Source organism: Phaseolus vulgaris, chromosome 5, assembly GCF_000499845.2.
Source record: "Phaseolus vulgaris cultivar G19833 chromosome 5, P. vulgaris v2.0, whole genome shotgun sequence".
Classification (NCBI taxonomy): domain Eukaryota; kingdom Viridiplantae; phylum Streptophyta; class Magnoliopsida; order Fabales; family Fabaceae; genus Phaseolus; species Phaseolus vulgaris.
This window is the reverse complement of record NC_023755.2, coordinates 7,589,990-7,642,942: the sequence shown is the minus strand read 5'-3', so window position 1 is coordinate 7,642,942 and position 52,953 is coordinate 7,589,990. Positions and strand designations below refer to the sequence as shown.

General features: G+C 32.3%; 4 protein-coding genes across 5 annotated transcripts; 1 reads left to right on the top strand and 3 right to left on the bottom strand.

Moving 5' to 3' along the window:
* Positions 1 to 4,806: 4,806 nt before the first annotated feature.
* LOC137835056 (protein CYSTEINE-RICH TRANSMEMBRANE MODULE 9-like) lies at positions 4,807 to 5,627 on the bottom strand. Its single transcript, XM_068643393.1, has 3 exons — positions 5,468 to 5,627; positions 5,184 to 5,346; positions 4,807 to 5,071 (listed from the first exon to the last, which is right to left on the bottom strand). The coding sequence occupies exons 1-3, from the start codon at positions 5,499 to 5,501 to the stop codon at positions 5,026 to 5,028; spliced, it is 243 nt and encodes an 80-aa protein (XP_068499494.1). The 5' UTR covers positions 5,502 to 5,627; the 3' UTR covers positions 4,807 to 5,025.
* Positions 5,628 to 21,820: 16,193 nt separating this feature from the next.
* LOC137835053 (protein Iojap, chloroplastic) lies at positions 21,821 to 26,351 on the top strand. Its single transcript, XM_068643389.1, has 5 exons — positions 21,821 to 22,146; positions 23,103 to 23,229; positions 24,755 to 24,893; positions 24,976 to 25,064; positions 25,805 to 26,351. The coding sequence occupies exons 1-5, from the start codon at positions 21,904 to 21,906 to the stop codon at positions 25,924 to 25,926; spliced, it is 720 nt and encodes a 239-aa protein (XP_068499490.1). The 5' UTR covers positions 21,821 to 21,903; the 3' UTR covers positions 25,927 to 26,351.
* Positions 26,352 to 27,728: 1,377 nt separating this feature from the next.
* Positions 27,729 to 32,626, bottom strand: LOC137835052 (uncharacterized). Of its 2 annotated transcripts, none has more exons than XM_068643387.1 (4): positions 32,414 to 32,626; positions 30,799 to 31,870; positions 29,120 to 29,484; positions 27,729 to 28,399 (listed from the first exon to the last, which is right to left on the bottom strand). In XM_068643387.1, the coding sequence occupies exons 2-4, from the start codon at positions 31,838 to 31,840 to the stop codon at positions 28,304 to 28,306; spliced, it is 1,503 nt and encodes a 500-aa protein (XP_068499488.1). In that variant the 5' UTR covers positions 31,841 to 31,870; positions 32,414 to 32,626; the 3' UTR covers positions 27,729 to 28,303. The 2 variants fall into 2 exon arrangements, with proteins under 2 accessions (XP_068499488.1, XP_068499489.1); XM_068643388.1 differs by having other exon boundaries at positions 29,148 to 29,484; positions 32,414 to 32,611.
* Positions 32,627 to 35,430: 2,804 nt separating this feature from the next.
* On the bottom strand, positions 35,431 to 40,337 carry LOC137835055 (serine/arginine-rich splicing factor SR45). Its single transcript, XM_068643392.1, has 12 exons — positions 39,970 to 40,337; positions 39,446 to 39,523; positions 38,953 to 39,041; positions 38,237 to 38,283; positions 38,075 to 38,155; positions 37,818 to 37,983; positions 37,501 to 37,726; positions 37,351 to 37,419; positions 37,123 to 37,242; positions 36,619 to 36,682; positions 36,501 to 36,535; positions 35,431 to 35,685 (listed from the first exon to the last, which is right to left on the bottom strand). Exons 1-12 carry the CDS (start codon positions 40,167 to 40,169, stop codon positions 35,607 to 35,609), a joined length of 1,254 nt encoding a protein of 417 aa, XP_068499493.1. The 5' UTR covers positions 40,170 to 40,337; the 3' UTR covers positions 35,431 to 35,606.
* Positions 40,338 to 52,953: the final 12,616 nt, after the last annotated feature.

Here is a 52,953-nt window from a genome sequence, read left to right as displayed (position 1 = left end):
TGATAAGAAATTCAGTTTACCAAAAACAGTAAACAAAATCAGCACAACCAGAAAAACAATCGGTTGTTTCACAGAAACAATCGGTTGTTTATACCAGCAAACAACAAATAAAACTGAATTTAAAGAGTTAGGGATAGAGAGATTGCACACAGATGTTTATACTGGTTCACTCCAACACCAGAGCTACATCCAGTCTTCTCAGAAACCCTGAGGAAATCCACTAAGCAATCACACCTTGATCACTTACACAACAACCAAGAGAATGACCTTGAACACCTCAAGAAACACACTCTCCTTGGCCAACACACCAACACCAAGATTGTTGATCTTGATCCCCTCAAGAACACACAACCAATCTTAGCAAACACAGAAACGAAACTTGTTTCACAGAGTACAAGGATTACACTTGTTACAGAAGATAATCTGAAATCAATACAAGCAGAATCATATTCCACAAACTTTGATCAATCACAAACTTTCAGCAATCTCAGCTCTTTGAAAAACTCAAAAACTCTTAGCAAAAACTTGTCAAAGATTAATTCTCAAATCTGTTTTTCTGAATATATTCAAAGATGTAGTTTGTTATCAAATCTTAACAAACTCTTAAATTGCATTAAAAGATTGGTGAAAGCATTTAATGACTGGAGCGTAAACAGTTAAATCATTTAAAGCTCAGTCAAAGATAAAACAGTTTTTCTGTTATGGTCCCAAAACAAACAATCGGTTGTTTCCTCGAATCAATCGGTTGTTTTGGTTCTTAACAGTTCAACCATTTGAAAAACAGTTTTCAATCTTTTTCTCAAAACACCTAAGTATAAACAATCGGTTGTTTCGACAAAACAATCAGTTGTTTTAACTTAGTTTGAAAACATTTTATTTTTACAAAGATTGAGATGCTTTATGCTTTCAGATTCGATCAAGGGGTGGATTACAAAACTCAAACTACCCCATAACTATACTAAACCAGCACAGCAACACCAAGCACAGCCAAGGCTTCAACATCCTTCAAAGGGTTTGGATTCTTCAAAGCTTGAACATCACTTGGTTCAACAGCTTATGCGTTGTAATTTGTTTTGTCACTGAATTTTGTTGTATTTTTCTCTTTTTAAGTTTATTCTTCATTTCTTGGGTGTCTTGGGAAAATGTCATTGATACAATCCCATCCCCCAAAATAAACATTGTAATAGAAGCATTTCTAATGTCATGAAAGTGTTCCAAGGGCCTCACAAGTGTCACTTGGACTTTCACACTAGGAATTCATCTAGTTTACATTGAAATTTATTTTCTTTAAAGGTTTATGTTTGTATCCCTAATTTGTGGAAAAACATAACACTTGTCTTAATACCCTTAGTTGATCTTCCTTTGGTTCAAGTAGCGGTACGTGCACACACTTTTTGAAAATTTGTGTGAAAAGCCTTACAAACCTTGTTAAAATCTTTTGATAAAAAAAATGAGTTACCACTATCAATCTAGACATTCTAGTATGCATGAAAGATATATGGATCATAATGAAGAGTTGAATTTAAGAGATGAAATTAGAAATTTGAGAGGAAATGTTAAAAGAAATTTTTAAAATGAGATAAAGTTATGGATGAGATTAGAGGCATGTTTGCTCAACTCATGCAACAAAAAGAGAGAAAATAATAGGAGTAAACATGGTGATGGATCATATAGAAGGAGAGAACATTATGAGGTCATATACTCTCAAAGTAAAATGGTGTATAATAGTCATCATTATGATGACTTTTATCAAGCAACCCTAAGGTATCATGATGAGCCTAAAAATCATACTCGTAAGGAGTCTAAAGTAGACATTCCTCCCTTATCAGTAAAAGATAATATTAGAGAAATGAGAGAGCCTTTATAAAAAGGAGGAAAATTTATATTAGGAGAAAAAAGTGCAAGCGCTTATTAGGAAAAAGGAGGAGAAAGAAGAGAGAGAGAGAGAAAAGAAGGATGGAAAAAAAAAGAGGAAAAGAAAGAAAAAGAGTATAGAGGAAAATAATTGTTAGAAAAAAATTAGAAAAGAGGAAGAGTTAAACATAAAATCCTCTAGTGATAAAGAATCTTTTAAGAGGAATTGCACAATATTGATCTCTTCTTCCCAAAAAAGAAATGATTATAAATTTTCTTCTAAAAAGTCTATTAAAAACCATTTTCTTTTGTTGTTGCATAGCACAAAACAAGGAAAAATATAATGGAGAAATATAATGGAGAAAAATATCTTTTCAAAACAATGACCCTTAATTTTCCATATAATAATCTTTTCAAAAATAATGAAGGGCATGGTTTCTTTACCTTTTCCTTTAGAAACACTTTTCTTAGTTTTCTTTTAATAAAGAAACTTATTCTACTTTTGTTTGATGTTTACTATAGATTGATGTTTGATCCCGAAAGAAAATTATAAATCAAAGGTTGTTGTCATTGAGCATCCTGCAGATTTGAAGACAGGTCATTTTCAAGAGGGAGGCTATGATGAAAATATCGAGTCACAAAATCATTGGCTAAGAGGATAGAAGAAGATGAAGCTTTAAGGAAGAGGACTTTACATTGGAAGAGTAGAAACACTAGAATTTTTTATTTTTTTTCTTCTTAGTATTGTACAAATTGTATAGGTGTATTTTCTCTTGTATTTCTTTTAAGATTTTGTAGAGTGAATGTGCACTTGGCTCCCAAAGGGGGAGTTGAATGGAGCCTGAACTCAAATTGCAAATTGAAAGACTATACAAAACAATGTCTAATAAGCAAAGAGAAGAGAAAAAGTACACAAATATTTTATATTGTTCATCCTACCACTTGGGCTACGTCTAGTCCTTTTAAGCAAACCACTAAAGATTTTTTCACTAATGAGTTTCAACAACTCTCCAGGAACAAATATTTTACACTTATCCAGGTACAAGTATTCTACGACTACCCAGGTAAATCAGTTTTAATCTCCCATAAGACTAAGACCTCTCAAGATAAGAGAAAAATAATCTAAAAGAGAAAACAATCAAAGTTCATTAGGTATACTTTACAAAGTGAAGAACTTACAAAGGATAACACACAACCCAAATCATTAGACATTCTATGTAGCAGATATAATCTGTACAAACCAAACTTTCTTTCACACTCCACAAATTGTATTTTTCTTGATGTTCTTGTATATCATTTTTCTATGTTTCTTGTTCGTCTTCTAGATCCTTATATAACTTTCAAAAAGACGATTGTTGAAGCTTGTAAACTGCACTCCATCATTTAGCCGTTAGACGCTCCAAAAGGAAACTCTTGAACTGAAGATTTCTTGCGAGTCTAGAGCATGTGTTGTAATTTGAATACTTTCCATTATTGTATGAATTTGAATGTTGAATCTCTAATTTCAAATCTTCAGGATTGCATAAATCTCTCTCTGCCTTCATCATTTTCTGTTATGAGGATTTCTTACCTGTCGTGTGCATTTATATGATATAGTTGCTCTTTGAAATATTTTTATATTTGTATGATGTTTAACGTTGAAGCTTGAAACTTCAGTATTTGAACTTTCCATAAATCTCGTATTGCTCTTTCATCGCTTACTCATATTAAACACACTTCTGATATGAAGATTTCAACGCGTTTTGATCATTTCTTGAACTTTTGAAATATTTCTATATTTATATATCTTTAATCATTGAAACTTGATTTTTCTTTTCTCAATGTTTGTACAAATATCATACTATACACCTTCATTTAATTTCCGTTAAATAGGTTAAAAGAAAACTTTGATTTTTATCTTACTTTGTGTCTGTAGACAATTTTGAAAAACAATTTGAACATTATATTCAATAATAATCATAATTAAAACAAATAGGTATCACTTCAACGATATTCATTTTAGTTTCAGAATTATAATTTGAAAACCCTTCTATTCCAAAAAACTGTATTTTTAAAAACCTTCTAAGTTTATATAAGTTTTAGACGTTAAAGATAATCAGACTTTAACTTAAATTTATTTTTCAAAACTTAATTTCAAAATCATATCTCTTTTTTCAAAAAAAAAACCGTCACGTTTAATACTGTGTTTTCAAAAAACTTTCCAATAATAATTTGATTTTAATCGTTAAGGCATATAAGTACATAAAATAATTTATAATTATTCTGAAAGATATATTACGTTAAAAAATTATCAACACAATTAAGATATGTAATTTTTGAAATGTTTCTTTTATATTCAAAATATAAAAAATTTCTAGAAACATTAATCAATATGTTCTCATAAAAAAATTGTTTTATATAATTTAATATTATTAAATGGAGTTTGAAAATATTCCAGAACTGTTATTTTATATTTTGCATTCTGCATTCTGAAGTATATATTTTGTATTCTGGAAAAATACATACATATTTTATATTTTAGAATTCAAAATATAAAAAAATATATCTAAAATATAACATTTAAAAACATTTTTTTTAGTTTCAAATTGTCCATTCTAAAATATAAATTTCAAAGACTAAAATTAGATTTTCAAATTATATTAGAGTACCTTTTTAAATTATTTAGGTGTAGAACTTAAAGCCCTTCTAAACCGAATCTCATTACATATCTCCTTATCTGATATTGAGATTGTATCATTACTTTAGGAAGATGACCTCACATGAATAATACCACATTGTTGTAAAAATAAAGATATTAGATAAATTTAATAAGAAGATATTTCATTTATATATATATATATATATATATAGATAATTCGCATAGTAAACAAAAGTTAGTTTAATGGTTAATTCTTTAGGATCCATATACTCAACAAAGGCGTTTGAAATTGAAACACCAAGTAAAGCAAACCCTTTGAACGTAATAATTTTTGTGTTATTCACAAAAAAATCTTATAATAGTGACTAAATGCATCATGTACAAAGTAAAAGAACCACATTCCACCAATGTATAAAAAAATACATGTCCTAGAGGACAAAGATCTTATTTTGCACAAACTACAAAAAATACAAGAGGAAACTGTAAATGATAAAAAAACATGGTGACAAGCACAAATCTATGACGTGATTCAATCAGAAGCAACAATCCAGGACCCAGCAGCAACATAAAGCAGCACAACTGCAAGTAAAGAAGGAAAAGAGATGTTAAAAGAAAACTTTGGTGCATGTTCCTGATATGCCAGAACTATTTGAAAGGTTCAGAGTGTGTTTTCACAGTTATGATCACTTACCATCCTTTCCAAAATCCATCACCCTTGCTCCTGGTTTCCTCTGGAACCCTTTGTGGAGGGTACCCTACAGTTGCTGGTTCATCCTTGGAAGGATATCCCATAGGTGGTGGGGCACTAACATATGGAGCTGAAGAATAGGCCTGAACCTGTGCTGGATATGATACTGCAGCATCATAATAAGAAAGATGTTCATATTTCCACATAGAAACTAACAAATTAACTTCAACTTTATCTAAAAACTGGTCTGTGCTGCCAAAATACAACATTATGCAGTAAAAACTTACCAGGGGCCTCTTGCTGATTGTTGAAGTGATTCATGATGAAGATGATGAAGTTACTAGCAAAGGGTTTAAGAGATTGTGAAGTTGGAAAGTATGAATGAAATATGCATGTGTAGTGTATATATATATAGAGATTTATGTGGAGCTATGGTTACTTAATGCGATGGAAAAGGAAATTACGTGTGGGAAATATAGAAACGCGTTGAGGTTTTTATTATAAAGAAGAAAACGAAGATGGGTTTTGCAATATGAAGGTTCTGTGCCAGATGGGTTCTTTGGGGGTTGCCACGAATTATGAAAAGTCTTTTTCGTTCTATGTTGTTCCAAATTCTCAACTTCCACGCGTAGTTTTGTCTCAGACATAAATGGTCTTTGTTGACTGCGCGTCCTCGTCATTGGTCTTTTTTTTATGCACTTATTTCACATTTTGCACCACATAAACCTATGACTCAAAGGATGTGCCTTTTTTAAAAGCAACTCAATATTTATGGATAAGGCAACATCTTGCATTCTTTCTAAGATTGTTTGTTCCGAACTTAAGTCATGCAGAAACAAACTTCTAGTCTAAGGTTTAAGAAAATGAGGGTTAATGTTTCGTTTCTAAGTTTAAGTTTGTTGTTAAAATCAATAACGTATCTAAGATATTATTTATTTTGGAATTTAAAATTCTCTCATAATTTTACTTTTAAAAAATATCTTAAAAAATTATATAAAAAAAATTATGTATTTAAATACCTTTAATTTCAACTCCTAATCTATCTAGACTATAAAACGTATTGGATCCGTTTTGATATTTTCTTTTAAGGAGTTTCTTCTTGTACTCCTACATTTTCTTCCTGTACTCCCACAATTTTATAAATCTCAAAATTGAACTTCATCTTTTATTTGAAATCAAGATCTGGTAGTGTGTTACGGATTCATCAATCTGGAAGTAAATCATGTTGCTTTCCGGATGAGGGGTGTTCCAGAAACAAAGTTTGCATAAATTGTTGATTTCCATATTGTTGAATCTAGAAACCTAATTTCTATTACGGATTGGTGGATTCGGAATGATATTTTTTAATTATAGATTTCTGAATCCAGAATGCATATTTTGAATTATGGATTGATGGATCCGGAATGGTTTTTTTAATTGTGGATGTTCTGCGTTTTTTATTTTGGATTAACATTGTTATTCATGTACTACCAGAAGCATCAATCTAGAAGGTTACCGGACGCGTCAATCCAAAATTTTACCAGAAATGTTTAATTTATCGAATTTTGTTATCCAAAATCTAAAAAAATAAATATACAATTTTTATATAGAAACGATTTTCTCTTTTACACAACATTGTTGTGGGTGCATGAATAAAAATGTAAAGATGCGGGAAGAAACTGTCTTTCTTTTATGGGAAGTTTGGTTGGATGGAGAAGAGGGAACATATATAGCAAAGAAGTTTTATTTTATTGAAGACAAAGATAAGAGAATGGAGAGACGTAACGGAGAGAAAAACTTGTGTTTATAAAAAAATAATATATTTTTATATTTCTTTTAATTTATTCTAATGGTTTGCTTTCTATATCCTTAGAAGCATTAAGGTTTGTAAAATTTTCAATACGAATACTAATTTTAAGATTTAGTAAACTTTTTAATTGGGTATTTGCAAAAGTGAAATGTATATAATGTTAAAATATATTAAAATTAACTAAACCAGAAAAAGTTTATTAAATATGAAGTGGTATCTAATAAATCTTAATTAAAAATGAAAAGTGTGTTGTTAACATTTTTTAATTTTAAAATATGAATTCTTTCTTAAAAAGAATAATGATGACATTAAAAATATGTTGTGCGTTTCTTCCATTACCAAAAATGTGTATGATTTTAGTTTTAACTCTTCAAATTACCTATATTATTTTATAATATAAAAAACTTATTATTTTCTAACTTTGTTATTTTTTTAAATGATTGATTTGTTTTGAAGGCTTTTATATATATATATATATATATATATATATATGTCTATTACTATCAAATTGTAATTGTAAGTGAACACAAACTCTCATAACCCTTGTTCTCGTTGGCTAATCTTGGATGGAGGGCTTCGTTGGCTAATCTTGGATGGAGGGCTTCGCTTCTGATCTGTCTCCTCCTGGTGCACTGAAATTACGCTTCGTTGAGACAGATGAGGCTCTACCTGTTGATCACACTCCAACGATCAAGTCAGTGAGAACATACTAAATAATAATTAGTTTTAGTCTCTAGTACTCAGAAATAGTCTCCCTCTACTGAGGGTCTCAAGCCTTTTTAATAACTATCTCTTTAACAATTTTCTCTTAAGAGAATATACTCTCAACTGAAAGCATAACAAAAACAACCACATGCTAACAGGCACCACTTATCTTCAGGTGCTAACAGTAGGAAAATATTTTGTTTAACATGTGCACCATTATTTAACAGATAATATGATAACAGATAAAATATCTCTTTATCTTTCTTAATTACCTTTTCTGGACTGACCAACATTTGGGTCGAGCTCACGACCCACCTCTTAGGCTCAAACACCGAGCAGGCCTTCCCCAAATACTTGGACCGAGATGACGAGCTCCTTTCCAGTACACAAGCCTCCCAAGCTCAAGCCAAGCTTGACTAGGCGAAGAGACTTACGAGAATATAATCTCAACTGAAAACATACATAACAAAAAAATATTATGCCTACGGGCACCTTTACTCACGGTGCTAACAACAAAAGAGAATCTCATGCACCTTTATTCACTGGTGCTCACTACTTAACTTATCATATAGCAAACTAGCTCAAGTATAACAACTACTATCACACACATGCGGACACTCTATTACTTACACTAACCCATCTCTACCTCTTAAGCATAAAGTAATAAAGATTACAAAAATGCAACTTAGGCAAAATCTAAGCATGAAAAACCGTGGAGTCCTCAATTAACAAAGAACTAACCTTTTGATGAACTATATGCCCATAGCTACGACAAGCCTATGCTCACTCTCGACTTGCATAGGTGTATCTCACAAACTTGGCTCGGGGCCATATATCTTAATCTCACCAAGCTTGGTTTCGTAGAGTGCCTACTCGGCTGATCATTTGATCATTCACTCGACGAGATAGCCCGACTTACCATGCACTAAAAAAAACTTAACCATGACCTCTGCTTGCAAAGCGCCTATAACTCGTTCTTACGCTGAGTTAGGTCGTCTTACCGTACCTCAAATCAAACAAATTAACCATAAAACGTTAAACCGCAGAGCGCCTGTACTCAGGTAGTCGTACTGATACCGAGCTAGGTCGTCTTACCATGCCAATTACCTTACCTACAACAGCTTTACCCACATGGCACCTATGCTCGAGTGGTCGTACTGACCCCGAGCTAGGTCATCTTACCTACCACTAGGTAATCATTTTATACACAGGGCGTCATACTCAAGTGGTCATACTGACACCGAGCTATCTTACCTGCCCATGCTCGATTAACTCAACAAGCAAATTACTCCCACAAAGTGCCTATACTCGGGTATACGTACTTATACCGAGGTAGGTGATAACACTAGTGCAGAAATGTAAAACAACGACCCTTTATTTAGTGGGGCTTTGCGCTTAAACGCATTTGTAAAAAATGCGGTGGCATTTTTGAAATTAAATTGTTTTACAAATGCGGTTGTAGGGTAAGACCGCATTTGTAAATCAATTCAAATGATTTACAAATACGGTCTTACCCTACAACCGCATTTGTAAAACAATTTTACCCTAAAAATTTGAAGTGCGCCACTAGTTTCACTTTCACTTTCACTTTCCTCTTCTCCGCTCTTCGTTTCAACGTTTTGCGCTCAGTTCAGTTTCTTCTCTCTGCGTTTTGTAAGTTTCAGTTTCACTCATTCGTTTTTGTTTTTGTTTTTGTTTTCGCATCATTCATTATTCACTTCGTTGCCATTGTCATTTTCGTTTCCTTACTTCGTTTGTGGCACTTAGGTTACTGTTCCATTGGTGTTCGTTGCTGTTTTCCTGCTCCGCCACCGCCACAGCTTCCGCCGCCGCCTTCGCCTTTGTCTTCCACTCCGATCACCATCAAGCTTCTTCACGACGGAAAGGTTGGTTTTGTATTTAATATTTATTTAATATTTTGAATTTATATTTAATATTTTGAGTTTATATTTAATATTTTGAATTTTTATTTAATATTTTGAATTTTTATTTTTTGTATTATAATATATATTTAATTAATAACTAATACAACTTGGAATTTATAACTAATAACTAATAATTTATATATTTCTGTGTATTTTGAATTTTTGTTTATTATAATTTATATATAATTTAATAAATTAGTTACAGAAACAATTAATTTATATATTATTATATATAAATTTGTATTATATAATTTGTATTTTCTTAAATTTATATTTATATATATGTATTTAGTTAGTTGTTAATTACATTTTAATAAAAGTTTTATGTTATGTTAGTTATTGTTACTTTTAGAATAGAATTATCGTGTTTGGATTGAGTTCGGGGTGTTCGACCCTCGGCAAATGTGTGAGATAGAATAGAATACTAATTATTAGAAAATCCTAACTATTCCAGAATATATAATGGATCGAGGTTGGATTAATGTTGTTCGTATAAGTGATGAGTACGAAAGGGGAGTAGAGGAATTTATACAATTTGCGCAGCATAACGCGATTATTAGTGGTCATGATGGAGCAAAGATCAGGTGTCCGTGCGTTAACTGTTTGAATGGGAGGATACTGGATGTGAATATCATGAGGGAACACCTGCTATGTGATGGGTTTCTTCGATCTTATACAACTTGGACATGGCATGGTGAATTATTAAATTTACCACGTGTTTCCGTAACTGAAGAATATGTGGGTTCTACCATGGATGAAGCAGTACACGATTATGGAGATGATGATCGATTGGAGGACATGATTCGTGATGTGGGAGCTGAGTGTTTTGCAAAAGCGCATGGATATGAAAGTATGTCAAAAGATGCAGAGACTCCTTTGTATCCTGGATCAACTAACTTCACACAGTTGTCGGCGGTGTTAAGATTGATGAATTTGAAGGCAATAAACGGATGGACTGATAAAAGCTTCACGGAATTGCTCCAGTTGTTGAAGGATATGCTTCCAGAGGGAAATAGTCTACCTAATCGTAATTACGAGGCCAAAAAGATTCTTTGTCCAATGGGTATGGAGTACAAAAAGATACATGCATGTCCTAATGATTGTATATTATACCGGAAAGATTTTGAATTGTTGAAAAGTTGTCCGAGGTGTGGGTTATCACGTTATAAGTTGAAACAAAAAGATGATGATTCTATTGATGACATGGAAAAGCATGGACCCCCAATGAAGGTTATGTGGTATCTTCCCATCATTCCAAGGATGAAGCGTTTGTTTGCAAACCCAGATGATGCTAAGAATCTTAGATGGCATGCAGATGAGAGGAAATGCGATGGCATGTACCGAAATCCAGCTGATTCTATTCAATGGAAGAAATTTGATGATGACTTTCCAGAATTTGGTAAAGAATCAAGAAATATCCGACTTGGTTTAGCTACAGACGGAATGAATCCGTTTGGTAATATGAGTACAAATCACAGTTCATGGCCTGTATTACTAGTTATTTACAACTTACCTCCTGGATTGTGCATGAAGCGAAAATACATGATGTTGTCTATGATGATATTCAGTCCGAAACAACCAGGGAATGATATTGATGTTTATCTAAGTCCCCTGATTGAAGATTTGAAGTTAATGTGGGACCAGGGTGTCGAAGTATTTGACGGATTTACTAATGAAACTTTCAAGCTTCATGCCATGTTATTTTGCACCATCAATGACTTTCTGGCATATGGTAACTTATCAGGTTATAGTGTTAAGGGTCACAAAGCGTGTCCAATATGCGAAGAAGACACTACTTCTCAACAATTGAAACATGGAAGGAAAACAGTATATCTTCGGCATCGGAGGTTTCTTATAAGTCAACATCCTTACCGGAGGTTGAAAAAAGCCTTTAATGGACACCAAGAGGGTAGTGGTCCACCAACTCCATTAACCGGTGTTGAGGTTTACGAAAAGGTAAATAACATATACCACACCTTCGGTAAGTCAAAAAAAAAGTCATCTGTGACAAATATTTGGAAGAAGAAATCAATCTTCTTTGATCTTCCAGTAAAAAAAAAAGTCATCTGTGACAAATATTTTGAAGTCAGACATTGTATAGATGTAATGCATGTTGAGAAGAATGTGTGTGATAGCTTAATTGGTACACTTCTTAACATTAACGGGAAGACGAAGGATGGTCTAAATGCTCGTTTAGATTTGATTGAGATGAACATACGCGACGAGTTGGCACCCATAGAAATGGGTAAGCGTATATATTTGCCCCCAGCCTGTTACACAATGTCAAAAGATGAAAAAATTAGTTTTTGTCAATGTCTAAAAGGTGTGAAAGTGCCACAAGGACATTCCTCAAATGTGAAGAGCCTAGTGTCAATGCAAGATTTGAAGTTAATTGGGTTGAAGTCTCATGATTGTCACATCTTGATGCAACAGTTGTTGCCGGTAGCTATCCGTGGGATCTTACCAAAAAATGTTAGACATACCATAACCCGTTTGTGCTCATTCTTCTCTTCCATCTGTTGTAAAGTCATTGATCCCTCAAAACTAGATGAACTTCAAAATGAAATTGTTGTTATCTTGTGTGAATTGGAGATGTTTTTTCCTCCGTCTTTTTTTGACATCATGGTTCATCTAGTTGTGCATCTGGTAAGAGAGGTTAGATTGTGTGGACCAGTGTACTTAAGATGGATGTATCCTGTTGAGCGGTATATGGAAATTTTGAAAGGTTATGTGAAAAATCATTATCGTCCAGAGGCTTCAATGATTGAAAGGTACATAGCTGAAGAAAGTATTGAATTTTGTTCAGAGTACATGACAAAAGCAAATCCAATAGGTGTTCCAGCTAATTCATGGCACCACAGGCGTTCTACAAGTAAATGTTTACGTGGTGTGAATATTGTAAGCAAATATCGATCAGAAGTCTTGCAAGCACATTTGTACATATTGAATAACACAGATGAAGTTGTACCATACATAGAAGCTCATAAAGCCATTGTGAAGGCAAATAACCCAAGACAAGCAGAGAAATGGGTCTTGATGGAACATAATAGAACTTTCATGCCTTGGTTTAAAGATGAGGTGTTCAAGGATTCAACGACATCAGAGACCTTGACCTGGTTGGCTGTTGGATTGAAGTTTGATGTCATCTCATGTACAGCGTACGAAGTGAATAATTGTATATTTTACACGAGTCCATGGATGAAAAGAGTACAGTTCAAAATTCTGGTGTTACTCTTGAAGCCGAGTCAATGCAGTTTTTGACTTCGAAAGATACAAATCCAGTACTTGGATCAATGGCATACTATGGGTTTATAGAAGAGATATGGGAGATTGACTACACTAAGTTTTTCGTTCCAGTTTTCAAGTGTAAATGGGTTGACAATAAAAGTGGGGTTAAAATTGATGATTCAGGATTCACACTAGTGGACTTTCGAAAAGATAGGGTATCGAGATTAGCCATTTATAATGGTTCAACAAGCATCTCAAGTTTTCTACGTGAAAGATCCTACGTCAGAACATTGGTATGTCGTTTTACACGGCAAAAAACAAGGGGAGACCATAGATGATATTGAAAATGGTGACCCCTGTTCATTCACACCAAAGATAATTAATAAAGATGACGATGTAGTTGATGATGTACATGCAACCCGTAAAGACCTCAGTGAAGGAATTTACATATGAACTTTCAACCTCCATGCAACCTGTAAATAAGCATTTTTTATTTACATTTTTATGTATTATTTTTATAAGATTTTAATTCGATGCAGATTAACTAATGTTTGTTACCTAATTTTTTTAACAGAGACATGGATGACGATCAGACCCCAATCAAACCTCGATCCGGACGAGGCAGCAGAGGACCTACTAGATTGAAGCGTCTCGCATTGAGACGTGCTGCTGGTGAGAAGACACGTGTTGACATTGACGTCAACACTGGAGTGGCTTTTGGTCCTAAGGCAGATGAGTTTATGAGCTATCTTGGAGTTGTTTCTCATGAGAGGCTCTCCATTCTGATTAATTCATGGGATGAGGTGTCAGAGGTCGACCGGAACATGATCTAGGAGGATGTTCTGGTAAGCTTTACATTTTAATATAATGTTTTTTAATATTCATTGATTAATTTTAATTTGCTGATGTTATTTTGCAGGCAAACTTTGAAATTCCTGATGTGGAATCGCTTCGATCAAAGATTATATCCAATATCATACTCAAATTTCGTACCTTTAAGTCAAGACTGACTTCGAGATACATTTTTGGCGACCTTAAAGACAAAAATCCATGTTTAAAGTACCAACATATTGATGAAGAGACATGGCGTCTTTTTAGAGAAAGTCGTGAAAATGAGGCTTGGATGGTAAGTGAAGTAACCTTTTTGTTTATATAACATTAATAAGTTTATCTTATTTACTTCAGTTTGTTTATTTCAATTATGACAGGATCGTTGGAAGAAAGCTCAAGAGATAGCTTTGAAGAATCTTACCCCGCACGTTATGTCTCGTTCGGGGTATCGAAAACTTGAGCAAACACTGATGGTGGAAAAGGAGAAATCTCAACAGGGGACGTTGTCTGAGAATGTGGAAACAGAGGTCACTTCTCCTCCATCACCACCTTTTCGCCATGTAAAATGGAAGAGAGCCCGAATTAAAAAGTCGGGTGCACCAAGTTCTGAGCAATCCGGGGTTATAATCGAAAAAATTGTAAGTTATTTTTGTTATTTTCATTTTTTTAAAGCACTAATTATATTAATGATTGAAAATATGATTTTTGTGTACTCTTGCAGGATTCCTTGGAATCCGACGGTAAATTTGTTGCTGAAGGTCGTCACGATATCCTGTTTGAAGCAATTGGATGACCTGAACACTCTGGTCGTGTTCGTGCAGCTGGACAAGGGGTCGGAATTAAACTATATTTTGGAGTTTCAGAACGACAACCATCCTCCTCCTCCAAGAACGAAACTCACCTGAAGAAAGTTACGTGAAGAAATAATGGAGGAGATGAGAAAGGAGACTGATTTGATGTGGCTGGAGATGAAAAAGGAGAATGATCGAATGCGACAAGAGTTTCTATCGCAACAAGTTTGTGCTGAGCCGATTGAACCCCTTGTTAGTCCCACTCCCAAGAGCACAAAGGGGAGTTGTGCGGCTCCTCCAACATCAGGGGATAATATCAATGGGCAGACGGAGGATTGTGAGCTACTGGTAGTGGGCGACAAACTTCCTCGGGTGGTGGCACTTGGAAAAGTCTATAAAAACGCCACCACCTTACATAACGTTCCTCTCTCCCCTGATGTGGCGAAGGTAACAGTTGAAAAAGTACGATTTCCTGATGCTCGTGTTCCACTACCTTCAGATGAGGTAACCACTGTGGCCGATGCATTTCAGACATTCGTTGCCTGGCCCAGAGAGCTCATTCGATCTATGCCCGAACCTCATGTAATAATTTTGTTTCATTATATTATTTTTTATTTATATTTATATATTACATATAATTTAATACAAATGTTGTTTATCTTGTAGAAACCTTTTCACCCACCAAGTCCGGAAAAGAAGCATGAGGTTCCAGTTGACGATCCTATAGCTTCCCTACGTCTCATTGCTAGTCAGATTGGCAATGATCTTTTTCCAGTTCCGTGGGATAATACATTTTTCAAATAAACACTGAACTGCCACTGATGATTTACAACACAGATTTATCAGAATTTATATCTGGGAAACAGGAGCTCAATATAAGTATAATTCAATTTTTTATGATGTAAGTATCTTTACCTATTATTCAATTTACTTTATGTTAAATTATTATTGATTATGCTTTAACTAAAAACTTGTAGGTTTTTGCATAGAGTCTGTATCACTGAGGGGAAGGAAAATATGTATGGATTCTTAGATCTTGCATATACTAATCCCGTTGGACCAAACTCATATGAGACTCAAGCATACATCACTAACACCCTGGAAAAAGAGGGAAAACAAATTTATTTATGCCCTTATATTAATGAGTAAGTTTAATTATATGTCATCAACTATTAATATTTCATGTTTTAAATATTTACTAACTCTTTTCATTGATGATATAGGCATCATTGGCAGTTACTTGTCTTATCAATGGTTGATAAGACTGTTGTGTGGTTCTGTTCCCTACACAAGAAGATTCCCACAAAATTTAAGGATATCATTGATACGTAAGTATAGTATAAACTTAACTTTGTATGTTACTAATTAACCATCTACTAACGAGGTTTTTTGTATTAACCAGTTCATGGCGTGGATATAACATCCTAAAAGGTCGATCCAGTTCAAATAATTTGAACTACATAAGAATAAAGGTTTGTAATTTTTTTCTTTCTCTATTATCATTGTTTATCAATATACTAACATATTACTTTTTATTGAATTATAGTGTAATAAACAACCAGGAAGCTATGAGTGTGGCTATTACATTATGCAATGGATGATTACCATTATAAGACTAGGTGTTAAAACTGGTTGGAAAGAGGTACTATATATGTTAAATCATTTTTATAATTCTTGAACACACACACACACACACACACACACACACACACACACACACACACATATATATATATATATATATATATATATATATATATCTAAAAACTAATTTATGTCAACTTTGCAATGCAGTTATTCACAGAAGAAACACCAATGAATGAGGAAGGCATTTCATATGTTAGAGATTCTTGGTCCACATATTTCATTAATTTTTATAACTCTAGCATAGGTAAACAATAGTGGTTTTATTATATGTAATTTGATCACTTGTAAATGTACATTTTGATGATTTCAATTGATTACTATATTTCTGTATTTGTCTGGCTGGGTTTGATCATTATGCAGGTTATTAAATTATATGGTTTCTGCACAATACAAACTGCACTTAAAAAAAAACACTATTTACAAATGCGGTCATTTACCAAGACTGCATTTGTAAATGTGAATTCACTATTTACAAATGCGATCTTGGTAAATGACCGCATTTGTAAATGTGATTTATGAATGCGGTTTTTACCAAGACCGCATTCATAAATCCTAAACTCCTAACCCTCATTCCTCATTCAGAATAATATACAAATGCGGTTATTTTAAGTAACCGCATTTGTAAATTCCAGATTTACGAATGCGTGCTGATCAAATGCGGTTCTATGACCGCATTTGTAAATTTAAAATAGCCGCATTTGTTTTACATTTCTGCACTAGTGTAAGTGCCTAATTTTCGTAATATTTCATATTAAAATATTGGCACTTATGAGTATTAATTGCTAATTTACATATAAAATCATCCATAATTTATGAATATATATATATCTTTATACATTTTTTATGATCTTTAATTGAATAAGAGCATTTTATTTCCAAATTTGGTGTTAATTGCAGGTTTCTAGGGAAGAATGGAAATTCAGACTAAAGAAGAATGATATATGCTAAAAGGAGAAAATTGGAAGGCTCATAACACACAAAAGAGAGAAAAAAAAGTCCAACTTAACAAGGAGAATGGAAGGTGCTAGAAGTAGGCATGGCTAATTCTACCCTTTGGGATTTGGAGTAATCTGCTCAAACTCTTATGCATTGAGGTGACATTTAATGTGATATAGTATTCCATTCTTGATTGATTATTGGTATTGTTATTTTACTTCTAAATTTCTGTGACAATTGAGAATCTTAAATCTGACTGAAAGGTATTTTTAGAGTTCTGACCTAAACAACTATACTTAACATATTTGAATGCTAGAAATAGACTTGAAATGTTAATTGCCATTAACGTTCGAGTGTGTAGTTGATTTTATAAATATGCGAGAAATTGATATCTAGGAAACATTTTTAAGAATTTTATATGCGAGATATCAATATAAATGAATTTTCTACGGGCATCAATTTCGATCAAAGAACTTAATGTTGACATGCTAATCAAAATACATGAGAGTGAGAGAGATAAAACTTAATCCCTATTTTTCCAACTTGAAGCAATCAATTTTTTGTATGTTTTCTTATTGATCATTGCCAACACAATCAATTTTCAACACTTTTTTTATTGTTTTGTTTTATATTTAGTGATTATTGTATTTGATAATTCATTGTTCCTTGTGGGATTGATATCCATCCTTAGGGACAATTATTACTTCTGACAACGCAGTGCACTTGCCGTAGAGAGTCATTAGTAGGTCGACTTATCTGTGCTTAAAAGTAAAACAAATCAATTCCCCATGGCGCCTATACTCAGGTATACACAGTTCACCCGAGGTAGGTCGACTTACACAAGCTTAAATAAATCAACAAACAAACAATTGAATTACAAATAAACACACTTACATAGACTTACACCGAGCTAACTCATCTTCACAGGGCGTCTATACTCGGATGACTCTATTCATTCCGATCTAGGTCGTCTTACCATGTGCTAAAACAAACAATTCAACAACAAATTCATCTTCACAGGGTGCCTATACTCGGATAACACTATTCATCCCAATCTAGGTCATCTTACCATGTGCTAAAACAAACAATTCAACAACAAACTAATCCCACAAGGCGCCTACGGTCAAGCATACATACTTATGTCGAGTTAAGTCGACTAACCGTGTGCTAATTCAAGTAGATCAACAAAACTAAATGCATCATCTTCTAAGAACAAATTTATCATTAGGTGACCTCATTATAAAACTCATTCAAGGAAAAAAGAACATCACCTTAACCATCACATTGTTCAAAAAGAAAGCATTAAACAAGAATATTTTAGCTAAAATACACTAACTAATGAATAAATTAATGAATAGAAAGGGAATATTTTTAAAAAATTAATGAATAGAAAGGGAATATTTTAAAAAAATTAATGAATAGAAAGGGAATATTTTAAAAAAATTAATGAATAGAAAGGGAATATTTTAAAAAAATTAATGAATAAATTCTTTTACAATAACTAAAAATGAAATTAGCTCTAAATTATATTTTTCCCTCATAGCTTTAAATTATACTTATCCAGAATGATTCTAACTTATATTGAATAAATCATATTTATAGTATCATTAATAAATTTCTCTGTAAAAAAAATTAAGCAAAAAATATAAATTAATTTTCAGAAATTAAATTAATTTTTAACATAAATTAAAGTTACCAATTTTATATTTACAAATTAGATTAATTTTAGTTTATAAAATAATTATTTTATTTTCTATTAAAAATGTTTTAAATAAGAGGAACCAAACAGATTGGACTGTTTCTTTAAATGTAATAATAATAATAATTAACGGAAACATAAGTATATCCTATTTTTTAAAGTTTGTTGTGTTATTTTTTTTATAGATGCTAGCAGAAACACAGCCACAATGTTGTATATCCGTGTTTTCTTTTTTACTCAACTTTCACGATGATAGAAATAAAAAGGAAAAAAATAAAAAATAGCAGGTAAAAGAAAATTGATGAATTAATTAAACAACCACTTTGTCTTCTTCTTCGGTTTGTGTATCTCTTTTTTATCAAATTTTTTCTCTTCTTCCATGGCTAGTTTTGGGATCGGAGAGTGTGATAATGTTCACGTTAAAGTTAAGATTGACTTGATGGTAGATACAAAAGAATAATGATTTTGAAGTGAAGAGAGTGATTAAGGATGAAAGTTATTTTATTTGATATGTAAGATTTGGTGTGAAAAAGTGTGAAAACGTGTGAGAATGTGTTTTCTCTTTCATAAACAAGACAACAAAAAGGGAGCTTAAAAAAAAAGACTTTTTTTTTATATTTTATCTTATCTCTCTTTTTTAAGGAGGGGCTCTTATTGAAACCTAGGTTGGCAGTTCCTAGCCCCCCCGCCGTCCGCAATGAAGGAAGCACTCCACTACCTTCGAGAAAAATAGAACCCAAGCGGTCTAAACCCCGGGACGGACCCCAACCGAAAGAAAGGTACTAGACCGACTAACGACAAGCGAGATAAAACACCTGAGATATATTCTTCTTTTTTTTATGCACTATCTTTCTAAGATGACTCATAGACCTTTACATATTCGAATTCTATATCATTGATCATTGATTCGAAGCTCGAGTACGGTCTGTGCATCGTTTTCTTTTCCTGTTGTTACCATTCAATTTTCTCTCAAATTTGGTTCAATTTGAGCGATTTTCTTGTCATTGCACTCCAAAAGTACACACCTAACAAAGCAATGAAAGATTTTTTAGTTTTTTTTTTTCTTTTATATGAAATTTTTGGATCCTGGTTTGCGGGCAAAGCTTTTATGCTTATCGTTGCTTTGATCTATTAGATATTACATAAGTTGAAAGTTTGGTAATTTGTATTTAGTTTATTATTTTATTTTTTTCAACTTGTTTGTCCTGAAAGACGCAGATTCAATTGATATGGTGATAAATTCTACAACTTCCAATATACAACCATTGCATAAGGCGTTTGATGAACATGAAAGTTACTCTAAACTTGAAATGGGAAGATCTTGAAGAACATTACCATCTGCATTATGTTTTGACATCGTTTGCTGCTCCAATTTTTTTAAGCCTTAATCTTAATTTTGATAACATTCAACATTACACTCAAGTCAAATCAAAATTTAATATTAAAAAAAATAAAATGAAAATATAAAAAATTAATATAAAATCTTAATAAAACTATCAGTGGTGCACTTGTATAATTTACATGTCTTCTCATATAATTTAATATTTATTAAAATTACATGAATACATAAATAATTAAAATGAAAAATGTGGATACACAGGCACATGAGTGTCAATGTTCCCGCAAGTCTATACCTATATATAAGTGTTCCCGCAAGTCTATACCTATGTATAAAGGGGATTCCCCACTATAACTGCTCTCAAATTTTTTCTTATTTTATCTTTAGATTAATATTTGATTTTATTTCAGTATTTTGGGCATTACATCATTTCTTATTTTAGTGTTCCCGCTAGTCTATACCTTTATCTTTAACTTTAAGTGTTCTTTGACTCTGAGGGACATTGCTGAACTCTTTGGTGAGTATTTGTGGTTTTAATTTGATTGCTTCCATGTCAAACTCGCGGTGCCTCTTACGTCCTGGATCTCTCATTGGCTTCCTCTCCTCTTAGTGCCTTATAAAATGAGACGCGTCTCTACTTCGAATTTGGGAAGTGTAAGGAGGAGGAAGCAATGGTGGTTGTTGTTGTTGTAAGGGACTGAGACGGGTGAGAGTAGGAGAAGAACATGGAGCGTGAAAGAGGAGGGTTATGAGCATTTTTTTTCTTTGGAGTCGAAATCTAAAAGAGAAAAGGAAGTGGATGTAACTACTCCTTCGTGAGAAGTGGATGTAACTGGTGAAAACTACTTATGATAAGGAAGTGGATGTAACTGGTGAAAACTACTTCTTCTAAGGAAGTGGTAACTCATGAAAACTACTCAGTCGAATGGAAAATGACAATATAGTCATTCAAAATCTCACGTTTCCTAATATTTATTTCTCTCTCATCAAACAAACACTCCCCTCATTATATGCAATTAAAAATAAATTATCTCTTTCAATTTAAAATCGTTGCTCCATTTATTTCAAATATTTTATAAATTTATTTATCTCTCATAAAATAGACACTCCCTATCATTATGCAATTAATTTTCAAAATAAATTATTTCTTTCAATTTAAAACAGTTGCTGCATTTATTTCAAATATTTTTTAAATTTATTTCTCTCTTATAAAACTGACTCTCCATCATTATGCAATTAAGTTTCAAAATAAATTATCTCTTTCCATTCAAAACGGTTGCTATATATTTTTAAAAATAAGAAATGACGCAAGCCCAAAATATTGAAATAAAATCAAATATTAATAAAGTTGAGAGCAGTTAGAGTGGGAAATTCCTTTATATATAGGTATAGATTATTGAAATAAAAAATATTATTAAATTGTAAAAATACTTTTATTAAAAATAATTATAAAAGTAAATATTTTTTATTTTTTTGTAAGTAATTTTTTATCATATTTTTTTATGGAGAATTATATTAAATTTTAAAAAAAGTAGTTATTTAAAAAAATTGGGACTTTTGTTTTTTTTCAAATTCAAATTTTTTTATATTTTTTAAAATTCAAATTTTTATTTTAAAATAAATAATCATTAAATTTATTATATTTTAATATTATAAAAAATAAAAATAAAAATAAAATATGTAAAAAAAGTAAATATGTACACTAAAAAAATGTATAAAAAAATCTGTATATAATGTTATAGATAAATGAACGAAGTTAACATTAATACAGCGACACCCTTACTCTGTTCATTTCCCTATCTGTTTCGTAAATATCTCTTTTTTTCACGACAAATGCTACCATCCTCCACTGTCCTGTCTCTCGCCGGTGCCGGCACCGTCGTGATGGTAGCTTTTTCCGGCGAACTGGGTAATCTCGAAACCAAGTGTTCTTCCCGACCCAGAAAGATTTTCAGCCGTTCGTGCATAAAGGAGCTTCCTTTACAGCAACACACCATCAATGGTTTCAAATCCAAGAAGCGAAACTCAGTTTCGAGCTTCGCACTCGGTAAAGAAACCGAAGACAACTTTTTCTCGGTACAATAAATATTATTCTTTGCAATTTCCCTTTTTTTTTAAATTGTTGGTTAATTTAATATATGCATAATAATATCATGCTTAAAGTGCAGTTACAGTTTGGATAACATAGCAGCACTTTATAAATCTTCTGGGTTGAGTTTGAATTTTGGGTCCAAGGGAGAAAAAGACTTAGATACAAGTATTCTGTCTTGTTTGAATTGGAACTTTACCTTATTAACTAACAATATGTTGATTACCAACCTTTATTATGACAATTAGTGATGTGAAACTCCAATTTTGGTTGGAAAACATCATAGGTACCTAAGGAACAACTAAGTTTTGTCTTCTCTGAAGATTGAGGTATTGAAAATTTGAAAGCTTAACTTTATATAATGTTGACTTAGGCGTGCAATTACTTACTTTGAAGTTTTCAATTATATAAATTTAGTACCCCTATTTAACCCTGATTTTGTTGGAAAAAAAAAAAAACTGCTTTCTGAGGAAAAAAGAGAGGACTAATCTCCATGTCCTTTATCTTCGTGACAACAAGTGAACCTTGTCATCTTCACCACATTTCTTTTTCCATTCCCCTCATCACTGGTGATCCAAATATGGTGTTAAGGAGGATTATGTAGGAATTTCATTCTGTTGTTATCAATCTTTTCTTGCTTTGGTTGTGTTGATTCTTTGAAGCAATGCTATTCATCACTATATATTCAAGTTTTGAAAACAGTGTACCTTATGAACTCACTTGGATGTTAACTGCTAAAATTGAGAATATAGAATCCAGTGTCTTTTATAGGACTGTTTTACACAATTTATTTATTTGTGTGCTGAATGGATTTATAACATCAAATTTCAACTGACTCCCTTTCTAATGAAATTTTAAATACTTCTGTAAAGCTAGTCATGTGAATTGCGGTCGATGATCATCATTAAGGGCACTTAAGTAACAAAAGTTGTGTACTTTGCAGGATGTAAATGAAGACACAGATGACATGTATGACGATTTAATTAATAAGTATGGAAAAGTGGTATTTAGTAGAAAAGACAAAAAGCCTGCTAGCGCAGAGATTGATGATGATGCTGAAAGCCTGTCATGTAAGCTGAAAAGAAGTTTTATCAAATAATTTATCTCCACCTTGTTTACATTACAATCTGTCTTTTCCAACCTTTTGGATTATATCAGGTTTCTTTAAGAAGATTCGTTTGTCAGATTATCTGAAGGATGATAAATAACAGAAGAATCTTGTAAAGCAATTTAGGAATAACAATATTAAAAGTATGCAGGTTGATTTGTATAGTTTATAGGTAGGCATATTACTTAGAGATTGAAAAATATATATACAATTTTTGGAGGTTAGGCAGTGATAGAAACTTGGTTATTATGGTGTGCTTAAGTCACACGTTGAGTAATATGGAATGTTTGGTCGAGTATCTAAGTGTTTTGTTCTTCCCCACTTAATTGCTATCTTTTGAGGTTGAGTTTCCAAGTTTTTTCTAGTACTATCAATTGGTATCAAAGCTAGTCGTTGGTGTCTCATGAAGGGCTACCTACGGTTGGTTCTGACCAACATGGAGTTGAATGAAGTACTGTAGAATGAAAGCAGCGATACGTCAGCTCTTATGAGTGGTGCTATAATAGGAACTTGGGTATTATGGATCTTCGGTGATGTATTGAAATGCATGGTTCTTTCCCCTTAATAGCCTAGTTTTTTAGGGTGTGTTCCCCATGTACATAGATACATATGCAGCTGTAAAACATAAATTTCTGGTAGAACAAGGTTTTGTATAGTTGTCTGGCAGTTTTGTAACATAAATTGAGAATAAAGGTGGGATAAATTAATGCAGAAGAAACTAAGAATATTCTGCTGTCGTGGGGTTGTAAAAGGAAGTGGATACCCATAAATACCCTGATCTGCCTTCACCTTTGGTGGGTGATTGGAGCCTCATTTAAATAAACAACCTAAGCTCCAACTTTGTTACTGGACTAAGCTTGTTTGATATTTTGAATTGTTTGACATATCTATATGTTGATGAAAGATTTTTATTGATATGGTTGTTTAACTGATAAATGTAATTGTTTCCATGTGTGCTTGTGAACAAATCATGCTACTTAGCATGCCTCCATGGCCCCTCTCCACCATATTCCTGTTATGCTTTGATTGGGCCATGCACTCAGTTCTATGTCATTCTGACTTAATTGATGAGTAAGTAGATTCTGTTTGTAAGAATATTACTTCATATGTGTGAACACAGTTAATCTATAGTTTTAGAACATTAAACATATACAAAGAAATTTTCCTGGGACAATTTTAATTTTATTTAGTACTTGAGTGAATTTTCTTTGTGTGTGTTTCTAAGTAGAAAATCCTCTCTTCTAAGACCTAATTTGTAAATATGACTTCTCAGTTAGGTGCATTGCTTTTTACTTTTTTTTTAATTGCTCTGTACCATGGAATCCATCTGTAAGATCATGTTATTTTTTTCCTGAATACTAATATAAGTGTGTTCAACTGTTAGAAAAACTAGTTCAGTTACTTTCTGCTTATACAAAACTATTTAAAAGAGGGAGAAATATACCGAGCCTCAAGTACTATCTAATTGTTAAGTGTCATATTTATAGTTGCTGTGGAATTGGCTACGGTTGCAAGTGAGGTTAAGGCAGCAGATATTAAGGTCTTGTTTGTGAAGCCACTTGTTTACTGGACCCGATTTTTTATCATAGTTACAGCATTTTCTCGTCCCCAGATCGATGCTATCGGGTAAGGAGGGCTTTGTCATTGATATTTTATATTGAGAAGGCAAAGTTTGAGAATCTCATTTTTTGTTGATATTGCATTTTAGGTCTAGAATGAGAGATCAAGCTGAGAAGAAATATGGAAAATTTCCAACAGGAGATACAAAACCGAACTCATGGACCTTGTTGGACTTCGGTAAGTGATTTTAAATTATAATAGCATAACCTGCTAATAGAAAAAAAAAATTATCAGTTAAGAATAAAGCTTTACGTGCCAATGCCATCGCATTCCAACCTCCCTTTAAACAGGTGCCATGTAGTGCTGCCACTCAAGTTGTCCCAGATGGGTATTATTTTACTAAAAAACATGTTTCTTAAGTTCTATATTTTAAATTTCTACCCAGTTTCTTTTATGATGAAAAGAAGAAAACTTTTAGAAAGGGAGGAACTGTATTTTCTTGAAGGATAAAATATCCACTTGAAAATTAACAAAGAACAGAACCTGCTGCAGAAAGCAGGAGTACATCAATACAGTAAAGCCCTTTAATTGTCTGCATTTACCCCGAAGAAATCCCTTGAAGTTGGCTGTTGCACTTCAACAAGATGTATAAAAAATACACCTGCAAATACAAAACTTGTTAAATACATTGTACTCCAACATGATGCATAATCAGAAGCCTAAATACAGCATACCTAGAGAAGATTCTACCCTCTTTGATCCCACCACAGCCGGTTTAGCCAATCACCGAAAAATTGTGTCCGAATACAAAAAGCCTATATAAATGCACAGCTCAAGAGTTGACTTGGCCTATGCGTGTGTCAGTCAATTAATTAATGGAAACAGTTGCTTCACTAGTTCTGGATTAGGCTTGGTTTGGTAATCTTGTTAAGTACTGTCTGATCCTGGTTGGCCTTGGGATTGTTTATTGGTTACAGGTGATGTTGTTGTACACATCTTCCTTCCCCCACAAAGAGCTTTCTACAATTTGGAAGAGTTTTATGGTAATGCAACACCAGTGGAGCTTCCTTTTGAAAATCAACCACCATTTCGCAGTTGACAGCACCTTTGATTTGCTGGTAATTGAGAAAACTCAGGATGATCAAGATATTTATGACCAGCTTGGAGAAGTCCACTAATCACTGTCAGCTTTGGTTTGTTCATGAGTTATCAGCAGGAGACTTTGAGCATTCTTTTAGCTGGGATGAGAGTGGAGAATCACTCAATGGGGAAGCGAAAAGGCACAATTTCGCTGCATTCGGAAGTCTTTTTTCTGAATTTTTACATTAGAGTGGTAATTCCTCTAAAAAATCTTTTGCAAATGGGAATAGAGACAAATTGTTGATGCCTATCTTGAAATTTTATATCGGCTAGTTTGATTAGGTAGGGTTTGTGAAATCTTGTATTCTTTTTCTTCTATATTTAAAACAAGAAAGAGGACAAGAAAATGATGATTTAAAGGAACCTTCTACTCTTCTTTTCCTATTTCTTTGGACTAAAAGGTAAAATTTCCGAATATTTTATAATAGTTATTAGAGTGATCTTGATCTATGTATTTGAAGGTTGGTAAACGAGCAAGCTTAAAAGTTTGTGAAGTTGGTTAAAATTTTATTGACTTAGCAAAATCATTAAGAGAACAAGTTTTGTTACCTGTTGCAGGTTTCAAGTAATTAATACATTAAGGGTTCTTTTGGTAGTTAGGATATGATACAAGGAAAGGCTAGAGAATATAATATAAGAAAAGCAGGATAAACGTTAATCATATCTAATATTTGTTATGTATAGTGACAAATACTAAATAATAATAAGTTATTGTGTTGAATGGTAGTATAGTAAAGATGATGGTGATGATTATTTAGTAATGACAACTATAACAAAAGTAGTAATATATTATGATAATAACAATTTAGAGAATGAAAGTAGTAGTGATTGTTATGATAACCATGGTGATATATTTATGATAAAATAATAATTTTGATAATGGAAGTAGTAATGATTGTTATGATAATGATGATGATGATATTGACAATCGCAAAAATAGAATGGTGACAACACAATGATAATTATTAAGATGACAAAAAAGTGGAGATGATGTATATAAGGTTGGTGACACCAACAATAAGGGTGGTGAGAGTAGTTACAAGCATGAGAAGGATATCAAAAACAAAAGATAATGATGACAAAGGTGTTATACTAATAGTAGTAGTAGTTCTAAGGAAAGTAATTGATTGGTCTGAATGGAAGGAAAATTAAAAAATTATATTGTATTAATGCATTAAATAATTGATTACAAATATGATATTATAATTATCTACTATATCCTAATTATGAAAGGAAACCTAAGCAAAAGACTTAAAGCTTTAAGGTATTATAACTATTCAAACTTGTTGAGGAATTTGATCAAGACAAAAAAACACTTCAATAATTCCATTATTTAGTTGAATGAACTGAAAATTAGTGTTGCATGTGACTGAAGTGACATAATTTTATCTTTGAAACAAGAGGTGCACTGAAAACTGAAGTAAGAATTTGACTCAAACCATTGTAAAGAATTCTCATCACACTCTGAATGTTGCACTAACTAAATATTCGGTTTCATAAAAAAATTGAAATAACAGTAAATTGAACACAACGTGATGCATGTTCTCTCTGCTGAGATGTTGGGAGTTGTTTAACTTTTGTAGACGTTGGGCTAATAGAACTTTTTATAAATATTTTTGTAATATTTTAATTTAAACAATTTTATCTTCTATTAAATTAATTTCACTGTTTAATAAGATACGTACAATTTCTCTACTCAAGTAATCCTATAACCCTTCAACTAAATTATAAGGCATAAAACAATAGCATAACTCCTCAAACTTTTAGCCTAACAAATTATTTAAATTTTGTATTTTGTAAATTATACTATTTTAAAGTAATATAAATACAGACACTGAATGAGAATGAGATAATGCCTCTTGATATGCCCAGCCTCTAATTTTTCACAATAATGCAAAATAAGTAAACAGGTCAAGCTATAGCTGAACATGGCACAAAATGCAGCTCTATCTACAATGAAAAGAAAAGGCTACAACGCTATCTCACCACATAAAGCTATCATGTTTACACTTCCCGGTAGCTTGACATAACTCAAGGATAGAAAGTTCCAACCAAACTTGTTGCGATTTGACAGCCATTGCATTCCTCCAGCTTAAAATAGTTGCTCTATTGATCTGTAAACTGTATTCTTCATTTTATATATGGTTGATTGATAGTAGCATGCAAAACCTCCATCAGCTTTAGAGCTGAGTCTACCCTTCATTTTGATTGGATTGGCGTCTAATAATCCAAAGGTCTCTAAGAAATGTACAACAAACATCTATGGAATTCAAAGCAGCACGTTTCTTTCATTCATCTGTTTCAAATGTTGCATATATAGACACCAGGCATAAAACCTAGCTACAAATAGGTTCAGAGCCCTCTTGATATAGGCCTATCTTCAGAACCTGATCATATATCGCCCATACGTTGGAAATCAGGGGGACTGATTCCTGCAAACACCAAAATATGAACATATTCAGTTAAACTTATTTTGTTAAATTAACATAGAGAGTGGACTCCGTAGATGCTAGTGGACCTATACCTAAAACAAATGCATGAGAATAGTGTGCTATTCTACAAAATCCTAGAATCAAGGCAATGCATATCATTATATTAAAGTTACACTACCACAACATTATTTCTGGCTCTTCTCTCAACCACTTATCATTATATAACTAGATTTCAGGTGCCCATCAACAAGCTTCCGCTCTTTGTTTTTTTATTTTTCACATTACATAACCTCCGTGCTTTATGTCTCAAACATTGCTATGTAACATATGGGAATTTGGTTCATTCCAAGTTAAGTAACCAATTAAACACAAAAGGAAGTGAAGGGTAAAGGACCACGGGCTCACAGTCTTTCAACAAAAGGATATTTCAAAGGATTGGCAATCTCCATGGTTCTTTCAATATGTAATTAAAAGTGCTTAACATTCATGATGTTGCTAATCATAGCATTGAACACGCTGATTGGGTAATGAGGATAAACTACAATTGTGTAAATTAATCATTTATGTTAAGCTTCAGCTTCCCTTAACCTTTTCATCACCCTGAAAAAATTACGCATATTTTCAGCTTTAGATACACTACAACTATTTTACCAGACAGTTTTAGATAAAATGAAGCATGTGAATAGCCATATGGACATGAAACTTGCAAAAAGGAGTTACAGTTAAAGTTAGCCGAGTGTTGACTAGCCTGTCTGAGTTTTGATGGGCTTCTGTCCAACCAGGTTCATATGCTTCAAGAAAACCCAGCTTTGCCTTGTTAGGTAAATCATGAGGATGGACAAAAGGAACACCAAGAGGCCACCCTATCTCCATTCGTATATTTGCACATGGGCTATCTACACTGTGAATGTGACTTTCACATTCCTTGAGATTACAGAACCGCAGCTTGATGCCTTTCTTATCTGCAATATCCTGTACCCTTTCTTTCAAAACTCTCTGTGCCTCCAGCCTTAACCTCTTGGAAGGTGGCAAGGGTTTGCTTTTGGGATTTTGCTTCCTTCTCCGCATCAAAGTCTTCATAGATCCTGTACCAGCATTTCATCGATCCAAGGACCTGCTGTTAAAAACTTTCCACTAAGGACTACACTCAAAGTAGAATTGACACTAATTCATTCTCAATACAGTCATACCCATGAAACAAAAAAAATTGAAAAACCAAAGACGGAAATTTTTGTTTGAACTTCAAAAAATCAGGAAGAGAAAAAGCTACATTTCTGCCAGAAAAATAATCTAAGTGCAAACTTTATGAATTCTTGACCTTTTCCTTATTCTTAAGCAAATAAGCATTTTCACAAAAGCTCAAAATAGAATTGATATTAATTCAATCACAATAAATCATACTCATGAAACAGAAAAATTCTCAGTTCTGCCAGAAAAACAATCTAACTGCAAACTTCATGAATTCTGGACCTTTTCCTTATTCTTACTTAAGCAAATAAGCATTTTCACAAAAGCTCAAAGTAGAATTGACACTAATTCAATCACAATAGAGTCATACTCATGAAACGGAAAAATTCTCATGAAACACAAAATATGGAAATTTTTGTATAAACTTCAAACGATTAGGAAGCGAAAAAAGTACTGTTCTTCCAGAAAAACAATCTAAGTGCAAACTTTATGAATTCTGGACCTTTTCCTTATTCTTACTTAAGAAGATAAGCATTTTCCCAAAAGCAAATGAACATGTTACCATCTTATCACCTAACTTGTGTTGGGAGCTGATACACTACAAAAGATAAAGTAAGGTCATATTTGAGAGGCTTGGTCATACTATATGATATAAAGAAAATAAAGTTGTTTTATCATTTTAATTTAATTTCCTATTTTCTCTATATAGTAATATTCCTGAGAATGAGGCAATATTGGGATTTTCAATTAAAGGAAAATTAAGGAAACCATCATGCACTCATGCAGTGTGTAAGATACCTACATCCCTCACATTTTATTTTTTTTATCAGCATATCCCTCACAAAAAAAAGGATAAATGTTCCGCACATTCTTCTAGCAGCCAAATAATTTGTTGTGACATTCATTCCCCACCCAGCAGGAAAAAAAGAAAGCTTTAAAATTCATTCTAGTTCCTTGAATGACTAGGAGAGAACGGAATATAATGTGTTTCATCACAATCTAAGTTGAAAATAGAAAAAGGAATGATAACTGTTCTCCAAATTATTAACAGAACTCTTGAAGGCTAACGATATCTCTAATTAACACAGGCCTCATCCAAAATTAAGAATGTTCCTAAATGAAGTTTTGAGGAATACAAACAAAGTGACTTGTCGTCGTCCTATACTAGTATACAACAAACCTTACAAAAATATAATTAGAATGTGACATACCATCATGAGTTGGTTGGAAATTGAAGCACTGGAAACTAGGCCGGTTAAAGAGATGATCTGTTGGATGAGATCTTTGCATAAAATCATCCACTGGGACAGGAAGCTGGAACTGAGCTTCAATTCCAAAACCTGCCGCTCGCATTTCAGAACAATCCAAGTTGCTCATTGATTTAGGCAAAAGTTTGAATGCTAAAGAACATCGTCCATACATATTAGCCTCCATATTAATCTCATTTTTGTGCAATGCAGGGTTTACATATCCTGCAGTTGCTTGATAAAGAGCAAGCCCTGGATAAACAATAGCTTCTTGAGGTCCCAGATCTCCATCCACAAGAATCCATCGGCCTTGAAAGTCTCTTACATGTAGACCTGCCCTGTCAGACTTGACAAGTGATAGCAAACTTTTATCAACCTGGTGATCATGGTCAGGATACATAATCAATTGGCCATCCTCTTGAGTAGTTATATTATGATGCTGTGGCCCCTGGAATGATGGCCTTCCGTGACAGCAAACAGACAAGACTGAAGATGAAATTTCCCTATTTCTCAGGGGAACATTATCCAGTATTTCTACAAATGGAGAGCTGCGCAAATTCAAATGGTAACTAATTGCATCCAGAATATCCCTTGCTGCTTTTCCAAATAAGGCAAATATGTCTGGCAAACCTGCTGGGGTTAACTCAATGGAATTATTAGGTTCTGAAGGAGTCAATCCAGGCCTATAGTCATACGTTTCTTGCCACAAATGAGGATCTGCGTAATAACCAGATGTTTTGCACCACTCACGAGACTCGCTATTATGGATTATATCTTCAGGTGGGTATGTTTCCCTTTGATGAAAATACAGGCGAGCAGATTCTAAACCAGATCTCAGAAGAGCACCGTCGCTTGCTGGAAACTGGATGATGACCGCAGAAAACTGAGCCAGAGATTGTGACAAAATTGAAACTGATATTTTATAAGAATCAGACGGTAGCCCGTCGGAAGGGACTAAATCACTAAGCTTCACACGACCCAAAGATTGCAGGCCACTGCCAGCCATGAAATCTCTTACTCTACCTGCTACCTTAGTCTAGACAAGAAGAACCAAGCAAACTTTCAGCACATGAAAAAACAAAAAACAGAAAATCTGACAAATTCATGTGCAATGCTTCATCCGGAAATTTAGACTTGTGAGCAAAACAACAGCACAAAAATCCATATGATCAAAGGCAAATTCAGGATAAACTGGGAGCCAAACCAATGAAACCATCATATGAGTTTTCAAATTCTGACACCACAGTGCAGAAAAAAGAGAACATTAAATTGAGTTCAGATAAAGGCAAAATAATAGCAGGTCCAAAGCTCTGGCTCGGACCTGAATTATCAATTCTTCTACTAAACTACTAATGCATGAGACACTACTACGATCATACACACACTGCATAAACATAGGAATTTGACTGTATCAATAATAGCCAAATGAATATTTGAAATTGAATCAATTTCAGTAAAATTGGAGATTAATAAAGCTCTAAGATATTGACAAACAACAAAATTAGAGCTTCAAGACATTGAATAAAATTATGTCAGAAGAAAGTCTTTTTGTATAATTCTGTGATTACCCAAATTTTACCTCGTTGTGTCTGTCTTCTTTACCATTCTGCAAGTATTCAACTTGTTCAATTTCGGAAGCAGTGATCGCGAAGAGAAAGACCAATTTGGGAATGGATGTTCTTCGAACGAAGCTTCAAAATGGAAAACCTAAACAGAAAATGGCTGGAAAAACTGAAACCTAGAGAGAGAAAGACACACGGTGGCACTGGCAGATGACGAAATGTATTGGGCCGAAATATAGTTCCAAGTTTAGATGGGCATTTCTTCCTCCACCCCCACTGATTTAATCCTGCACTTCCATGAGGATAGTGAAATTACCATTTTCATCTTTCTCACCCCTTCTTCATCTTTTTTCACGTGTTGTTAATTGTAAGTTAGCATGGTTAACGCCGTGTGTAAAATGTTGTCATTCTGCAAAACTTGTTGCATGTTTTTGAAACTTTTTTTCCTCCCATTAAAATCTTTCAAGCTTCATCATCATCCCGAATATAAATGCATAACTCAAAATATTTTTCTTTTATATTTTTTATTCTGCAATTTAGAATAAAAAAGTATCAGGTGAGAAAACAAGAAGGAGGAAGAAAAAAGAAAAAGATATATAATGAATACGAAAAAACAAAAATATCGTAAAATGTGTCAAATGATATTAGACTCGATCTCTTAAAACAATGTTTTGAGTTCAAACCTTGTAAATGAGAAAAAGATTGTTGGGATGAGAGACTTTTTTAAACAATGATGAAGATTAGTCATAAACAAAGTTAGTATAAATTTTATATTACTGCCATTTTTTAAGAAAAAAAAAGTGAATAACACTTACATTTATAGGTATATATGTATCTATTAAGTATTAATTATAAATGAAGATAATTAAAGTTTTTACTAGGGAAATGTAGGTATTTTACCCAATCTAAATTTTACTCCCTTATTTCTATTTTACTCACCTCTTCTTCTTTTTTTCTCTTTATTCTTTTTCAATTCCTCTCGTCATTTTCTTCTTCTCGTCTCTCTCTTCCTCTCTTTTTATCTCTTCCTTCTCCAATATTACTTCTCTCTATTATTATTGTTATAAAAAATGTCAATATTTAATGTTTAAATTTTTTTTTCTTCTGAAAAAAAAAATCGTTATGTTTAAAAGACGATTTGAAAGAAAAAGTTTAAGAAAATGATATGTAAGATTAGAATAAATAAAATAGAAAGTGTCCTTAAAATTTATGAGAAATTTATGTGTGATGACTGTAATTAAAATTATATTTTTTTAATTGATAAAAAAATAAAATAAAATTTATTCTTTTATTTAATAAATTATTGAAAAAATAATTTTATTTACTTATTTATGAATTATAATTATTTTTAATTAAAATATTATTTTGGGATAATGTGAAAAAAACGCGATTTATCGGAACATATTTATGATTATTAGAAAAATTATTTAATATCTTAAATATATAAATTTTCTGAAATATTTAAAATTTAAAATAAATATAAATTCAAATTATTTAATGTCTTATTTAGATAAAAATTTAAATTTTTAAAATATTTAAAATCTTAAATAAATATAAATCTTAAATCACTTAGTTTTTTATTTAAATAAAAATATGAAATAAATGAAATTTTAAAATTATTCAAAATATAAAATAAATACAAATCTTAAATTATTTAATATCCTATATAAATAAAAAATATGAAATAAACAATTTTTTTAAAATATTTAATGTTCTATTTAAATAAAAATTTAAAATATATAAAATTTTAAACAAATACAAATTTTGAATTACTTAATGTCCTATTTCATAAAAATATGAGATATATAAAAAATTTAAAATATTTAAAATTATAAATAATATAAATTCTAAATTATTTAATATCTTATTTAAATAAAATATAAAATATATATAAAAAATAAATATTCAAACTTCTTATAAATATAAATTATAAATATTTAATGTCCTATAAAATAAAAATATGAAATATATAAAGTTTTTAAAATATTTAAAATCCTAAATTAATGTTCTATTTAAATACAAATATATAAAAAATTTAAAATATTCAAAATTTTAAATAAATAAAAACTATAAATATTTAATGTTCTGTTTAATTAAAAATTAAAATGAACTTATTATCAAAATCAATTATATTACAATAAACATCGATTTCCCATGAAACAAGCTAACGGATTATGAGCCAACAAATATCGATTTAAAAAAAAATACACAACATTGATTATTGATACACAACAATATCGATTATCCATAGAAAACGAAGACAAAATCAATTAAAACAAACTCAACATCAATGTTTGTCTTCCTGTGCATGAACATTTACCACTAAAGATAGCAAATCTTTAATCACAAAATCACAATTTTGAATGTGAATAAACAAGGATGGCGAAGTAAAACAAGATAGTCCAACCGTCTTTTTTTTCCTCTATTCTTCATAGTGCATTGTGTCAAGATAAATAATAATCAACCAGATCTTTGACCAAGAAGGTTTACCCTTCCCGATTCTTCTTTCTAACTTCGTTTTTACGTTTCACTTTCCATGAACAAATTTATAAAGTAATAAACATGTTAGGCCAATACCAACTAACCTAGTACAAATCTTACTAAAAGAACAATTAGCAAAATTTAAAATGCGACTTCCAGTACTAGTTCAAAAATTTAACCAGGTTTCCTTCAAAAAGTATAAATATTAACAAACAATCTTAATTTTTTTTTTTTAAACTTGAAATAGCTCAACATATCTGGTGGCATGTATAGCTTGTTTTCTCAAAATTCACCTTCACAAATACATCATGGTCTGAATTGACATTAAGTCATAATAAAGTCTTAAAAAAAACATCATATTATTGTATCAAGATAAAGTCCTGCATTTCGTGTTAATGCTAAGAAACCAGATCACATTGAACATTTACTACTTTATTCGCATAAACATACTCAAATTTCTAAAGAAACTATCATTTACATGGAATTCCACAAAATTTCTAGAGATTATGCATTTTTTTAGCAACGAAACAAAGTAGGGTGGTTCAAACGAAAATGAACAGAAGGATTAGTTTCCCAAACAATTTTAAGTGCTAATAAAAAAAAATGTGTTAATAGACAACAACGAAAAGTAAATATATCCCAATCACATCGAGCTAGAACTCAGCTGGTACTACAGAATCTCGATAAATACACATCAACAGGAAGAGACAATAGATGTACATGAAATATCTATGGTTTGCGAGCTGGTGGTGGTGGTGGTGGTGAACTGCTGCTGCTACTATTGCTACTTCCTCTTCCTCTCAAAGGCCTACCCATTAGGAAATATATTTACATTAGCAAAGTACTGAAATGAACTATATTTACATTTCGATACAACAACCAAAAATTATAGAAAACATCATAGCAATCACCTAGGCAGTTTCCAAGTTAAACTTTAAAGCCAACATTGCTTATCAATATCCTTATAAGAAAATCTACAAATACCAAACTATTTTAACAATCCAAACAGTTTGCTCTTGAGACACGCACTTGAAATAATTATCTAACATCTAAAATCTTATTGCTGAAAAAAAAAACAGACCGAAGAAGAGAAAGTGATAAGATTTCCGGAAAAGATTAGTCAATCCTATTTACACGAAGCATATTTCAGTGTTTGCTTAAGATAGCATCCATGTGCCATTTGTGAAGCAAGGTGACAAATTTCAAGGCCTAAATACGGAGAAAACAATTGTCTGACAGGAATCCAAACCATATATCAGTTAATCTGCTTCCATATTATCTTACATACTAACTTTTGACCTTTCAATGGAGCAGGTGATGTTTCATTTATATGATATTTCTATGCGTCTTTTTTAAAAAACAAATTTTTCACCACGCAAAATTTTTAACAAGAGGGTCACCAGTGAAAATATTAATGAATTATTTTAATCTTGCTTTAAACCATAAATTATTTAAGTAATTTGGAAGTTGGTAAAGAAGAAAAACACATCAAGCAATGGATCAATGCAGTGAAACAAAATCACATATGAATCTTCCGAAGTAAATCAAATAATAAATGTTACTGAAAGAGACAGGAATCAACATATTTAACAAGACAACATTATACCAAAATAATATAATTACCTTCTTGGGCTACGACTCTTTGATCTACGGGAAACCTGCCAAAGTTATGAAGGACTAAGCCATAGACTATTCCAAGTAAAAATAACACCATCCATATAAACAAGAAAAGAACACATACCTTGCGAGGACTTGGTGAATCTGAGTACGATGATGACCTCCCACGCCTAACAGGTGGCCTACCTCTGTCAAGGAAATAAAGTTCACAAAGTGCTCAAATATTTTCAAATTGCATTCAAACATACTATAAAAGAATAACAAGAAACTTGGAAAACTTCTTGTGTATTCTCTAGCATACTTTGTAAGACGTTGATGAACATTGAAAATATTCTCTGAAATAACATTTTTCAACAAATGCAAGTCTAAGGGCCAAGCTAAATTTCATCAAGAGCATGTATGATCAGTCAAAAGGATCTGGATAACAAAAAATCTACCAAGTCCAAGCATTACATTTTCCATTCGCATTAACCATCTCATGATTTTTTCCTTCAATCTAAATATCCAATTATGCAAAAAGCAAACAAATTGCAAAATTTAAGACATAATATATGGAACAAAAAAGTATACAGCAGCTCATTTTAACAACCTGACTACTGAAACAAACAAAAGCATGAAAGAGAAATACCTGCGAGGTGAGAATGACCTTGACCGTGAACGTGCCGACCTACGTATTGGAGAGCGAGTGCGTCTACGACCAATTGGAGACCTTCTAGGAGGACTGCGAGCTCGTCTAGGTGGTGGTGATCTAGAGGAAAATTTTCATTTTTTTTAGAAGGCAATCAAGGGAAATATGTACTGTCTATCACAAAATGCAAAGTTATAATTGATGGAAATAACTATTAAAGAAAGCTACCGGCGCCGAGGAGGAGGAGGAGGTGAACGTCGTCGCCCTGGGCTTCCACGCATCCTTCTAGGTGAGATCCTAAAGAGGTTATATATAAATTAGTAGACCAGACTATAGAAACAGTTAACCAAAGTATGTGTTGCAACTTTGAAAGCCAACCTTGCAGGGGATCTAAGGCGTCTTGGTGGAGATGGAGAACGGCCTCTTCCAGGGGACACAGGCCGCCTCCTAGGAGGGGTGTCTCCTCCACGACGATAAGGAGAGTCTAATCGGCGACGAACAGGAGAATCTGCACGGCGGCGAGGAGAATCTGGTCGTCTTGGAGATCCAGCTCTTCGAGGTACAGGAGACCTCCTCCGTGGTGAAGGAGGCTTTCTTCGAGGAGCTGAAATTGAAAACTAAAGTTCAATATACATAAAAAAATTACCAGTATGATAATTAGAAACCAAAAAATGTCCAACACATCACATATATACATTCTCTCTGACGCTTTGGCCCATCCTTGTCAACATCTGCACTGGCATTATCAGTCCTGGGGGTGTCTCTCTTTGGAGCAGCGACAGAAGCCTTAGGGGGTGGTGAAACTTTCTGCCTAGGAGGTAAAGTAAATCTTGCCTTGATGACATTGCCATCTATTTGGGCCTGCATTAAAAAATAAAGGCTTCAATTTATAAATGTAGAAGCCAGCAAGCTTGATTACGGAAATCATTCCACACCAGTCACAGAAACCTACACCATCCATGAACAATAATGCTTTTTCAGCATCCTCTCTTGTCTTGAACTGCACATATCCATATCCCTTTGGAAGATTGACCTAGAAATGAGATGAAAGGAATGAAAATTCCATATCGCACTAAATTCTCTAACTATGCTGTTAAAGTAAATATAAACTTACGGTTCGATCCATTGCCAACTCCACACTTACAACCTCACCAAAGTTACCTGAAAAATAATGCACAAGGCTGGATTACTAAAAGGTCAATAAAAGTGGATAAGAGCACTTCCAAGATATAAATATTACTTAAAGAATTCTCTGAATTACTGATATTAGTTCCTTAAGGTCACTAACATGCCTCTCAATTATGCAATAAGATATCAGGCCAATATGCCTTAACAGTTGATAATATTAATATTACAAATATTGAAGTCTCGATGATTGAAAATAAGGTTTAATGAAGCCACATAAATAAAAATGAAACATAAAGGGAAGTTGCACTGGGCTTAATTCATAGATGCTACCCTCATGAGACATTGCTTACAGTCATTGGACCAGACCGATTAGCTAAATTGCAAACAATATATTCCCAAGTATTTGGCAAACATAAGTAGCCTACATATTGCACTCACAATGTAAAAGCTACATAAAACTAAAAGGTAGGAATAAGTAATTAATAAATCTTTTCCCAGGTATTTGATTACCACAAGTAGCCGCCTATATTGCATTCACAATGTAAATGTAAGATAAAACTCGGTAGTAGAAATAAGTAAATATGCATTGTCAATTAATAACTCTCTTCCCAAGTATTTGGCAACCACAAGTAGCCAACATATTGCATTTAAAAAAAATGTAAATGTAGGATAAAAGTAGAACGTAGAATAAATTAAACGTACTGAAAATTTCCTTCAAATGACCCTCATTGACATTTCTGCTGAGCTTTTCCACGTGAAGAACAAGTGATTCTCGTACAGGAGAAGGTTTCCTGAGTTCAGACACCGGAGATAAGTACATAAGCAAGAAGTTCAAATAACAAAAGTGAAGAAAGATGTGAATAGATTAACTTTAGAAGGATCACATATAAAGAACCCAATAGAATTTAACATTATGAAGTGAAACACCAAAGTTTAAATATATTATTATTACAATGATCTGAAGTATCTGGACAAAAGGAACATTAGACTGTTAATGCCAGAGAGAACATAAAACTCCTCAACTTCGTTTTCCCAATACTAATTTACACCTTACCGAGTTGTTATACCATGTTAACTTTAATAAGGAACACATCCCAACTTTAACAATATTGACAATCCCAATAGCATTCAAATTATACATTGAAATAATAACTGACAATATATCCAATAACTATAACAAGTAAAATCAAAATACCTTGGGGGAGGTGAAGCTCTCTTGGACAGAGGTGGAGGCGACCGACCACGCCTAACTGCTGCTGCTGCTTCAGCTGGACTGTAGGACAAAAAAATGAAAAAAGCAGCACTATATCACAGCGCAAAACTCATAAAACACAAACAGCAAAAAGAAAATCGAAGAGACCCTTGTCAAAAGGTCCACAACCCCACAAAATCAAGATTTATAGAATCACCACAAGCACATTGCAGCCACAATTGATGCCAGCATACATACATACACACATCAACCATAATTTAAAACACTGACCATTAATCCTCTTCACAAAAGGAAAACAGAATGAACAATAAACATGACCGCAAGACTCCATTAAACTCAATTTCCACGTATCTTTACATCACACAGCACACAAAAGTCAACACCGCAGGGGAATAAAAGATAACAATAAAGATCTAATAAACAGCTAAGAGAACAGCGTATGCGTCGGACACAAATTGTAGAATGTCGAGTTCCTTCGACGCTCCGATCGAAGAAATCAACGGTACCTTTTGCGCTTCTGCGGCGGAGGGCTGCGGCTACGGGAGCTGCGGGAGGGAGAGGAGGAGGAGGATGAGAAGGATCTGGAGCGCGAGGGAGAACGGGAGCGAGAACGAGATGAGCGAGAGGAGGAGGGGGATGAGGAGCGAGAGGAGGAGTCGGAGACTGAACCGGAGGGAGAGCGACGACCTCGCCCAGGTTTCGCCATTGTTGCAGAGAGGAAGGAGGAAACCCTCTATAAACCCTAGCTCCTCCAAACCAAGCTAAGGTGTGAACGAAAACTTGAAAGAAATGAAAGATAAAAAGGGAAGGCAAGAGAGTGAACAATGAGTGTTTGATGACACGAGTGAGTATAGTGTGTATCCCTTGGTTAGAGGATTTTCTAACTACCTTTATTACACAATTAAATAAGTTTAAATAAATAAAATGATACACATAAAATTATAAATAAGTAATTAGGTTGATATTTAAATATATAATTCTAAAACAATAACATTATACATTTTACATACAATTTTAATGCTGTATTAAATTATAAAATTATACAAAATAATGTAATATTACATAAAATTATATTAATTTCTAGAATTATATTACATTAGAAATTATCAAATGATTAAAATTATATTATTATATTAAATTATGAAATTATATTTTAATATATTATGTAAAAATTATAAAAATTAAAAATTATATAGCTATAAAATCGTGTAAAATTATAAATTTCAATAATTTAAATAATAAAGTATTTAAAATATTATTTATGTAATTTAAACAGTAAAAATATTTAAAATATATTATTTACTAAACTAATTTATCATGGATTGATATCAAATTTTACTTTACTTTATGTGTTTTTGTATATAACAAATTTTAATTAAATAATTTTATTAGACTTTTATTTTCTTATGTTTTTATTTACATTTAATATCATTACAACATTTTGCAAAATAAAATTTTATTTTTTCATTTTTTTAATAATTATAATTTTAAATTAAAACCGTCTCATATCTTATAACACATTCTCTTCTTGATGATTTTTTATAAGACTCAAAATTTAAGTCCTATATATTATTTATAACTTCTATACTAAATATTACTATTTTTAATATAAATTACTATATTTATTGTAATTTTTTATAAAACAATGTAAATGAAAGTGAAACAAAATGAAAGTTAAGAAATGGTAATATGTCTAAAAATAGATGGAAATTATCATCATTTTTAACATTTTTTTTATCTTATTTCTACACTCATAAATACCAAAGCTTATATTCATTCATCTTTTTACCTTGTTACAAGGATACACTACAAGAAAAAATGGTTTTAACGGAGCTTTATTTTTATATTATCAAGGATTAAAATCTTTGTTAATTCATTTATTCAAGATTGCAATTTTCCCCACCAAATCATTCTTAGAGAACGTGTTTCCAAAGGTTTTTTTGAACCCCAGAAAAGTTAGTATTTAACGAAGGTTTCAAAATCTCCGTTAAATATCATGGGTTAAAGAACCTCCGTAAAATACTATGAGTTTCAAAGTCTCCATAAAATACCATGAGTTTAAGAACCTCCATAAAATATCATGAGTTTCAAAACCTCCGTAAAATACCACATATTCTAGAGTTAGGGATTTGTCAGAGATCTACTACAAATCCTCTCCAACCTTGACGTTTCTTAATCATGAATCAAGATTGACTTGGCTTAGGCTTCAAGAGAAATCTCCTTCTTCCCAAACATGGTGCATGTTGGCTTGAACCATTTCTGAGCAAAAACTGGTTTCTTCATGTTTAAGTATGTTAATTCCCTCAGTCCTTTGGTCTCTGGAATCCTTTTATGTACTGTCTCAATCCGCTCAACATATGTAAATGCGCTCAGCGTTTTGAGTGTTTTCCATGGAGTTTGCTCTCTGGACTTAATCCGCTGAGTCATTCTACATGTGTTGGGTAGATTGACTTTGTTGCTTCGTTCATTTTTGCTTGTTTTTTTGCAATAATTTGTGTAAATCTTTTCTTTTTTTCTTCATCTTCATGTGCAACTGTAGTTTTGAGGTTTTTGACATGTCTCTCACTCGCTTTGGTACATATTTTACATAATTTACATGTTTTTTATCTATAAAAATTACTACAATTAAGCACTTCTAAGTAAGATTTCATCTTGTGAGGCTTCCTTTATTTCCCTAGGCATTAATTTGAGATATCATCAACTTAGCAGTTTCATTTCTGAATGAAAGAGTTGATCCTTATGCCATCATTTCTCTCTCCTAAGATCTGATCTTCAGGATGTGATGAGACATATCTTCACTCTTTATAAAAAGATTGACTTTGATGAGAAGGTTCAAATGTACCTTTGTTTGGAGATGCATCTTTGTCTAATTTCTTGTATGCATTTGATCCTCTAATTGCATTAGCAGGCAATCCTTCATCTACTCTTTTGATTGTTGACTTGCTGATATGCATATCTCTAAATTCATAATCAAGACATGATAGTCTCCTATCAATCTAGGAGATATTATTAAATTTTACATTTATGGTTTCTTTTGTGATCAAAGTTTGAGAGTTATATACTCTTTAACCCTTTGATCTTTCATTAGTAACCAATGAATGTTCCTTTGTCAATTTCAGAGTCAAATGTCCCAATTTGATACTTGGAGTTAAGGATAAAACATGTACAACCAAAAGCATGAAAATAATTTATATTGGGTTTCCTATTTCTCCATTGTTCATAGGGAGTCTTTTCTAGAGTAGGTTTTATCAATATTCTATTTTGTACAAAGCAATAACGTTAGCAGTCTCTACTCATAAATGCTTTGGTAGAGAGTTTTCACTGAGCATGGTTCTAGCCATCTCCTAAAGAGTTTTTTTTCGTTCCACAACCCCATTTTGTTGAAGTGTTTCTAGTGAAGAGAAATTGTGGTGTATACCCTTTGATTCTCAAAATATTTGAAACTCTCCATTTTCAAACTTCGTTCCATGGTCATTTCTGATACTAGAGATTCAATAATCTTACTCAACTTGTAAGAAAGCTTACTTCTCCATTGGATTCACCCATCAAGACTAACTTGCAAACAAGTCTCATATCTACTTGACCTTATCCATATGGAATGAAGTGATAACTATAATAAATGGAAGGATCATGTGGATTTGTTTGAACTTCAAATGATGCTCAAGGTGTTGTTGCATGAACGTCATAAATGTTACAAACACCATTAAGTTGCACAACATTTGTTCCTTAGGCAAAATCTTTGCTTATGGATCTATACATCCCAACATTACGTAGAAAATGAGGTTCTTTCTGAAGTTGGATAAGCAACACACTTACATGTCTTTTTCGTCATAAATAGGAAAATAAAAGGAATGAGTAGATAGAAATGATATTATTCCCCATTGTCTTGCTTGGAACCTCCCAATCAGATCAACCAAGTTAGAAATGTTGAATTTAATGGATAAAGATCAAACTTTTAGTCTACTTGTGTTCTCAGATGAATGCATTAGTTTTATGCATCGTCTGCTCACACCTTTGGACTCTCTGAAATCAACTCAACCCTCACCTTTTCAGGAACTCCCTATGTGAATTTGTTGTATCCACCTTTTTGAGCCAAGTTAAGTTGGACTACAAGGATGTACTTCCATCCCTTTCGTATGCAACATGTGTTCATAGTTGTCTTGCCAATGTGCTCCATTGTGTTCTTTCCTGAACCTACAAGACAAGCATTTGTTGTCCTTAGTGTTATATTTGAAGGTTTCCTTGGACACGGTCAATGCTTTGCTTCAGTTTGCACTAAAGGGTCATGCTCAAAATATCAACAAGCTCCTCAATGGAAGGCTATGAGTACCTTTTTGCTCAACCTCGAGCCTAAACCGATAAAGCTAACAACTTCCTTTAATCCGTAAGTTTTATCATGTGATGATGAAAAGATGGAAGACGTTATCTATTAATGGTCCGCCCCTTTATTTTAGGTGCTTAAGAATGAGGAGAAAGGTAACATGAGGGGCATAAATTAAAACCAAGAAGAGGGGAGTGCATGTAAAAGGGAAACTATCAAAGAGAAGTAAATATCAAGTTCAAAGGGAGCAAAGCTTGAAGAGCTGAAGTGAAAATCAAGTTCAAAGTTTTTGTTTCTTTTCTTTCTAATATTTTATTCTTGTGATTAAGTGTAACAAATTAGTTTATAAATTCTGATATGCTTGATTGAACAAAATAATAGATTTTTATATTGTAACACTTTGTACTAAAATTGTTTTGCCTTATGTCTTAGACTATTTATTGTAATCATTTATGAATTAACTTTTTAACCGAATGATAAAGATTATATATTTTTTATATGATAACTAATGAAAATTCAATTTGTGATTCAAAAGGTTTGATCACGACACTTCCATATTTACATATATCAAAGTTTGTTTAGTGTTGAAAAATGTTTTATGAAAACTTGATCTAGTGAACCTTGTTTTTTTAGAAAATATCATGTTTAAACTTTATTATTTTAAGCACTATAAAAAAGGTAGAAATTGTTAAGGAAAAGTTCAACACCAATGATTTTGATTAAGTGTTGAAAACAACAAAACATAAACCATGGTCGTACTTCACTTGTGAGACACAAACAAATATATCATGAAAGATGTGAGTGTTTAGTCTATCTTGTTTTTTCGTCTAATAAGCATTTACAATCTAAGACAATATGCACATAGTTTTTAAGTTAACATCATACTTCACGAATATCCAAATGCATATTCTATGTTGTAGGGAATGTTCGTTCCTTACATTTGACCAAGAAGATTAGCATTAAAGCTTCTATCACATCTACTCACACTAAAAATGTTTTGCTTCACCAAATCCCTGCTACTTGCTTTGTCAATTTTGGAAATGACTATACGGATGTGTCTTTACATAGATTCAAGCAAAGGTTCTTTAAGTTCAACCATCTATCAGAATGTTGCTTCAAGAAGTGAAGTGCATTAAATGCATGCATATAACACACTAAATGTATCTTCTCCGTCAAAGTTCATTAGATGCAAGTAAGTTTGAAGTTGACTTAACAACCATGAAAAGATTTGGAACGACTATTTTTCGTCCATGCCTATATAAAACCATCTTTCATAGAGAATAAGAAGAAAGAAAGATTTTAAAAAGTGTTGAACCCTGCCAATATATTTTATGCCCTAAAGCTTTGAAAAGAACATTGTTTATGTTCATTTTAACAAACTAGTAGATAGAGTTTAACCTTGTAAACATTGAAAGTTGTTACCTCTTCTTTAGTAAGCGAGTCAAGTGATCCATTGATCACAAAGACATTTGATTATCTTAAACAATGAGTGACTTGTTGTTTAAAGAATTCTTGTGTCGAGTTAGGAGTGACTTGTTGTTGAAAGAATACTCGTGCAAGGTTGAATGGATATGATCCAAAAGAACACTCGGGATTTCTAGCAAGGAATGGCTAAGTGTCAAATAATATTTGACGAAGTTAGCTAGGAGTAGTTACGGTCCAAAAAAGTACTCGTACGAGGTTAGTTAGTCATTATGATCCAAAAGAATAATCATTTGTACTTCATAGTAGTAGTAGTTTGCCTAGTGAAACTTACCTAATTGGTCAAGAATTGAACGTAATATATGTTATCATACAAATCAATATATATATATATATATATATATTTATATATTGAGTAGTCATTTTCTCCTTAATTTATTATATTGCATGTTATATTATATGCACTAACATGAGAACGAAGAATCTTTTGAACTTAGTTTCTCATAAAAGGTTTTTCTCATAAAAGGTTTACACAAATCATCTGCCAAATAGAAAAATATCATCTATTATGCAATATTAGACAATACTTATAAAAAAAATATAATTTTTTTTTGGAATACATTTCAATGATCCCTTCTTAGATTCTCTTATTTTATAGAGGAAGTAAGGCTACTTGTGTAACTTTACATTGTGTAGTGAAGTAACGTGTCCACAAATTATTTGATCATAGGCTCACACACCAATTTTCCCATGGTAAACTTGCAATGTCATACTTTTTTTCTTCGTACCCTAACAAAAAAATAAAAGATTCCAAAACTAATAAAAGATTAGTATTTTATTCTTTATCTAAGTTAATAACCTTATAAGACCACAATCTTTAGAATATAAAGGTATTTCTAAACTATTACAAACCAATGCCTATGATCGCATTGACTTCACACATATGTTTTGTTTGGATTAGGAGTGGAAATGAGGGAGTGGATTTGAGATGATTTGAAGTGAAAGTGTAAAGAAAGTTAGGGTGTTTGGATTAAGGTAAATTGAGTGGAAAGTGAAAGAAAAGTTTATAAAAGTTTGTGAGTGATGTGATGAGTGTGATTGAAATTGTATTTTTTTTTAATTGATAAAATGTAACTTTACACATTTGCCCTTGCATTTAAAAATTGATAAAAAAAATAATTTGATTGATTATTTGTGAATTATAATTGTTTTTAAATTAAAATATGTTTTCGGCAATTGAAACATTATTTCCGATACCGTGTTCGTCAACTTCGAAAAAATATAAATTTATAAAATTTTCAGACTATATTTATGATTGTCATAAACTTTATTTAGAACAAAGTTGTAATTGTGAATTATTTATTTTTCAATTATAGTTGTATGCAATTAAAATATTATTTTTTGTACTGGATCAAATTATTTCTGATAATGTGTTGAAGCTATAATTTGATAAAAGAATTTTTTTTATGAAATAAATATTAATGTAGTTTTTAGTTTATTAAAGCAAAATTCATTGATAAAGTTTGTTAATAATAATAATATTTCGAAAAATCATATGAATGATACATTGAAATATGTATTATTTAAAAGAGTCATGGAAGTCCTTAATTTGTTTAGGGATTTGTGTTATAAATAAGATTACAAATTCAAAAAGAAAAACACATGCATAATAAAATACAACCAAATTTTTACGCAGTTTAGGGATTTGTAGTCATTATTTTCACCAGCTTTCTCCTTCGTCGCTCGAGAGGCAAGCCAAAGAGTTGTTTTACCACATTAGGATGACCACACAAGAAGTCGTAACAGTTATCCAACAAATCTCCATCCTGTATGTTCATCTCCACTAACATTTCCCAAATATTAGATTCAGAGTACTGGAAAGTCAATGTACGACGGAATGTGCACGTGTGTTCACGAAATATGGAGTTTCGTTCTTCTTCTACAACAACATGGCGTCTGTTATATTGCAAATTTTCTTCCGTAGCATTAGCCACTCGTTGTGATGACAAAGCGACAACCTCAAAGGAAATGGCTTGTCGGTCAGCAATATGACATAACCTATCTGATTGGTCATTACCCCTCCTAAGGATATCAGTTAATCCTTCAAACCTTGTGTTAACCCTTGAAGGCGCTAAGGCTCGTTAGGGTTAGGGTTTCCAAGGGTAGACTGCATGCATGGCACGTGAACACTTAGGGCACCCATAGAACAGATGGCCCTGCAGCATTGGTGCATGAGTTGATACCTTGACGATTATTCTGTTAGTCGTTGCACTCCAGTAAAGGGAAGTCTTATGTGCTAGATTACACTAAGATTGTGTAATAGCGGTGCAAGGACGTTCTCCCAGGGACCCTAAATATGGGTAACAAAACAAAAGCAAACCCTAGTGACAACCTACATAAAGGGTGGTAAGAACCCTAACAAGGTACACGGTTTCTAAGCTTGAAACTGTTGGGTTCAATAGTGTCTAAGTTCAAGAGGGGGGTGAATTGAGCTTATAAAAAATTCAACCAGATTCAGTTTTATCACAGGACAGAGAAAAAGAATCTATTTATTTAGCAATGAATAGATTTATTTTTCCTGCTTAGATTGACAAGATAGCTATTCAGATTTCTGATATTAAGGTTTCAATTGATTTTAACAAAGATCACGGAAGCATATTGATAATCACAGATGAGAGAAATCAGATTGTTCAATTCAAATCCAATTTATGAGAGTCAAACCAGAATAATATGTGCTAATAGATATACTAGGTTATATGCAAAACAGATTGCCTCAAATGAGTGCAAATTATTTGTCCAGATGCTATTTAGATAGTCTTATCAGAAAACAAGAACAAACCCAGAAAGAACAGATTCAATTTTAATCGAACAGGTTTATTTTTCTAACAGATCAACAAAGGAAACAGTAAATGAGTGCAGAGATTGAGAGAGATTTGAACACATCGAGATTATACTGGTTTACTCAATTGAGCTACATCCAATCTCACCTAATCCAAGGTGAAATCCACTAAAACACAATTCAAAACAATTACACAACCACTGTTCTTGAACCCTACAAGAACATGACACACCTTGCTGAAAAACACTATTCATGCACACACGACTCTTCAAGAAACCCTATCAAGAAGAGTCTTACAATCACACTTTACAAGATATTGAAAGATGAAATGAATACACCTGGAAAGAGAATGCAGAAATCTGACTTAGACCAGTAGAACAAATTGCACACATAGTGACAGCACCACCAACCAAGCTTTAGAACCAAACAAGAACAAACACAATTTCTGGTTTTGAAAATCTTTCAAGAACACATGCTAATTCTCATAAATCTCTTACTCTCTGTGTAAAAACCGTTTTCTCAACAACCACCCTTAAGTCAGAACCAACTCTCCTTTTATAAGAAACATTTTATAACAGACTTTTAAAAAACAGTTAAAGCAGTTATAAAATGAACAGATTGAAAGTAAAAAGAATAGATTTATTTTCAAAGGCAAAGAGAGTTTCTGAAAGGTTGCAACTTAGTCATAAGGGACTTAGCCAATCTACTTGGTGCAAAGATAAAGATGTGAAAAACCTTTTAAGAACCAGGCACCAGATTAAAAAGAATCTATTCATTTAAGAAAAAACATATTCATTTTCAAAAAGATAACTAGAGATATTTGAATAGATGAAACTCAGTCGTTTTGATAGTATGAAGACTAAGTCAAAAAACATGATGTACAAAACAAGGTTATCAAAAAATCTTAACAAAACATCAGTTTAAGAAAGAATCTATTCATTTAAGAAATAACATATTCATTTTCTGTGCAGTAAAGCATATTTTTGCAAAGCATGTGAAAAACATTTATAGAAAACATTGTGCTTGCTCTTATCACATGGTTAAGGGTTAAGAGGTGGGTCATGCAACAAAAAGCTCACTTTAAACAATCTCTAATCTAAACACAAGACAACCCCTAACACCAAACTCAAACAACAAAGCAAAATACAAAAGGCTTCATCAAACACATTGTCTTGAAGGGAACAACATCCATCTTCAACAGAAACTACTTTATACTCTTATTGCTTCTTTGCCCCATAATTGACTTGAGCATTGGAGTGCAAACGACCGATAGGGTGCCCTTTGTCTTTGCAGGTAAAGAGCGCTTTGATCAAGTGAAGTGCGTACCAGAAGAAGACAGGCGGAGCCAGAAGCTGTCGTTCGAGTCAACGACAACCGAGTCAACCGGTGAGAACAGTCATGTGACCAAATGAATATTTATTGCACTTGAAAACACACTCAACTAACCTTCCAAAATGACCAATGGATCCTCTCGTACAAACGCATCCTTCAATATCCTGGAACCAGAGGTTGTTCCTTCCCACCCGACAAGCACATATGTGAATTTCATGTCAAAATCATAAGCAACAAATATGTTTTGCGTTGACCAGTCTTTTCTTCCACGAAAACGAGGAGCATCAGCTCGGGGGACTTTAACACAGACATGAATGTCATTTATGGCACCTAAACAATCCTAATACACAAAAAATTCACATTTATAAATAACTTACATTGCATACAACATGAATTAAATATTTAACTATTGTTTCTCATATTCATACCTTAAAGTATTGAAAAAATCAATTATTGTTTAAGATATGAGGTTCAATCTCGATCCCAGTTGGTTGAATTAAGAACTCTCCATGCAACATCAATATTGCCTTCAAAACATTATGAAAGTGACGAGACACTCTTTCTCCAGATAAAAAAGAAGAACGAAACACTTCGATTCTTGACGTTATGACCAATGATGTGTAAAATTTTAGTCACTTGTTCTTCAACTGTAGATCATAATGCATCTTTAACCATCCCCGTTCCTCTTATTCGTTGACATAAATTAATAAATGCTTTTGAATCCATGCGAATAATGTCACAACATCTTTCAATATGGACCAAGTACGATATCAATTCTTGTTGACGACGTTCTTTTTGTGGAACAAACTCTGGTATAACATTATTTGTCTCAGTTAATACACGCAACACATTCAATCCATATCCAATCATGCAAAGGATTGTCATTGTTGCTATTTGTGTCCACAAATTGATTTGCTCTTGTATTTGTGGAATTAGTGTGAAATCAACACCAACTACATCGGGATTCATCTCATTCGTGCTAAACTTCTTGACATTGTCGAAATACATATACCAATGATTATCGTTATCCATAATCACAAATCTTTAACAATCATATAAGTTTAACTATTAGGTCTAAATAACCACATTTTAGAAAAATAATAATACGTAAAATTAAAAATAAAATTATATAATTCATAAAAAAAATATTCTTTATACTATTTTTTTTTTTGAAAAAAATTAAATATTATATGTAAACTCTGTAAAGTGGTATACTTATAATTATTCTACAAATTCAGAATAATATTTATAAAATTATTTTACTTGATTTTAGAAAAAATTAAATATTATATGTAAACTATCTATTAAGTAGTATTTTAAAATATTTAAATATTCTTTATACTTATAATTATTTTATAAACTCAAAATAATATTTATAAACTTCTTTTACTTGATTTTAGAAAAATTTAAATATTATACGTAAACTATCTATAAAGTAGTATTTTAAAATATTTAAATATTCTATATACTTATAATTATTTTATAAATTCAAAATAATATTTATAAAGTTATTCTACTTGATTTTAGACAAAATTAAATATTATATGTAAACTATCTATAAAGTAGTATTTTAAAATATTTAAATATTCTGTATATTTATAATTATTTTATAAATTCAAAAATAATATTTATAAATTTTTTTTACTTATTTTAGAAAAAATTAAATATTATATGTAGAATATCTATAAAGTAGTATTTTAAAATATTTAAATATTTTATATACTTATAATTATTTTATAAATTCAAGATAATATTTTTAAAGTTTTTTAAATTTTTTTTAGAAAAAATTAAATATTACGCATAAACTCTATGTATTTTCAAATAGCAGAAAAAAATTAAATATTAATAATTTTTTTTTATCTAAGTATAAGATAAAATTAAAACTCATTTAAAGAGTTTTATTCTCCAAATTTGATTATCCAGATTCCAAATCCATTATCTATGAAATTTATACCGGTAGAAAATATAGAGAACCACGGTGCCAGAACTACCAACAATCACCAACAGAACTGTCCACCAACCACCACCAGCGGAACTGTTCACCAATCACCACCAACGCCACCAACAGAACTCCACCACGAACGGAACCCCACCCACACCTTGCACCTCTGACAACCGCGCACTTCCAACGCTTGCGAACCTCTAACGACCGCAGACCTCCTACCATTGCGCACCTCCGACCACCTCTAAGATCCCCCCTCAACTCAAAACACATAACTCACCTCCTCTCCTCTCCCATATTTATCATCTCTATCATATTTATCACTCTATTAACTCATCACCCACCACAGTTAAAGTAACTCACCACAGTTAAAGAACCTTGTACGAATTTGTGTTCTTGCAGATGGAATCTCATGCAAAGCGAATATCTGAAACTTCATGACACTATTATGATACATGGGGATAATAGGAAGGATAATATAGTAAAAGTCAAAACTTTCTCACCAAATCTTCACAAGTCAACAAAGAAGCTTTCTTCATTTTCTTTGTTTCTCCTCTTCCTTTATTAACCGCAAACTCCTAGATGCAACATGAAGTTTACTTATTTTTCAATAGGAGTAAACCGAGTAAAAAGTATTAACCCATAGTGAAAATGATAACACTAATCAAATATGAGCCACAATGTCTCCACTTGAATGCCGACCTTCGCCTTTAACATGCAACCTACCTAATCCTATCGCTTTTCTAGTAAATTGTTCCCCTTTTTTGACAATAAATATTACTTTTTCTTTCCCCACTCAAAACGATTTTTGTTTTCATCTATATCTATAGAAAAATGTCCTCATTTTGTCTTGTGAAAATAAAAGACGTCATTTATTTAAGACTTAAAACTTTCAGTTTACAAATCTTTCTTCTAATGCTAAAAGTGTTGCCAGGGTAAAATTTTACCTATATCATGATTAAAAAAATTAAAATTAAAATGATATTTTTAAAACTATATTTTTTAATTTATGGGAAAATATTAAAGTAGATGCAAAAGTTATTTGTGTGACACAATTTTATGATTAAGTCAAGGTAATATTTATTTTTCCATTTTATGTTTATTATGTCTTAGTTAATTTTACAATTATATATATTGCATCATAACTATTTCTAATTAGATATTCGGAAAAACGTGTTTAATAAATGTTCTTACAAAAAGGAACCAAGAACACTCGAACCAAAATGACAAGACGACCTTTTATACAAATCTTCCGGTCTCGGGCTGGACTCTCGGTTTCCTATTGGGCTGAACTACTTCTCGGGCTGGACTCTCGGTTTCCTCTTGGGTTGAACTACTTCCTGGGCTGGACTCTCAGCTACTTTTCTCGGCTGCTCCTCTCGGCTGCTCCTTTCGGCTGGTATTCCTCACAGGTGGGGGGATGTACCTGCAAGTCGCTCCGATGCCAAAGTCAGAAACAATTCAATGGTTTTTCAGATAAAATCACTCTTACCTTTTTCTTGTGCTGACCTCCTATTTATAGGGTTTCGTTGATGGGCCTTCTACAGTACTTTTGGACTTTCTTTTTACACCTTTTTATTATTTTTACACCCCCTTGTGCAAGTTCCTTATTTAAATTGGGCTTTATTATAATT

Excerpts from the sequence above, each read along its gene's own strand:
- LOC137835056 (XM_068643393.1), bottom strand. The coding sequence starts at position 5,501 with ATGAATCACTTCAACAATCAGCAAGAGGCCCCTG. Across the intron at positions 5,347-5,467 it reads CAATCAGCAAGAGGCCCCTG|TATCATATCCAGCACAGGTT; the intron begins GTAAGTTTTTAC and ends ATGATGCTGCAG. Across the intron at positions 5,072-5,183 it reads GATGGATTTTGGAAAGGATG|TTGTGCTGCTTTATGTTGCT; the intron begins GTAAGTGATCAT and ends CTTTACTTGCAG.
- LOC137835055 (XM_068643392.1), bottom strand. The coding sequence starts at position 40,169 with ATGGCGAAACCTGGGCGAGGTCGTCGCTCTCCCTCCGGTTCAGTCTCC. Across the intron at positions 37,984-38,074 it reads CATTATTGTTCATGGATGGT|GCCCAAATAGATGGCAATGT; the intron begins GTAGGTTTCTGT and ends TTTTTAATGCAG. Across the intron at positions 36,683-37,122 it reads AGGTCATTCTCACCTCGCAG|AGGTAGGCCACCTGTTAGGC; the intron begins GTATTTCTCTTT and ends TTTCCTTGACAG.
- LOC137835052 (XM_068643387.1), bottom strand. The coding sequence starts at position 31,840 with ATGGCTGGCAGTGGCCTGCAATCTTTGGGTCGTGTGAAGCTTAGTGAT. Across the intron at positions 29,485-30,798 it reads TTTCCAACCAACTCATGATG|GATCTATGAAGACTTTGATG; the intron begins GTATGTCACATT and ends ATGCTGGTACAG. Across the intron at positions 28,400-29,119 it reads ACACTCGGCTAACTTTAACT|GAATCAGTCCCCCTGATTTC; the intron begins GTAACTCCTTTT and ends TGGTGTTTGCAG.
- LOC137835053 (XM_068643389.1), top strand. The coding sequence starts at position 21,904 with ATGCTACCATCCTCCACTGTCCTGTCTCTCGCCGGTGCCGGCACCGTC. Across the intron at positions 23,230-24,754 it reads TGATGCTGAAAGCCTGTCAT|TTGCTGTGGAATTGGCTACG; the intron begins GTAAGCTGAAAA and ends TCATATTTATAG. Across the intron at positions 25,065-25,804 it reads ATGGACCTTGTTGGACTTCG|GTGATGTTGTTGTACACATC; the intron begins GTAAGTGATTTT and ends TATTGGTTACAG.